General features: G+C 38.9%; 4 protein-coding genes across 14 annotated transcripts; 2 read left to right on the top strand and 2 right to left on the bottom strand.

The window, feature by feature from the left end:
• Positions 1–2,376: 2,376 nt before the first annotated feature.
• On the top strand, positions 2,377–4,399 carry LOC110894374 (zinc finger protein ZAT9). The gene has a single exon (XM_022141597.2). It carries the CDS (start codon positions 2,914–2,916, stop codon positions 4,210–4,212), a length of 1,299 nt encoding a protein of 432 aa, XP_021997289.1. The 5' UTR covers positions 2,377–2,913; the 3' UTR covers positions 4,213–4,399.
• A 38,115-nt stretch (positions 4,400–42,514) lies between these two features.
• Positions 42,515–44,054, bottom strand: LOC110892595. Its single transcript, XM_035981221.1, has 3 exons — positions 43,857–44,054; positions 43,054–43,300; positions 42,515–42,882 (listed from the first exon to the last, which is right to left on the bottom strand). Exons 2-3 carry the CDS (start codon positions 43,175–43,177, stop codon positions 42,515–42,517), a joined length of 492 nt encoding a protein of 163 aa, XP_035837114.1. The 5' UTR covers positions 43,178–43,300; positions 43,857–44,054.
• A 3,748-nt stretch (positions 44,055–47,802) lies between these two features.
• LOC110894371 (alpha-1,4 glucan phosphorylase L-2 isozyme, chloroplastic/amyloplastic) lies at positions 47,803–60,931 on the bottom strand. Of its 3 annotated transcripts, XM_035980842.1 has the most exons (16): positions 60,608–60,931; positions 57,246–57,340; positions 55,282–55,526; positions 55,087–55,188; positions 54,204–54,380; positions 53,809–54,084; positions 52,996–53,267; positions 52,774–52,891; positions 51,787–52,176; positions 51,542–51,694; positions 50,527–50,655; positions 50,217–50,453; positions 49,230–49,306; positions 48,918–49,104; positions 48,601–48,801; positions 47,803–48,081 (listed from the first exon to the last, which is right to left on the bottom strand). In XM_035980842.1, the coding sequence occupies exons 3-16, from the start codon at positions 55,324–55,326 to the stop codon at positions 47,962–47,964; spliced, it is 2,484 nt and encodes an 827-aa protein (XP_035836735.1). In that variant the 5' UTR covers positions 55,327–55,526; positions 57,246–57,340; positions 60,608–60,931; the 3' UTR covers positions 47,803–47,961. The 3 variants fall into 3 exon arrangements, with proteins under 3 accessions (XP_035836735.1, XP_021997284.1, XP_021997283.1); XM_022141592.2 differs by lacking the exon at positions 57,246–57,340; XM_022141591.2 differs by lacking the exon at positions 60,608–60,931 and having other exon boundaries at positions 57,246–57,539.
• Positions 60,932–61,046: 115 nt separating this feature from the next.
• On the top strand, positions 61,047–70,042 carry LOC110894373 (polynucleotide 3'-phosphatase ZDP). 9 transcript variants are annotated; one of them, XM_035980843.1, is made up of 16 exons: positions 61,047–61,566; positions 61,662–61,914; positions 64,709–64,768; positions 65,589–65,654; positions 65,757–65,810; positions 65,921–66,124; positions 66,353–66,412; positions 67,290–67,343; positions 67,637–67,714; positions 68,020–68,076; positions 68,171–68,247; positions 68,970–69,051; positions 69,151–69,267; positions 69,355–69,476; positions 69,610–69,679; positions 69,766–69,930. In XM_035980843.1, the coding sequence occupies exons 2-16, from the start codon at positions 61,687–61,689 to the stop codon at positions 69,811–69,813; spliced, it is 1,377 nt and encodes a 458-aa protein (XP_035836736.1). In that variant the 5' UTR covers positions 61,047–61,566; positions 61,662–61,686; the 3' UTR covers positions 69,814–69,930. The 9 variants fall into 9 exon arrangements, with proteins under 9 accessions (XP_035836736.1, XP_021997285.1, XP_021997286.1 ...); XM_035980844.1 differs by lacking the exon at positions 61,047–61,566 and adding an exon at positions 63,509–63,672 and having other exon boundaries at positions 61,900–61,914; XM_022141593.2 differs by having other exon boundaries at positions 61,047–61,914; positions 69,766–70,042.
• Positions 70,043–72,089: the final 2,047 nt, after the last annotated feature.

Here is a 72,089-nt window from a genome sequence, read left to right as displayed (position 1 = left end):
GGAGTCCATCAAAAGTTATTTTGTTTTTTCTTTATTTGTATACTTATTTTTAATTCCTTTTAAATAGATTAAGGTTTTTGTTTATAACTTAACATTATGATGTTTTATAAAATTCCGAGTACGCCATTACGATGTGCTTATTTTTATCTATCTTTAGACATAAATTTTATTTAAAATCGAGTCGTACACAGTAACATAAAATGATGCAGTTTACCCCTTTCCTTATTTAAGCAATATAATATGACGTTTTATAAGAAGTTTACCCATTTCGTTATTTGAGTAATATAATATGACGTTTACTGAACTTTAGAATATATCATTACGACGTGTTTATTTTTATCTACGATTCGATAAAATTTTTATTCGAACGAACACCGATACCGGTGTTGTATTTGGTTTTATGGTTTTCTGGACATGGTGATTCAAAATTCGTTGAGTTATTTATGTACAGCTACATTGTTTACCTTTTTTTTTATTATTTGAGTAACATAATATAAAATTTTGAATACACCGTTGCAACATGCTTATTTTAACCTACGGTTCGATAAAAAATTTAATCAAATGGGTAAATGCAGTTGAATTTTTTTGTTCTATATGGTGAATAACCGAACCAATACTACTTGAACTATATCGTTACTATTAGCGTATTTGTTTTTATGATTTTCACGACGTGATGGCACAAAACTGATTAAAAATAAAGTTTGTATTGGCAACAGAGTATTTTTAATACTATATGTTATAACAAGTGCCAGTGACCGAACTAACGACCACCTAAACATCGGTACCGGTATTAGTATTTGTTTCTGTAGTTTTCGATCGATATAAAACACGCGCCGATATCCTTTTGGGTGTATCTCTTTTGGTTGCTATAAGAACCAAGCCGATACGGTTTTGATACATTAACGAACCGAGTCAATGCCGATCGCAAGCCCGCCGCGAAGCGCGGGAATTCCACTAGTTATACCTAATACCTTCCACCAAAATTAATCAATTTACAAGTGTCTAACATATATATTATCAGCTAATAGGATGGTGATCCATTGATAAAGGAAAAACTTTTAAATACTTATGCTTGAGAGGGGAATGTCTTTGTTCAAGTATCAAAGACAACAGAGTTTAAAAAAAATTATCCTTAAAAAATGTATTATCAATAAAGTTCTTTTTCTTTTAATTTTAATCAGTAAAACATATTTATTTGATTGACACACCTCACGTGAATACTAGGGTTCACCCACACCTCATCTGTTAGTCCAAACTACATTGTCTGACACCTTGTCCTCAATGAGCCTTCTGTTTAAAGGAAAAAAGTACGATAAGTCTTGCAGGGTAGTCCCAAAATAGAAAATTTTAATTTCTCATAAAGAAATAACACAAATTTATTTTTTATATTGCTCAAGGAGTTGGAACTTTTTTTGATGTATATGCATACAATTTTTTTTTTATGTTTATGATTAGCATTAATAATGAATTAACAACCATGGTTATATTTTTCACACAGTTAAATAAATTATTTTTTTGAAAAGATAGATCATATATGACACACTTCAATGGATTGATTGGTTTAGTTATTCACACAACCAACGAGATGATTGTTCATAAGATGAAGAAATCGAAGTTCTCAATAGTTACTCACACATATATTGAGTTTAAAGCAAGTTGATCCTAGTGGTAGAGCCAAAAGTTTTTTTTCCTATGTGTCACTTTTCTAATGTGCTCAAAATTGTAACACTTCTTAACAAGCGAGTCATGCCTTATTGCCATCTTCAGCTCAAGCTCAGGCTTAAAACTAAATGAACCTACTCGAATAAAAAACTCTTAACAAACCAAAACTCATGTTTAAGCCTGACTCTTGTATAAAACTCACTCCATCTCGTATATTTTGAAACCTTAAAGATTTTGTATACTTATCACACATATGGAATGACTAAAAAAAATAAAGAATATTCTTTACAAATATGGATGATCCATTGTGAGGTTTTTTACCTACTTAGCTTATGCAAACCAACAAACGAGTTGACCTCAACTTAAAATTTATCAGAGCCAGCTCGACTTGGCTCCAAAATTATATAGTACGATTTCAAACAAACTTTTTTCGAGTAAGATTCAAACCACTACTTATTTTAACCTAGTAAATAAGACTAATTGTTTAAAAGTTATGATAGTAAAGTTAACAACTTTTATATTTATTGTTAACAACAATAAATACAATGAAAACTCTGTTTTGTATACCCAACAAAGCGGAACAAATTGTTGTTCACTCAATAAATCCTCTGCTTCTATAAATTACTGACCGTCGGATCAAATCAACGAACTTCTCTCTCTTGATCACACGTGCCACCCCTCTCTCCTCACCCCCCTCTTATTAGTACTTTGCTTCCATGCATGAAATTCTCCCCCGTCTACAACTCATTACTCATATATATAGAGAGAGAAAATATATAGAGAGAGAAACAAACAGACATATGAAACAGTCGTCCAGTCTGTTTTCAATTCCCCATCTCTTAATTGCCCAAAAATTTAACCTTTTTTGCAAGATTTTCATTTCAATTTTGACCCATTTCAGCATTGGAAAAAAAAAACAGAGTGTTGTGTGTGTGTGTGTGTTTTCACTCTTTCTTGGTGTAATTTGGTTCAAGATTTGTTGAAATTGTTATCATGTATTGCTTTCTTGTTTTCTTGGGTTGATCTTGAACTGTCTTTAAACAGTTAAACTGATCTGATTGTTTAATAAGTTTAAGAAGTTCAAGAATCTTTGAGTTTGATGAATTTTTGGGGATTTGAGCCCTAAAGATGTTGGGTGAAAAATCAGCAAATGTAGTTAGCTTAAACTGATCTTTTGTTTAGTGGGTCCCTCTGTTTTTTGATTTTCTGAATTGGGTATTCTTCAAAATTGGATTTTGACATCAATTCAAGATGGATGAAGATCATGATGAAGTGAGATTTGAGTGCAAGTTGTGTGATAAAAGGTTTCCAAGTGGGAAATCATTAGGTGGGCATATGAGGTCTCATGTACTTGCTGCTGCTGCTGCTAATTCAGTTGAATTAGATGATAATTTGAACTCAAATTCTTATGGGTTGAGAGAGAACCCTAAAAAGAGTTGGAGAGCATCTTCTTCATCTTCAACTTTACCTTTACCAAATGAGAGAATTTGTAAACAATGTGGCAAAGGGTTCCAATCTTTGAAAGCTTTATGTGGTCATATGGCTTTTCATTCTGAGAAAGATAGGAGCTTCAAGGAGTATGATCATTCTTGGACTAGTAACAATCTTGATCATGAAGATAAGTTGGCTAACGATGGTTATTCGGATGCCGAAGAAATCGAGCAGCAGGATCCAGTTTGCGTTACAAGGTCGAAATCGAAAAGGTACAAGAAAGTGGTGATAAAACCACCTTCTTTCTCTTTAACCAATACTCATAGTAACAATAGCAATTATAGCAATTATAATTATGGATCTTCATCTGTTTCTGAAATTGATGAGTTTGAACAAGAGGATGTAGCAATGTGTTTGATGATGTTATCTAAGGATTCTACTAATTGGGCCGGTGTTCATTCGGTTTTGGAATCCTCAGACAACAGTAGAAAGGAATGGAATTTGGATAGGAATGATACCAAAAGCTTCGAGATTGTGAATTCGAATTCCGGGTATTGTAGGAATGGAATCAAGAAAGTGGAATCGGATGTTTCGGTTGAGGGGCTTCTTCGGAATGGAATGAAAGGTTTCAACTATAAAGACTTGTCGTATGAGGAAAAACAAGAAATTCGAACGAATTTGTTTAGGGAATTCGGGTATGATAATTCGTTAAAGAAACAAATTCGAAACGATGACAAGGAGGAATCATATAAGAGAAACAAGTATGAATGTTTGAATTGCAGCAAAACTTTTAGTTCATTTCAAGGGCTTGGTGGACATAGACCATGTCACAAAAAGAACAATGCTTTTAATCCAAGTGGAAACCGTTCAGAGGCCGAATTTACTCGCGATCAAAAGACTAAATTCGAGAAGAAAACGAAACTAAAAAAGAACAAAGGGCACGAATGCCCGATTTGTTTTAGGATGTTTAAATCCGGGCAAGCTTTAGGGGGTCACAAAAGGTCTCATTTCATGAATGGTTCTGAAGATAGGATTGATCGTATTGCAGCAATGGAACACGCGGTTGCAACGTATAAAGATATGATTGATCTTAATCTCCCTGCTCCAGAAGAGGATTAGCGTCGTAAACCATTCAAACCGCGCTCGTTTCGTTTTGGTTATTTATCAAAGGACAAAGAGAGGTGAGAGTTCTATCTTTCATCTTACTGTTTAGACTGTTTTCAACTTTTGGACATTTTTTTTTTCCAATTTACTCAAGAACAATGAAGTGAAATTCCCATTTTTGTTTAAGGTGTTTTCAAGATCTTGTGATGTTTATTCTGTCTGTTTCTGTTTCATCCAATTCTTGAATTTATTCCTAAATATCTTCACTTCCGTTGTAGTTATTTCAAGATATTGTCATGCTTCTTTTTCATATTGATATGGTTTACTTTTCCTCAATCATCAAAATCTTGAATTTATGCCTAAATATCAAGAAAAAGGAAAAGTTAAATTCAAGAATATTGATATGGTTTACTTGTTCATTCATATTGGGATTTGGTGACATCTGTTTTAGTGGTAAGTGCTATGAATAATGAGGATTTACTTTTTGAAAATGCACCATGATTCCATGTATTAGATGTACATCGTGTTTAACCCTGGGCTTATAGCTCAGTGGTTATGGAAATGAGGGAAGACTTCTGATCGAAAGGTCTCAAGTTCGATTCCTGATCCATCCGGGTTTTACCGGCTCTGCATTGTCATGCCCTCGGGCGGGTGCAGGGTCGGATTTTCCCTGGAACTGGTGGCATGGTGGGCTAGGGGCTCCGTACGTGCAGGTTGGGCTGTCGCGGGCTATCTTTCGGCTAATGGGTGTCGCGTACGGAGTACCCGATAATTCTTATGTTGGACGTTAAAAAAAGATGTAGACTGTGTTTATATGGTGGTTTTGTCTGTTTTAGGTGCTGTTTGTTTTTTCTGCTGGAAAACCTCTTCTGCTGCAAGCCACATCTGCAGGCATCTGCAGAAGAGGTGGACAAAATGTCTTCAGTCTGCAAGAAGAAGAGGGTTTGTTTTTTTTTTTTATATAAAACCTCTTCACACACAAACACACACAGATCTCTCTCTACTCTCTCTACCACCGCCATCTTCACCACCGCCACCACTTCACCACCGTCATCATCACCACCGCCATCTTCACCACCGCCACCGTCTTCACCACCGCCGCCATCTTCACCACCGCCGCCATCTTCACCACCGCCACCACTTCACCACCGTCATCTTCACCACCGCCATCATCACCACCACTTCACCACCGCCATCATCATCACCGCCATCGATTTAGGGGGTTTTGTTGCAGAGGTCGATTAGGGTTTTGTTGCAGAGGTCGATTTGGGGTTTTGTTGCAGAGGTCGATTAGGGTTTGCAGAGGTGGAGGTGGTGGTCGATTAGGGTTTGCAGAGGTGGAGGTGGTGGTGGCGGAGCAGGGGTGGTGGTGGCGGAGCAGGGGTGGTGGTGGCGGAGCAGGGGTGGTGGTGGCGGAGCAGGGGTGGTGGTGGCAGAGCAGGGGTGGAGGTGGAGGTGGTGCCAAGAAGAGGTAAACCTCTGCTTGGAGAAGCTAAGGTCTCATCTCTTCCCCAAGAAGAGGTTGGGGAGAGGTAAAAAGCACTTCTCGAAAAAAAAAAAACAAACACTCTACAGCACCTAAACCTCTTCCCGCGTCTGCACGGTGCAGACAGAAGAGGCCAGGAAGCTCTTCTTCCAAAAAACAAACACCACCTTAGTGTGTGTGGTAGGCAGCCAAAGGTAGGACTTTTTCTTGAAGTTGTTTTGGAACATAGCAAACAAATGGGTCCCACAGAATTGCTTTTACTTCCATTCCATAACTACAAAATAGCCCCTACTAATGTGAAATTTTGTTATTTCTGATTTTTTTATACTTATTATGTAATTCTGATTTTTTTTCTTATACTAAACGAGTTATGTAAAATTAGTAATGTTAAGAGGTTATTAGTTTAGAATCTTACAATGGTCTAGCTTCTTGTATATTTGTCATAGTTTGTTAACGGAAAAAATGACAAACTTAGATACATATCGTTTAAGGCGTTAAGTTTAGTTTTTTCAAAAGTGTTATTTCAAAGACGTTTATGCTTACAGAAGCTTTTTTTACTTGGAAAAAGATGTATGCATCGATTTGTTTCTGTTGTTCAACTCATTCTCGTGGTGCAAGCATAGTTCCTAGAACGATAATGACTTTTAGAGCTACAATTGATAAATTCAAAACCTTAAAATAAATAGATTATAATCTAATTTGTTAAATTATATTATCATAGACAAATGTTTTTGAGGGGGGGGGGGGGGGGTCTTGTTAAAGTTAAACTACCCTAACCAAAAGGTATTCTTAAGGTACTAATTCTAAAGCAGGATGTACAAATTGTGATGCAAAAGTGTCCCCAAAGAGGGTCCATGGACCTTGACTTTTCAACTTTAGCTTTTCTTGCATTACAATAGAAGTTTGTAAGTGAGGGGTTAACAAAAGGAAATAACATACATCAAATTTACAAACAAAATGATTACTTATAAAGAATATCTACACAAAAAACTTGAATGCACTTTTGATCTTTTTACTCACCCACCATATATTTTGTATTGTGCTTTTGTACACCAACTTGTCTATATGTCTTTTTGGCTAAATCCACTTATTTTTTTTGGTAATAAACTGTTTCACATTTTTTAGAAATATAATGTCAACAACTATTACAAAATTATATTGTTTGTTTGTAGTAAAACTTGCCATCTAGACTATTATATTAATTATCCTTTTCTTTTGTTGAAGCATAAATTCTCTTTCGGGATTGTCTTGATGGTCGAGGTGAGCCATTCCTTTTCATCCATAGTTACACAGAACATGTTAAAAGATGTTCCGAGGCTATAGGGTTTAGTTTCTGGCATCGATAATCATCCTCCAACAGTTAAGTTAGTATTATATAGGAAAAAACAAGTGATATGTATATTATATGTGTGTACATGAGTTAGAAACTTGGGATGAGAGAGAGAGAGAGAGATGAAGATTATGAGAGCATATAAGGTGACATACTTCATGTTGGGCGTGGGAAGATAAGGGAATGTGCAAACTTCCACCTTCACGGACTTTCTCTCTTCTTTCTCTTATCTTACAAAATTGTCTATAGTGATCCGTAGCCACTAACTTTCACCGCCGAAACTTGTGTCATATGTAGCTTGCCCTTTGCCATCTTGAATCCACGTCAACCACTGTGCTTAGGGTGCGCATCTTCATTAGTGTACGCAACCCTTACATATGAAGGAATATGTTAAAGACGACCCTACTATGCACCTTAATGTATTTGGCGAAAAATCTAGAAATAAATACCCAAATTTTCTAATATAATTGTTTAATTTATTATATTGCTAATAAAGAATGTTATGTTATATGTTTGCTATTTTTATGTGTATTTTTAAAATCTACAACTTACATGTGGATTCGCATATAGAAATTGAAATCGAAGCAAATGTCTACAAGTTAATCTATTCTCGGAATATACAAAAATACTTATATATTTTTTTTAAGGAAGTTTAAGCTTTTTGGAGACGATGTCTAATATTAAAGAGGTTCTATGGGCTTTGTTGGCTTCGGCCTTTGGATTGGACTTACTCGAAACAATTGTTTTAGGGTTCTCAGAATTAGAATGGACCGACTGTCCTGATTGGGAAATGTCTACGTAACCACTTTGATTGAGTACTTTTGAATCATCTTTTGTGTGCCATAGGCCGGTTGAACTGTTGAATTAATTAACCAAATCTCAAAAAGAAAATACTTGTGTCTTCTCAAAATTGTATTTACTGCTTCATTCACTATTTCATACTGAATATTGTTTACTAGGTTAATGCCCGCGTAATACGTGGGCTTCAACCAAAACCATATTATTTACTTTGAAATGAAATGTTCTGTACAAATACATACATTGGAAGAAAAAAACAGAAAACTATTAAATCCCGAAAAAAAATTCCTTGCAGATTACATATGAAGATTGTCAATGGTTACAAAACTTAGTTAGAGTGATCACATCTTTAAAATAAAATAACAAAATTTTATTGCGAAAATATGAAGATTGTGAATGGTTAGAAGAATCGATACCTAATTTATACAAAAGAATATCATCTAACTATTGTATAAATCAAGAACGTAGCATTATAAACATAAGAATATCTTCTCCCTTGTGCACCATGCTATTAACCTGGAAAAGAACAACAGAAACCATAACACCAAATATATATAGTTGTAATACATCGGTCCATATGTAATGAATAAATTAACTTCTACGGGAAAAACACACCTCATCCTCAATTGTCACACCCCGACATTTCCACGTTTCACCGGTGGGCCCAGTGGGGGATTATCGTGACATAGTTGGTAACATTACAGTCAAACAACACAATATTTAAATGCACAACGGAAGCAAAAGATAGATATATTTCAACCGAATATAATTGTAATATCAAGTATCACAAATAGTTGAAGTTAATCCACAGGTGGATCAAAAATAAATAGGAAACATTGTTCAACAGTTTTGACATCCAAGCTTGCGAGACTTATAGTGGACGCTAGGAGAAAGCCAGCCTAGTTCGCGTAGTACCTGCACTTAACCTTTTTGAGAAAATACGTCAGTTTACCTTGGTAAATACATTCAACCGACTCATTTTGAAAAGTTTAATAAAATTGATTTGAATGCACGAGGCACAAACTTTTTATAACTTGGGATAATTATTTGTATATAATCTTGTAAAAGAATTACATGTTCCTTATGCGTTCAGTAGCCCGATCCGTAGACCGGGTTAAAGATCAATAGACACACCACATTATTTATCTTTGGCACTGACGGGTGTACGCCTACACCCCGTGCTTAGGTCGTGGCCATTTCGTAAATGATGCCATGGATATCCGGGACATGGTCATTAACCCCCCAAAGGCTTTAAGCAAACAAAACATTTCAAAACGGAGCATATCAATGATTTAACCTCTAATCGATTAAAGATTCAATGTCCGACCAAGCGGTATTTTATATACCAGAGTAGGGTTCGCACGGAAAGTGTGTTTTTCCTAGAAAGTCTAGGAAGCGATCTGGTCCATCCGATTGGTGTGCTTAAGGGTTGAGATTAAATCAATGGCAATCTTGTAATATTTGAGTTTAATTAATTGATTGTTTTAAATGAATAGGGGCAATTTTGTCAAATGGCCGTTTTTTAAATCAATTAGATAACTGCATTCCCTAGTTTCATGGGATTTTCCCTCTCTCTCTCCATTATTGATTTGATTTTCTCTCTTTCTCTCTCCAATCCAACCCTAAACATAATAAAACCTGCGATCTCTACTCCCCCTTGCTGTTGGCGACGCAAAACAGGACCCCAAAAGCATTCAGATTTCGGTTCCAAGGCTTGTTGATACCCCTTTTCTTCACTAGGTATTCATATCTTGTGTTGTGATTAAAGTTCTTGAAGTGCATATACGTTTTCGGTCTTAATCTGCTTGTAACTTGGCTGTGTTTTTTCTGTTTTAATTGATGATTGTAGAGAGGCATGTAAAACACAGCGTCAAGAATCTGCTTGCTGTTAAAACACAGCGTCAAGAATCTGCTTGCTGTTAAAACATAGCGTCAAGAATCCGCTTGCTGTTAAAACACAGCGTCAAGAATCTGCTTGCTGTTAAAACACAGCGTCAAGAATCTGCTTGCTGTTAAAACACAATGGCCTGCTTGCTGTTAAAACACAATGTCAAGAATCTGCTTGCTGTTAAAACACAATATCAAGAATCCTCCAGCAAATCTGCTGACTTAAAACACAATCAGATTTGTTAAACTCCAGTATAAAAACAAACTGTTGTAAAACACATTATGATGTAATGTAATCATCAAAAAACACAATGTGATGTAATGTGACATAAACAACAACATAAAACACATTCAGAGTGTTAAAATGCAAAATAACTGTTAAAACACAACCTGATTATATATTGACTTCAGATTGTTAAAACACACTGACTTCAACCTCTCTGACTGGTAAAACACATCACCAAGAACATGCTGATAGTTTCAGATAAACACATTGACTTGCAGATTTGAATTCGAAAACAATAAAAATTCCAAAAATCATGGAATTTTAGTTAATGGAGATACATTCCAAAAATAAAATTAAAATGTGAAATTACATGGTAGCCCTTATACTTAAAATCCCTCAATGACACATGTCCAAATCTTATTCCTTCCTAGACTTTCTAGGAAAAATAGACTTTCCACCCAACTCCTACTCTTATATACCATACCCCAAGCCCGTATATGGAAGATAAGTTAAAAGTATTTACCTTTGCAAGTATCAAACACAAATAGCAAGTGCGTGTAGCTTTTACCGGGTCTCCTATTCTGGAACGAAGGTTGATAATAACCTATTAGAATCCTAACCGATCTTTAATTAAGCCTAAACTTAGACCGGTTAGTTTTAACGAAAGATACGGTCCGAACGCACGATTAGGCGAAGACCGGAATAGAATGTGTTTTAGTCCCAACAATTTTAAAGACTTGTATAATATGGGTGAACTAAACACCTTCTGGATTTTGAGATAAAAACGATAAGGTTTGACCCTTTTCGGCTAATTTATGTAAACTAGTTACATAAATCGAACCGAACGCGCAGGAAGCGTAACGGGTAACCATGAGAGTCATTTACAGGTTTCCTAAGTTAATATGCCCTAAATATGTTGTGATATCAGTAGGATACCTTCCATTATGCCCAAAATGAGTTTAATCTCAATATAAGCCCCGTCGGGGTATTTTGGTCATTTTAAAGATTATAAAAGAGATTAATTATAATTCTGATGTTCGGGTCTGAAGTAATCAGTAAAACCACTTACTTTAATAAGTTATATCAGTAGGTAATAAGCTTTACATGACAAAATGGTTTTAAACCCAAATTATGCGTTTAATTACACTTAAAAGGCTATTTTAAGCGATTTCCGGGTTATACAGGAAATCTGAGTTTTCTGATCAGGTTATATAGTTCAAAATACTTTATTTATTATATAAAATCAGTAGCAATTGGATTTGTGTCAAAATATTATGTAGAACTCGTTTTATGCCCGAAAGGGTATAATCGGTATTTACCGAGTCAAGGCCATAACCTTAGGTTATGAGCAGGTTAAAAATAATTTAAAATCTTTAAAAATCTCAAAATATTATATTACATCAGTGGGTAAAAGGTTTGGTGCCAAAAGTTGGGTTTAGATAGGCTTTATGCTAAGTGCGCCGTTTAATTAACAAAAGCTTCTTAATTGCGCTATTTAGCATAACTCCTATTCTGGACCTCGAACTGTTATGAAACTTTAGGGACATGTTTATAAACTAGTAACAAAGATTTTTGCTCTCTCTCATTTCAAAAATTCTCGTTTTATGGTCAAAAGGGCATTATGGTCAACATTTAAGCACTTAACGGAAACGTGCAAATGAAAAGGACAATCAACGAACCAATCACAGAGGATTAAACCATTATGTAACTTGGTCCTAAGGAAGCTCTAAGGCATATCTAAAACATACTAAATCAGGTCAGAACTGAAGTCAAAGCAAAAGTCAAAGTTTTGCGACTTTCGGTTCCGAACCGGGTCTAAACAGAAAATTGTCGGATCAATCAAGCCTAGACCATTTCTTATACTTATTAGCATGTTATATGAGTGATAAAATAGGTTACACGTCTTCTACATTGTTAATTACATGTTAATTCAAAAATCATGCTTCTGTTGACTTTTTAATAGAAACTTTGACCTGACATTTGATCTAGTTAGAGCGGGAATCAGAGGGTGCCCTTTTAAGGGTTTAAAGCCCACATGATTACCAACTTATAACTACCTTTGATTCAACTAAACACTGAACCATTAGTGATTAATCGCTAAGTTAAACGTTAATTACGACGGTTTGACTTCTAAGCTAATGACTAAGTAAAACTCAATTAGGAAAGGTTAAGCATACTTACAGAAGTCCTATGCACTATTAAGGATGACTTGGGTCTGCTTTGGAACTCCAGAAGTCTTCACAAATGCAGATGGAATGAATGTAAGAATGTTGCAACATTGTGGCTTTATATAGTGCCTTTGATCCATTATGATCATGACAAATCATGCTACAACTGATCATGGATCATCCACAAGTGTCCCTAGTGCCTAGGAGCAGTTAGGGGTCGCCTATGAAGTGAAAATATCTAATTTAAGTTGGTTAAAACATTTATAACAGCCAACTGCCAACTTTTTGTCGCTGGGCACTCCTTACGGACCGTAAGGCAGGACCTTTACGGTCTGTAAGCCTTCACCAGAAGGCAAAAAAATTTAACCTCTCTAGCTTTGAAAGGGCAACTTATGCATTATGATTTCTGGCCATGAATTATCAGTATGACGCCTTTAACCCATGCTTGAACAGTTGTGTCTACCCTATCATGTTGTATCATTGGTTTGAACTATATTGGAATTCATAAACGAAGGTTTATCGTGCATTATTTCATAGGATCCTATTCTTGCAATTAGGAATCCATTATTGTTAGAAATCACCGGATTTAAAGGTATACTAGATGTTTATTATTCATATTAGGGTCTTGGGATTCATAATGAAGTCGTTCAGAGGTGTAAATTAACATGTCGACATTTCAAAAATCCTGCCATACGTCTTTAACTAAATCCGGGTTTATAATGCTTTCGTCTTACATGACATGTGTCGTTTATATATTGAACACAAATTTTCGAGGTGTTTCATCCTCACCCACTTAAAAGAAATCTCGACCTCGAGATTTACTGAAACAACTGAGGGTATTTCTCTTTCATTGTGGACTCTACCTCCCATGTATACTCGGGACCTCTACGGGCATCCCATTTTACCTTTATAATAGGCACATGCTTCCTTCGAAGCTTCTTAACCTGTCGATCCTCGATCGACACAGGTTTTTCAACAAACTTCAAGCTCTCTTCTATGTGCACATCTGAATGTGGTATGACTAGTGATTCATCAGTGAAACATTTCTTCAGATTGCAGATGTGGAATACATTATGAATACCACTGAGCTCTTCAGGTAAATTTAACTTATAAGCAACTGATCCGACACATTCGATGACCTCGAATGGTCCTATGTATCTCGGGCTTAACTTACCTTTCTTACCAAATCGCATCACTCCCTTCCAGGGTGATACTTTAAGCAACACTTTATCACCTACCTCAAATTTCAGAGGTTTACGCTTTTAGATCTGCGTAGCTTTTCTGCCTATCCCTGGCAGCTTTCAGGCGTTCACGAATCTGGACAATCTTGTCCGTCGTTTCAAAGACTATTTCTGGTCCTGTCAGTTGGACATCCCCAACTTCCGCCCAACATACGGGAGTTCTACACTTCCTACCGTACAAGGCCTCGAAAGGCGTAGCCTTGATGCTGGTATGATAGCTATTGTTGTACGAGAAATCGATTAATGGCAGGTGGTTATCCCAATTACCACCTAAGTCAATCACACATGCACGAAGCATATCTTCCAAGGTTTGGATTGTACGCTGATGCGTGCTAGTGTGTATATGTTTTAGGTATATATTTTAAGCCCTTTTACACTTTTTAGCCAAGTTTTAAATTTATAAAACACGATATTTACTAACACTACACACACATATGGGCAAGTGCACCCATCGTGGACGTAGTATAGTGTTGGTAAGATACCGAGGTCGTCCAAGGACACAAGAGCTTTTAGTACCGGTTTATCCTCAACGTCTAATCAAATCAAAATGTTAGAAAAGATTTTAAAACTAAGAAAATAAAACTAACTAAATGCTGAAAAATAAAAATAAAAGTAAAACAGATAGACAAGATGAATCACTTGGATCCGACTCGTGTATAGTGTAACCTTTGATTATTTTCACACTTTTGCACTTGTTTAAGAGATTATCTTAGTTATTGTAGTAGGCCCCTCTTTTGAAGGTGATGTTACCCTCAACCCAGTAGTTTGAGTTAGTAAGGATACAATCCTAAAGGGTCGGATTATTGAAAGATAATTAATTAAGTTATTAATGCAAATTATGGTAGGCCCCTCTTTTGAAGGTGACGTTACCCTCGACTAAGTAGTCTGAGTCAGCAGGGATACAGTCCTAAATAGCCGGGTTATAGTATTAATAGTAGTTAACTTATGAGGGGGTCAAAGAGTTTGGATCCCCGCCATCCAATACCTTTGGGCATTGAAGGAGATCCTACTAAATTTGACCCAGGTCCCTTGCAGGACGTCTAAACGCTGAACAAGGGCAAGACTCTTACCAAACCGTTCCCTTAACCCCCGACCAGGTAGCCAACATACCTCCATATAGACCGTGGAGATATGAATGGTGAAAATCTTTTATTTTATATAGACAGTAAAATAATGTCAAGACACCACGGACAAATGATAAGGAAGAATCACCTTCAACATAAGAAACTAGTTATTAAAGTCATTAATACAAAACCAAATAAAAAGTGCAAAAGATTAAAAATAAAAAGTATTACACTAGACACTTGTCTTCACCAAGTGATGTAAGAGACTTAGGCAAACATGGCCTTTGATTGTCAAGAACTCTTACGATCAATCTTGGATCCCGAGACGACTCACACACTCTATGATGGACAATGGATGATGGTGGTGGATGATGGTGTTATGGTGGTGGTGGGTGGTGGGTGAAGTGTGAGAGAGGTGGTGTGCCAAGGGATGAGTTGAAATGGCTCCAAGCACTCCTATTTATAGGCCGAACAGAAGCCTGGGCACGGCCCCGTGTCCGTCTGACACTCTCTCTCTTCATTAATTGTAATTCGCAATTACAATAAATGCGCCTGCAGTACTCTGACCACGCCCCCGTGTTCGCTGGGCACGACCCCATGGTGGGCAATAAAAGCTTCTATTAGTTTGTCTTTTCTGCTGCTTCTTGGGCACGGTCCCGTGCTCGCTGGGCACGGGGCGTGTTCAGTCTTCTGCCTTCTCTGTTTTGCTTGGAAAGATGTTGTCGAGGGGTCGGGCAATCCACTTTTGTCCCTTTTCTTGTATTTATGTTAGATTTTGCTGTCTTTTTGCTTCTTTTGTTCATTTGAGCTCATTTAATCCTGAAAATACAAAAGGAAGACAAAAACACACTTTTTCCAACATTAGTACTAAAAAGGGTTAGTTTTATGCCACAATTGATATAATTTATATGTTGCACTTTGCGCGTATCAACGCTCACTCTGGCCGTCCGTCTGAGGATGGTAAGCAGTACTGAAATTTAAGCGCGTGCCCAAAGATTGTTGGAAACTCTTCCAAAAATGAGATGTGTATCTAGTATCTCTGTCAGAGATAATAGACGCAGGCACTCCATGTAGAGATACAATCTTATCTACGTACAATTGGGCTAACATATCGGAGCTATAAGTCTCTTTAATGGGTAGGAAATGCGCTGACTTAGTCAACCTATCAACTATCACCCATATCGTATCATTTCCTTTCCTTGTCTTCGACAACTTGGTGATGAAGTCCATCGCCACCATTTCCCACTTCCATGTGGGAAGTTCAGGCTGTTGCAGCAAACCTGACGGCTTCTGATGTTCAGCTTTGACTTGCGCACATGTCAAACATTTAGCTACATAGGTAGCTATAGACTTCTTCAAGCCTATCCACCAAAAGTTTGCCTTCAAATCCTGGTACATCTTGTCAGCTCCAGGATGAACGGAGTATTTGGAACTGTGAGCTTCCTGGAGAATAACATCTCGAAGTCCTCCATAAATTGGAACCCATATTCGTCCATTTAACCTTAGAATTCCGTCCTTGCCATAGGATAACTGTTCTTCAGTTACTCCTAGCTTTTCATTAGGATAGTTAGCTTCCAATACAGCTTCTTTCTGAGCAGCTAACAGCCTTTCATTCAAACTATTCTTTATCTCAATGCTCTTGGCATTGATTCTTGTAGGCTTCACCCTTTCCTTTCGACTCAAGGCATCAACGACTACATTTGCCTTGCTAGGATGGTATCTTATATCACAATCATAATCATTCAAAGTTTCCATCCATCGTCGCTGCCTCATGTTCAAATCCTTTTGGTTAAACAGATGCTGGAGGCTCTTATGATCAGAATAGATCACACACTTGATGCCATATAAATAGTGCCTCCAAAGCTTTAGTGCGAATACAACGGCACCTAACTCCAAGTCATGGGTGGTGTAATTCTTTTCGTGCACCTTTAACTGACGTGAAGCATAGGCAATAACCTTGCCTTTCTGCATAAGCACACATCCCATCCCGATGTGTGATGCATCACAATATACCACAAATTCTTCTATTCCATCAGGCAACGTCAACACAGGTGCATTGCTTAGCTTCTGTTTAAGGATATCAAAGGCTTCTTGTTGCTTCGGTCCCCAGTCGAACTTAATTTTCTTCCTAGTCAGAGAGGTTAGGGGTGCAGCAATCCTTGAAAAATTTTCAATAAAACTCCTGTAATATCCTGCCAATCCCAAGAAGCTGCGAATTTCTGTGGGCGTCTTCGGCTCTTGCCAATTCATGACAGCTTCCACCTTAGCGGGATCCACTTGGATACTGTCATACCCCAACCGATGGCGGAATCATCGGGGCGCGGCACTAGGCGAATCAGATTGCTCAAGAGAATCCATAACAACTATATTGCGATAATATTTATTACATTCGTTATCCCATACTAACAAATAATACAATCACATAAGTCATCACAGATTTCTTGTCCTCTCGAACAATTCAAATCCGACAACCTAGATCTTAGGTGAGTTTCTAGACTTCCTAGCTTGATTTGATGTTGGCTTCAACTAGTCCTGCAACATACGTTAAAATAATGTCAATACAAAAGTATTGGCGAGTATACAGGTTTGATATGTAATAGAATAATAGATTAAGAAGTGCTGCGAATTTCCATATGCATAAACGTAATACACGACATATATACTCACAAAACTGATACTACCAGCTAAGTCCTCGATGCTCGACTCTTCGATGGCATAACTAGACCCCGTCGGGCGCAATAGTACTATACTAGTCGTGGTGGGACGTCACGAGTATAAGTCCTAGCATACATGTAACTAGCATCACATATATCTATAAAAAACAGTTATTCGCAAGTGATAAATTGACAATTTGAATCATTCGTTTGATAGGTTCGATTTATAAGGAACGTATGTTACACCCAAAATTCGATAAAAAGGGGTCAAGTATACTCATAGTGCGTATTTGGTTGGATTGATGGGATGATGCCTGAGAATGCCCTAATTTCAGACTGATTACATGAGTATTGGATTACGCGTTAAATGGTATCGGAATACGCGAAATTGGACGAAGTTAGATCGAAAGTTGGCCCATTCGGATAGGCTGTTCGATCGGATAGGCTGTTCGATCGGATGGTCAGCTCGATCGAGTGGGCTGGGCTGGCCAATCGGCTGGACCGCTCGGTCGGCTGGGCTGCTCGATCGGCCAGCCCGTCCGACCGGCTAGTCTGGCCGATCGGCTGGACCGCTCGGTCGGCTGGGCCGCTCGATCTGCTGGGCCGTTCGATCGGCCAGTCTGTCCAGCTGTTTTTCGACGATCTTCGCGTGTTTTTTTCGGTGGTTTTGGTCGAGACGTTTTGTGACGTGTTGAACAACTGAAATCCCATCAATTCCGACCTGTTTTAACGGCCGGGAATCACCCCGTTCCATCAGAACTGGCCGTTCTTGGTGGTTTTTCCTTGTTTAACCCGAAATTGGTCGTCTTATCGTTAAGAATCAGATCTTTGACCAACACGACACTAAGAATGAGTAGAAGGTCGGTATAAGCTCTGGTTCTATCGTTTTAAGTATAGATCTGATGTGAAAACCTTGATTATCCTTATGGAGTTCCTTAGATCTGAGTTGTTCTTGGTGGAATGAGGCCAACAGTTGAAGTTCATAAGAACTTCATGATGACATCACTCTAGAACATCTCAAATCCGTAACTTCTTGGTTAGAAATCATGGATTTAGACGAGATTTATGTAAAATCGTATGGAAACCATTCGGATCTGAGTTGTTCTTCATGGGATGACATCACTCTTGAAGAACTCCATGGTGACATCTGTCACACCCTGGCTTTGCGGAAGCGTGGTTAATTTGGTGTGACTTCTTAATACCATAGCTTAATCATAACAAAGCTATATGAATTAAAAATATGCAAGATCATCCATTAAAATAAAATAGTAAAACATTGTCTTAATGGGTTAAACACCCAACAACCACAACTTGTCTAAACATTACAAATGCAAATTTAACATAAACATGATTCAAGGACTGTGACTTGTCCAGGAAAGAGTCACAAGCCTCGAACCCTGGATGACCTCGGGCCTAATGCAGCGGAAAACAAGCCATACCGCGCCAGATCGTTAATTCCCTGAAATACATGTAAGTTGAAAAATCAACAATAATGTTGAGCGAGTTCATGCGAAAGTGCGTAAACAAACCTTTATCTTTATCAAAAACCTGGTATGTAGCAAATAAGGAAAAAGAGATCACCAATGGTTTGCAAGGCCATTGATATGTGTGAAGTGCAAGTAGGGATGACTCAAACCTAGCGGATTTATGCGTCGGGCACTAAGTCACCCCGAGGTCCGTTATGCTGGACCTGGGGCTGGGCTCGCTACACCCAGATAGATCTACCGCTCCTGTCCCTCGGTCCTACTACGAGGATTAATGGCCTCAAGTTGTGCCTACCCACTCACATGATCTGAGTAACAAACCTCCTTACGCTAACCATACCGTGTATAAACATATTCATAATCATAGTAACATGTATTTCACCCCCGCAGTTTATAAAACTGAAAACAGTTAAGAGAAAAAGGGGGACATGAACTCACAGTGAGTGCGTCACAATACCAAGTAATCCCAATATTCCACTGCTGTGCAACGACCTACATGTGCTAATTCTATTAGACGGATGGCCGTGCATTAGCTTTATAGTTTAATTTTTCGGGAAACAGTTAGACAACCGTTCCGTGTATATACTTGGTAGATAATTTCCTTCCCAAGGATGGGGGATTTAATACATGCGTGTTCATAATATTAAGTCTCACTTAATATATTTTATTTCTCATTCCAAAATATAATTATTTTTCTCAAAAATAATATATTTTCTCTTCGCATAATACTTTCCAAAATAATACGTTGACAAGATACGCATTTGTGAATATTTCCGTATAAAGCGTAAGTTACGTTTTGGCGATTAAATGGTAATAGCAATTACCGTTGTAACTTATATGTTTGTCGTGAAGGCGTTGGTATTATTTTGGGTTCGACAAAGTTAGTAAATATTATTTTTACTCTAAAAATAATATTTATACATTTTCACAAAATAATCATAAACAGTGTTGTGAAAAATATATTTATCGAATAAATATTTATCACGTTTAGTTTTTGTGAAAATCCCACCTCCGATTATTTAATAAATAAAGTCATGGCGAAATATATTTTGTAAACATTTCAAAAATAACTCTAACACTTGTAAATAATTCTAAGTGTTAGATTTTTAGAAAAATTTCGCCAGAGTTTCCCCTGTAACTGGAGGTGGCCACGCTTTCAAGCGTATCATTTTCTTTTACAAAATCATTCCAACAATTTCTTCAAATCAACCAATCAATTTCCAACACATTAAACTAGTTTCAACACATTAACTCGTAGACTAGTATGTAAAATCACATTATTACATGAACTTGTAGTTTTTCTAAAACTATTGTGTAGATCTCGTTATATTTAGTGGATCTATATATATAATAGTTTAGTCTTGTAAAAACCCCGTTTTTAGAACAAATCACTCTTTACAACTTCCCGACAATTTTTGTAAAAATTGTTATTTTGTCGGATCTTTCGTTTCACAAGTGTTCATACACTTGTAGTTTATAAAAATCACCTTTGTAAACATGTTACCCAACTTATATAAAAACATGATTTTCTCGACACCCGATTCTACGAATATACCACTTGTACATACGTAGATCGGCTCGTTTTAAATACTATTTTTCATGTCAAAACACTTTTACACAAGTTCATGTTTCCCATGTGGTGGAGTTTCACCTTTTAACCCTTGTACAAAAGAAACAAGTGTATGTCAAGATTCGGGATCTTAACAAGGTCGGGTTAAACGATGATAAGAGCCACCACAACGTAGATCGGGCCTTAACAATCAACATATTCAAATACTACGACATTTACACAAGACATGACCTTTTATCCAACGACATTCGAGTTTTAGTAGACTTTTTAGATTCAAAAGGTGGGTTACCGACTTTTAACCGTTAAAAATCCTTTTAACCACTTTAGATACGTTCAAGAGTGAGTTTTAAACAATATACCTCTAGCTCGGGGCTAGGGAAGAATCTAGTCGAAAATGGCGTGGATAAAAGCAACGTAGCGAGGTCCTTCCACTTCCGTTTGCTCCAAGCTCCGTTGTAGGTGACCCTTAAGACTTGTATGGACTTGGAATTGCAAGATGGAAGCTCGAAAATATGGTGGGTGCTAAGGGGGTGTTCGGCCGAAGGTGGGGGAGCAAGAGGGAGGATAGTGTGTTGGTGTTTTGAGTGTGTAATCTCTTGTGTGCATTGTGAGGGTTTTATAGACAAAATTAGGATTATCGTCCAACGGATTTCATGCTTTCTAGATATTAGGCAAAAGCAATAAAATATTAAAAAGAATTCGGGCCTTGTCTCCCCTTTAGGTGGCCGATTGTAATGGGGGGGGGGGTACCCGGTTCAATTCCAACTAAACAGTTAGTGTTTAGTTACGTTCACCAAGTTAGTTTAGAGTTTAACTCCGTTAGTTAAGTGTTGCGTTATAAAGCGGGTGTTAGGGTAATCAGGGACCCTAACTGGCTCAGAAAAATACTAATAATATTTCTGGCAATATTTTTATGTTCCGGGTATAGTCCGGTTGTTCAGTTGGATAGTAATCCGTTAAAGTGCTTAAGTAATCCTTTAAGCGTCGTAAATAATATTTTTAGCGACACAATCTATTCTGCAAAGTGTCAGGAATATTTTCTCATGTTTTGGCACTTTATTAGTTAGCTAGAAGCTAGTATGTAAATAAAAGTGCTGTGTTATGTGCTTAGAGTACGTTTTAGGCACATCCAATCTCTGTATCTTATTCCTAGAGACGCAATTATACAACCCTTGTATCTCTACACACACTATGGGTGTAGTAAAATATTTCTGGCTCATACAGGCCTTTAGAGGCAGTGTTTGCCTGATGCTGGTTATATCAGCATGTCAAATAGGTTATCCGTTCAAATGCTACTGTGCTTTTGTGCATCATGTTTGTCACTAAAGTTCAGTAAATAAGTAATGTAGTGACAGGAAAAATCAAAGTATGATGCAGACATGTACATGTATCAACAATCAAGTAGCAGTTTATCAGAAATCTCAGTTAAGCACAGTAATTAGGCAACAATTAATAGTTAATTAAGTCGTACGGATACCTGGTTTTGTGAGGGTTGTCACATTCTCCCCCCGTTAAATAAATTTCGTCCCGAAATTTTAAATTCTGCTTGTAGAAGCAGGGTTCTCAGAAAATAAGTGGGGGTATTTCTCTTTCATTCGGTCTTCACGCTCCCAGGTGAACTCAGGACCATGTCTAGCATTCCATCGAACTTTGACGAGCTTGACACTGCTCCGGCGGGTCTTGTTAACTTTCCAATCTGTGACCTAGACAGGTTCTTCAACGAAGTGGAGCGTGTCATCAACATGAATTTCGTCGGTAGGAATGGCAACGTTAACTTGAGTTGGACTTCTCTTCAAATTGGATACATGAAATGTATCGTGAACATTATTCAGTTCGGCAGGTAGATCCAACTTGTATGCTACGGTCTCAATTCTTTCCAAAACCTTGAAAGGACCAATGTAGCGCGGATTCAACTTCCCACGTTTCCCAAATCGTGCCACACCCTTCCAGGGTGATACCTTCAACAAAACCATATCCCCAACCTCAAACTCCTGAGGTTTCCTTTTCAGATCTGCGTAGGTCTTCTGACGGTCACGAGCCGCGCTAATGCGATCTCGGATTTGCGCAATCTTATCTGTAGTCTCCTGAACTACATCGGGACCTACTAATTGTCTATCGCCTGCGTCAGACCAACAGAGCGGCGACCTGCACTTGCGTCCATATAAAGCTTCGAATGGCGCGGCACCAATACTGGTGTGGTAGCTGTTGTTGTATGAAAATTCAACCAGGGGTAAATGCTTATCCCAGCTACCGCCTAAATCCATAACACATGCTCTCAGCATGTCCTCCGACGTCTGAATCGTCCGCTCACATTGACCGTCGGTCTGCGGGTGAAAAGCTGTGCTCATATTCAGCTTTGAGCCAAAAGCTTCCTGGAAGGATTGCCATATCCTCGATACGAACCTCCCGTCTCTATCCGAAATAATCGAGAGAGGTACTCCATGGCGTGTAACAATCTCTCTCATGTAGATTTCAGCCAATTTGCTTGTATGATCCTTCTCGCGGATAGGTAAGAAGTATGCTGACTTTGTTAAGCGATCCACTATCACCCAGATAGTGTCATGGCCTCTTGGCGTCCTTGGCAACTTCGTAATAAAATCCATGGAGATTTCTTCCCACTTCCACTGGGGAATTTTTGGTTGCTGCAGAAGTCCCGAAGGCTTCTGGTATTCCGCCTTAACTTTGGCGCAAGTTAAGCATTTGCTCACATAAATAGCAACATCGCCTTTCATCCTAGGCCACCAGTAATAATCTTTAAGATCCTGGTACATCTTATCCTCTCCAGGGTGGATAGAGTACCGCGACTTGTGAGCTTCATCGAAGATAATCTCTCTTAAACCACCAAACAGAGGAACCCAAATCCTTTTCTCAAAACACAACGTTCCTTCCCTGTTTGGCACCAAAATCTTCTCCATCCCACGGAGATATTCTTCCTCAAGGTTTCCCTCCTTGAGAGCTTCCTTTTGTGCTGCACGAACGTGTGAGGAAAGGTCGGTTTGAATTATCATTTCCATAGCCCTAACCCTTATGGGCTTGATTCTCTCTTTACGACTTAGGGCATCAGCGACCACATTCGCCTTCCCTGGATGATACTTGATCTCGCAGTCGTAATCGTTCAACAACTCGACCCATCGTCTTTGCCTCATGTTCAACTCCTTCTGGTTGAATATATGCTGGAGGCTCTTGTGATCTGTAAAGATTGTACACTTCGTACCGTAAAGGTAGTGTCTCCAGATCTTCAAAGCAAAGACCACTGCGCCTAGCTCCAAATCATGAGTGGTGTAGTTCTTTTCATGCACTTTCAGTTGGCGTGATGCGTAGGCAATAACTTTTTGACGTTGCATCAACACACAACCCAATCCTTGACGCGATGCGTCACAGTATACCACAAAATCGTCGGTACCTTCCGGTAGAGCTAAGATCGGCGCGTTGCAAAGCTTATCCTTCAATATCTGAAACGCTTCATCCTGTTTGATTCCCCAATCAAACTTCTTATCCTTTTGCGTGAGGAGTGTCAACGGTTGAGCGATCTTTGAAAAGTTCTCGATGAACCTTCGATAATAGCCAGCCAAACCCAAGAATTGCCGAATCTCGGTTGGCGTCTTTGGCGTTTCCCAATCTTTGATCGCCTCGATCTTGGTTGGATCCACGTGGATTCCATCTCCATTCACCACGTGTCCAAGGAATTGCACTTCTCTTAGCCAAAACTCACACTTAGAGAACTTGGCGTACAATTGTTCCTTCTTTAGTAGCTCCAGAATGGCTCTAAGATGCTGCTCGTGTTCAGCCTTTGTCTTCGAATAAATCAAGATGTCGTCGATGAATACAATCACGAACTTATCCAAGTACGGCTTACAAACTCGGTTCATCAAATCCATGAACACTGCAGGTGCGTTTGTCAAACCAAACGGCATAACCAGAAACTCGTAGTGTCCATATCGAGTTCTGAAGGCTGTCTTCGGAATACTCTCTTCCTGTATCCGTAGCTGATGGTATCCAGATCGAAGATCGATCTTTGAATAGAAGCTTGAACCTTGAAGCTGGTCGAACAGATCATCGATTCTTGGCAGGGGATACCTATTCTTGATTGTCAGCTTGTTCAACTCTCTGTAGTCAATACACATACGGAAACTACCGTCCTTCTTCTTCACAAACAAAACTGGAGCTCCCCAAGGCGAGAAGCTTGGTCGGATAAACCCCTTGTCTAACAACTCTTGAAGTTGCGTCGACAGTTCTTGCATCTCAGACGGAGCAAGTCTGTAGGGTGCCTTAGCCACAGGCGCAGCGCCTGGAACTAAGTCGATGCGAAACTCCACTTGCCTTTGAGGTGGCAAGCCAGGCAAGTCTTCTGGAAAGACTTCTGGGTACTCCCTCACGACAGGGATGTCTTCGATCTTCGGCTCAGCAGCCTTCTTATCTACAATGTGTGCTAGAAAAGCAACACATCCTTTCCTCAAACACTTCCTTGCTTTCAGGCAGCTAATCATCCTTAACGGCGTCTCACGCTTCTCCCCATGAACAACAATGGTCTCACCATCATCGGTCGGGATACGAATAATCTTCTCGTGGCAAACTATCTCTGCCTTGTTACTCGATAACCAATCCATCCCTACTACCACGTCGAAGCTTCCCAACTGGACGGGTAGTAGATCTAGAGCGAACTCACGCTCTCCCAATTCGATTACGCAACCTCGAATCACCTCGTTAGCTTCTACTAACTTCCCATTCGCTAATTCGATCGAGTATGGAATATCTAACTTACTGGCGGCTAAACCAAGCATGTTTCTAAATTCTAGCGATACGAAGCTATAATCGGCACCAGTATCAAACAAAACGAATGCATAGCGTTGGTTTACAGGGAACGTACCAGTGACAACGTTGGGATCCTGGCGCGCTTCCCTGGCTTCCATGTTAAACACTCTTCCGCGTGCCTGGTTCAATTCTGGGCAATTCCTCTTATAATACCCTTGATCTCCGCAATTGAAACATCCGGGCCTCTGCCCGTTTCCACCATTGTTCCCAGCTTGGTGGTTTCCCTGGTTCCGATTCATGGCGCCTGCTTGGTTAGCATTATTGGCACGGTTTCCATCACCTCCCAGGTTTCCTTGTGGGCGGTTCCCATTACCACCACGGTTGTTCCTATTCCCATTTCCTCCTTGGCCTCCCCGGTCAGCATTAGCCCAACAGAAATCCTTCGTATGACCAGTCTTCCCACATGATTCACAAACTCTCAGGCTGCAACGACCAGAGTGATGTTTTTGGCATGAGTTGCACTTGGGGTGTGCACCCATGTATCCCTTCCCTTTCTTTCTACTACCAGCTGTATCTTGAGCTGGCGCATTCGATTCTCCCTTTTTAACCACCATCCCGGTGCTTTGCTTGAAACTTGAAAACTTTCGCTTATTACCACCAGATGACTCCACATGAGTCTCTTTCTTCTTGGGCTCAACCCCATCAAACTTGTTCAACCGAATCGCCTCTTCGGTGAGAGCCACACTCAGATCAATGGCTTCTGTGATGGTTGCAGGTTTGGAAGAAGTCACCATGCTGATTATCTGAGGAGCCAATCCCCAGATGAAGCGTTCAATCCTCTTGAACTCCGGTGTAACCATGTAGGGTACCACGTGCGACAAATCGTGGAACCTCTGGACATACTCAGCTATCTTGGAACCTTCCATCTTTAGGTGCCAGAATTCGGTCTCTAACCTCTGAATTTCAGCACGAGAACAGTACTTTTTTGCGCATGAGCTCTTTCAACTCTGTCCAGGTCAGTGCGTAAGCTGCAGCTTCGCCAAGGGTCTGGACCTGTAGATTCCACCAGGATAGGGCTCCATCCACAAATAGCCCTGAAATGTAGGTGACTTGCTGATCCACAGCGCACTTGCTCATGCGAAGTACGGACTCGGTCTTCTCTGCCCAGCGGACGAAAGCAACAGCACCACCTGTGCCGTCGAAGTTTATGGGCTTGCAGTCCAAGAATTGTTTGTAGGTGCACCATGCACATACATTACATCATAGGAACGGCATTAGCATCTGCTAAAGGAATCCATTTAGGCCATGGTATGTCTTAATGACTCAGGGTTACCATGAGGAGGATTTTGGTTGCCGTTGATGTTCGAGCTACTTCCGCTTGGTCCTCCTTGCGAGGCAGCATATTGAGCAATGGCGGCAGCAATAACTTGCTGTAGTTCTTCAGGAGTAGTGGGCATCGGCTGCGGTTGACGTCTTGGTGCCATCTTCTAAAGATGCGTACGTCGATTAGGCCATAATAAACATACGTATATAGTAATAATAGTAGCATATAACATCTCATGTTATCTATATATCACACACAACATCCCATGTCCCAACATCCCATGTCACAAATATCATACACACAACATCCCATGTCCCAACATCCCATGTTGCAAATATCATACATACAACATCCCATGTCCCAACATCCCATGTTGCAAATATCATACACACAACATCCCATGTCCCAACATCCCATGTTGCAAATATCATACATACAACATCCCATGTCCCAACATCCCATGTTGCAAATATCATACATACAACATCCCATGTCCCAACATCCCATGTTGCAAATATCATATATACAACATCCCATGTCCCAAAACATAAATAAGCAATCAAGTGAATCAGATATGGTGAGAATACGGCGATTGTTATATATATCGAGACCATAATGTGGTAAGGGTATCAGTACGTCACTGTATCATACAATCACAAATCAAAATAGGGCTACATCACCCCTGTCAGAAACAATATCACATCAGTGTCACATACATCCAGTACATCAACAAATATCAACAAAAATCAGTATCGTCAGATGGTCTCCAAAAGGCTGTGCAGTCACAATCGCGGTCGTCTCACCATCGCCTACCACTATGGCACCAATGAGCCCTATGCGGATGGGGGTGGAGGAGGGGGAAAGTGAGCGTAAAGTAAGCGGCGTAAATGAAGCCAATCCTCCTCCATCGCCTGCTGAGTGCGAATAACAGATGCAATCTGCTGCTCCAAGGTCGCAAGTCGGGCAGCATAGTCAGGAGGTAATGATCGAAAAGGCTGAAAAGATGAAGATGTCTGACCAAGATATGGACCAAAAGATAGCTGAGCTCTCTCGAGCTCCTGGAGTCGCTGAGTAAGGGAATCATGCTGATGGACAAAGGACATCAAGACGTCCTCAATGGTATGTCCCATATGGAATGGATGATATGGATCAGTGGGTGGCATCGGTGAGGAAGATGACCAAAGCAGTGGCATGCTGGTGGGATCGAATGGTGCTACATGAACAGAAGATGGAACAGGTGTCATCTGAGGTACGAAGGGCATAGGTATCGGTATGTGCCCAAAGGGGTGGGCTGAAGAGCCCTCTCCAGGCCCTGCTGGAGGTACAAACGGTGGGATCTGAAATGAAAAATCAGTATGCTGTGCATCAGGGTGATGTGGTGGAAGCGATGGTACATCCTCGTCAGCCGGTATCCAACCGTGCTGAGCCTCCTCATCAGGTGGATCCATATGCTCTGCAAATAGAGCGTGCTCAGGCTCAATGGGTACGGGATCAAAAGGAGCAATGACAGGATCAACATGATCAACATGGTGGTCAACAGGGACGCCAGCAATCAAAGGTGGGTCAACAAAAGGATCAACAGCATGATCAGCAACTAACAAAGGGACATCATCAACAGGAAGATCGCCAACAGGCGGGTCAGCCAAAACGGGCTCAACAGGAACGTCAGCATGTACCAAGTCATGCTCATGTACAGGATCGAGAGCAGCTGCCTGCTCTGGGGCTACGGCAGGCTCCTGGTCGTCAAAAGCCATGTCAAAATCAAACTCTGGATCAAAGGGATCGATAGGATCGACGGGATCAACAGGGTCCTCCATATGATGGTCCATAGGAATATACTCAATGTCGCGGTCAGGATCAAATCCTGGAGAAAAACGGGATCGGAGTCCTCAATAACGTCGTGCTCAAATACAAGGCTCGGAATGGGGGCGGCAGAAGATGCCTGATCAGGGTCCGAGTCATGAACAAAATGCTGAATGCTCACCTCGTGAGACGGAGCAGAAGCCACAGACTCAAAAGAGTCTGGGACTGGTGAGTGGACGGGCGAGTCTCCAGCTGGGGCATCAGCAATCATCAAGAGACCGCCAGCGGGTAAAGGGGCTGCATCAGGATCCTCGTCCTCAAAAGGCTCGTCCTCGTAGAGATCAATGTCGCCGTCAGCCTCGGCGTCTAGTAATAGCTTGTGTGCTGGATAAGAAGCAAGAGGAATCGGAGCTGGAATCACAACAAGGGGAAGATACTCAGCAGGATCGCCATCAATAGGCTCATAGGCACCCTCGGGTAACGCGAAGGGCAAGGAGTCATCAGTATGCTCATCAATGCCGTCGGGTAGAGCGAACGGCTGGAAGTCATCATCATCCGTGCTCGTGTAGTCTGAGGTATGCACCTCACGCTCCGATGACACAATGTCATCCGACACTATGGGTAGAGGTCCAGTGGTATCTGAGTCTCCGGTGTCTGATGTATCCATGTGTCTGTAACACAATCACAAGTATGCACAAATAATCAGTAAATCAGATAATCACATAAGTTACCAAATAATAGTCACATAATTCTCCTAGTCCCACTAGCCTCCCAGCCTCCCAGACTGTCCTTCCTAGTCCCACTAGCCAACTTTCCCAGCCTCCCAGACTGACTCCCTAGTCCCACTAGCAAATTCTCCCAGCCTCCCAGACCGACTCCCTAGTCCCACTAGCAAATTCTCCCAGCCTCCCAGACTGACTCCCTAGTCCCACTAGCCAACTACCTCGATCCATTAGATCGAGCCTCGGCCTCCCAGACCGAGCCTCAGTCTCCCAGACCGAGCCTCAACCTCCCAGACTGAGCCTAAAAATAATAAATAAAATATGCTCAACATTTATTTATAAAAACGTTTTGGATCTGGACTTAAGTGGTATGCAGAAAAATGTTTTCGTGAGAGCCCTAGTGATCATAGTCTAGACTCGAGAAAGAATCCAAGTTCGCTATGATCAGAGCTCTGATACCAAGCTGTCACACCCTGGCTTTGCGGAAGCGTGGTTAATTTGGTGTGACTTCTTAATACCATAGCTTAATCATAACAAAGCTATATGAATTAAAAATATGCAAGATCATCCATTAAAATAAAATAGTAAAACATTGTCTTAATGGGTTAAACACCCAACAACCACAACTTGTCTAAACATTACAAATGCAAATTTAACATAAACATGATTCAAGGACTGTGACTTGTCCAGGAAAGAGTCACAAGCCTCGAACCCTGGATGACCTCGGGCCTAATGCAGCGGAAAACAAGCCATACCGCGCCAGATCGTTAATTCCCTGAAATACATGTAAGTTGAAAAATCAACAATAATGTTGAGCGAGTTCATGCGAAAGTGCGTAAACAAACCTTTATCTTTATCAAAAACCTGGTATGTAGCAAATAAGGAAAAAGAGATCACCAATGGTTTGCAAGGCCATTGATATGTGTGAAGTGCAAGTAGGGATGACTCAAACCTAGCGGATTTATGCGTCGGGCACTAAGTCACCCCGAGGTCCGTTATGCTGGACCTGGGGCTGGGCTCGCTACACCCAGATAGATCTACCGCTCCTGTCCCTCGGTCCTACTACGAGGATTAATGGCCTCAAGTTGTGCCTACCCACTCACATGATCTGAGTAACAAACCTCCTTACGCTAACCATACCGTGTATAAACATATTCATAATCATAGTAACATGTATTTCACCCCCGCAGTTTATAAAACTGAAAACAGTTAAGAGAAAAAGGGGGACATGAACTCACAGTGAGTGCGTCACAATACCAAGTAATCCCAATATTCCACTGCTGCGCAACGACCTACATGTGCTAATTCTATTAGACGGATGGCCGTGCCTTAGCTTTATAGTTTAATTTTTCGGGAAACAGTTAGACAACCGTTCCGTGTATATACTTAGTAGATAATTTCCTTCCCAAGGATGGGGGATTTAATACATGCGTGTTCATAATATTAAGTCTCACTTAATATATTTTATTTCTCATTCCAAAATATAATTATTTTTCTCAAAAATAATATATTTTCTCTTCGCATAATACTTTCCAAAATAATACGTTGACAAGATACGCATTTGTGAATATTTCCGTATAAAGCGAAAGTTACGTTTTGGCGATTAAATGGTAATAGTAATTACCGTTGTAACTTATATGTTTGTCGTGAAGGCGTTGGTATTATTTTGGGTTCGACAAAGTTAGTAAATATTATTTTTACTCTAAAAATAATATTTATACATTTTCACAAAATAATCATAAACAGTGTTGTGAAAAATATATTTATCGAATAAATATTTATCACGTTTAGTTTTTGTGAAAATCCCACCTCCGATTATTTAATAAATAAAGTCATGGCGAAATATATTTTGTAAACATTTCAAAAATAACTCTAACACTTGTAAATAATTCTAAGTGTTAGATTTTTAGAAAATTTCGCCAGAGTTTCCCCTGTAACTGGAGGTGGCCACGCTTTCAAGCGTATCATTTTCTTTTACAAAATCATTCCAACAATTTCTTCAAATCAACCAATCAATTTCCAACACATTAAACTAGTTTCAACACATTAACTCGTAGACTAGTATGTAAAATCACATTATTACATGAACTTGTAGTTTTTCTAAAACTATTGTGTAGATCTCGTTATATTTAGTGGATCTATATATATAATAGTTTAGTCTTGTAAAAACCCCGTTTTTAGAACAAATCACTCTTTACAACTTCCCGACAATTTTTGTAAAAATTGTTATTTTGTCGGATCTTTCGTTTCACAAGTGTTCATACACTTGTAGTTTATAAAAATCACCTTTGTAAACATGTTACCCAACTTATATAAAAACATGATTTTCTCGACACCCGGTTCTACGAATATACCACTTGTACATACGTAGATCGGCTCGTTTTAAATACTATTTTTCATGTCAAAACACTTTTACACAAGTTCATGTTTCCCATGTGGTGGAGTTTCACCTTTTAACCCTTGTACAAAAGAAACAAGTGTATGTCAAGATTCGGGATCTTAACAAGGTCGGGTTAAACGATGATAAGAGCCACCACAACGTAGATCGGGCCTTAACAATCAACATATTCAAATACTACGACATTTACACAAGACATGACCTTTTATCCAACGACATTCGAGTTTTAGTAGACTTTTTAGATTCAAAAGGTGGGTTACCGACTTTTAACCGTTAAAAATCCTTTTAACCACTTTAGATACGTTCAAGAGTGAGTTTTAAACAATATACCTCTAGCTCGGGGCTAGGGAAGAATCTAGTCGAAAATGGCGTGGATAAAAGCAACGTAGCGAGGTCCTTCCACTTCCGTTTGCTCCAAGCTCCGTTGTAGGTGACCCTTAAGACTTGTATGGACTTGGAATTGCAAGATGGAAGCTCGAAAATATGGTGGGTGCTAAGGGGGTGTTCGGCCGAAGGTGGGGGAGCAAGAGGGAGGATAGTGTGTTGGTGTTTTGAGTGTGTAATCTCTTGTGTGCATTGTGAGGGTTTTATAGACAAAATTAGGATTATCGTCCAACGGATTTCATGCTTTCTAGATATTAGGCAAAAGCAATAAAATATTAAAAAGAATTTGGGCCTTGTCTCCCCTTTAGGTGGCCGATTGTAATGCCGCGGGGGGGGGGGGGGGGGGTACCCGGTTCAATTCCAACTAAACAGTTAGTGTTTAGTTACGTTCACCAAGTTAGTTTAGAGTTTAACTCCGTTAGTTAAGTGTTGCGTTATAAAGCGGGTGTTAGGGTAATCAGGGACCCTAACTGGCTCAGAAAAATACTAATAATATTTCTGGCAATTTTTTATGTTCCGGGTATAGTCCGGTTGTTCAGTTGGATAGTAATCCGTTAAAGTGCTTAAGTAATCCTTTAAGCGTCGTAAATAATATTTTTAGCGACACAATCTATTCTGCAAAGTGTCAGGAATATTTTCTCATGTTTTGGCACTTTATTAGTTAGCTAGAAGCTAGTATGTAAATAAAAGTGCTGTGTTTTGTGCTTAGAGTACGTTTTAGGCACATCCAATCTCTGTATCTTATTCCTAGAGACGCAATTATACAACCCTTGTATCTCTACACACACTATGGGTGTAGTAAAATATTTCTGGCTCATACAGGCCTTTAGAGGCAGTGTTTGCCTGATGCTGGCTATATCAGCATGTCAAATAGGTTATCCGTTCAAATGCTACTGTGCTTTTGTGCATCATGTTTGTCACTAAAGTTCAGTAAATAAGTAATGTAGTGACAGGAAAAATCAAAGTATGATGCAGACATGTACATGTATCAACAATCAAGTAGCAGTTTATCAGAAATCTCAGTTAAGCACAGTAATTAGGCAACAATTAATAGTTAATTAAGTCGTACGGATACCTGGTTTTGTGAGGGTTGTCACAACATCACCCTAGAACACTCCAAATCCGTTGATTTCACGGTTAAAAGTCGAAAATCAAAAGGTAGAAAGATGGAAGAACGCATATAGATCAAGGAAGTACAAGATTCGAGTTGAAAACTTACAAGAATCGCGAGAAATCGAGAGATTGAGGGGCTGGAACGTCTTGGTCGAGTAGCAGCAGCAACAACAAGTGTTTGGGGTGAAAAGAGGGGTATTTATAGGCAAGGGAGGAGGGAAAAGGAGGGGAAGTGGGCTGGATCGGTTGGCCCGCTGGATCGGGCGGCCCAGCCGATCGGCTGGCCCGTTCGATTGGGTGGCCCAGCCGGTTGGCTGTCCTGTCCGATCGGCCGGCCCAGCCGATCGGCTGGCCCGTTCGATCGGCCGGCCCAGTCGATCGGCTGGGCTGTCCGATCGACTGGCCCAGCCGTTTGGCTGGCCCGTCCGTACGGAAGCCTTTAGTCCTCATTTTTGGTGCGTTTTCGACTGTTTGGGCCATATTTTCACATATTTATATTATTATTAAGTTATTTATCATAATTACTCACAAAAGGGTCGCATATACACATCAATATATCCAATATTTGGTGTGATGATCGAGTTACGCGTGTCTTCGAGTGCGTTCTTCGATGTGATGTGCCACAATGATTATCGGGGCACTACTTGCTCGTGTTGCCGTCATCGTCACGATGGCTGGAGACATGGTACTCACCCGATAGTCTTTATTAGCGTTGCTTGTTTACGTTTTGACACCTCACGGTTATCAAGGAGGGTAGATTAAGCCCTCACTCAACATCATCGTGAGTGTTATAATTTATGAAAATAGGTTTGTAATAGCGATAGAATATGCGTAATTATTCGATTATACTTCAATGTAGCGATGTACCTGATATTGTTACATTATGATCTGAATCTCTGGTGCTAGGCGTAACGAGTGTATCGAGTAGTAACAACGCACGAAGGTGCGGGTTGTTATAGTCTCCCCTGCTTTAGGAAATTTCGTCCCGAAATTATTCCATTAGTAGGGTCGTAAGAGTTGATGCGAATGAGAGTATCGATTAAAAGCGTCTAGATAAGCGAGCGATCGATTAAGAATTGACGAGCAAGAGCGGATGAGAAAATACGACTCGAATAACCAAAAGCGGTGACACACACAAAAGCGACTCCATAACGTTTTAAACTTACCGATAATCGATTAATCTTCGAAGGTATTTAGGAAAATCTCCTCATGGCGCGGCGCTAACTGCATCGATGTCCATACCAGCGCTCTGGGGAGAGTTTTTGTTAGTTTGATAACAGATTTTCGAGTTATACATTTTAAAAGAATTCGGCGGCAAAATAAGTTTTAAGGAAATTTTCCTACAACGTGAGTTCGAGCTGAAACTCGGTTATCGAACCATCGTTTTAGGGAAGATTTCTTTTGTCATTGCAAAAGTTTTAAGGAAAAAAACTGGACTTATGAAACTTCCATTGGGCACGGAGCTAAACTGATTCGATGTTTTTTCCATGTTGTAAGGAAATTTCACTTGTCCAACGGTTTTAACAAAATTTTATAAAAATCGGTTTTCTTTAAAAGTACGGAAAAATAATTTACATCGAGCCCCACGGGGCACTTTCCCACGAAAGTTTGTTAATATGATTAAAACACTTATTTATAGGAAGTACCAGCGGCGTATCCACCATGTTTTGCCCATATTACCTCTGTTTCGTGAGGCGGTGTCACGTGCGTCGATAAGACACAGATAGAATTTCGTTTCGTCGGTTCGAACGATAGGATGTCAGAACGAGTCGTGAATGGGAGCGAGTCGGATGCAAGCAAGGCATAGATAGCGAATGCGAGTAGTTCGATCATACGAAACATTGATATGGCACACTGGGTTAGACGACGATTGACAAGCGATGGCGAATGACGCGATTTTGATTCGACTAGATGCGATTTCGATTTGTTCCCACGTAAAACCCACATGGCATGTTTCCACGAGAGTTGCTAACATGGAAAACACCACGTTTCCCATATTAGTTTTGTCCCGCGAAGCGATATCATGTACCCTAATTCTACACAACTGCGATGACTTCCACGCGATAACCGAATATCGATAGGCAATAGACCCTGATAGTTGATAAGTGATGATCGTTGCGTTACGAACGATATGCGATTCGATTGAGTTGAATACACCACAAACAGTAACCATTGCTAGCCCGCATGGCCTTTTTCCACGAAAGTCTGCTAATATGGTCAAAACACCACCATGTTTCGACCCTATTAGTTTTGTCTCGTGAAGCGAGGTCGTTCCTGCTAAGATAACACAGATAACACGAGTATCGATGAGTGATAGCAACACGCGATGAGAGTATCAAATCGATGAAATAGGCGCGAAATGCGTTAAAGCGAAAAGCGACGAGTGATTTTCGATACTCGTCTAGCGATCCACAATAAGCGGTCCACACCAGGCGGTAGAAGTTCACACAATAGTCAATAACCAGCGTTAGAGATTGCGAGATAAACACCAGATACGATTGCGATTTCGAGCCATATATCGAGTGATTTAGATTGCGAGATGGATCTAGCAAAACTGCGATTGAGTTGCGTTCTAGACTTACGACCAGTCTTGCGTTGCTCCAATTGCTCTTCGGGGTGAACTTACCTAAGTCCATCGATGTGGCAATTGTGTTGCGTACGCAGACTTACGAGAAGTCCCGCAGTGATGCGATTTAGTTTTGTTACGCCTTGCGATCGATTTGTATCATGTCGAAAATAACCATTATAATATAATAGGTCTAATAACGTCCAACTCCACATGGCACTTTCTTCACGAAGCTTCGGTAGTATGGTAATGCACACCTTGCGTTACCCCTACTACTTATGCCCCGTGCTTTGGTGTCACGCTTTGTTGACATGGCCAAGACCCTTGATCATGCTTTTAAACGTTATGGCATCATTAGAACTTCACTACGATCTCCGTGCACTGACCAAGGTAATCCCGTGTGCACCCGCGATTAGTTGTTCCTTGCACGTCTATCGTACCTCATTCTAAGAGTGTTGTAAGGGTAAAATATGTTATATAGTACATAGTGCTAGCGTTTAGATGGTGCTCGAGTATAAGAGAAATAGAATCCACATGCGACGATAGGTGAAATAAGCTCCACACATAAAAGAAAACGATAGCGATAAGTCGTATTATTACAACCACATTAGAAGCAAGATAACATTGCTGTGGAGGACACCTGCGGAGACTGCGGTTGTTGCTGACTTCCTTCAGAGTTGCGGTCCTGCGCGGCAGTGCTGTGTATAATGACCATACCAGTTGCAATTTGTGCAATAGCGACAATTTGCTTCTGGCGGGTGATGATACGTGCACATGAAACACAGGGGATGAGGCCCATTGTAAGCACGTTTTGGTTGAACTGGGACTGATCGGAGAGGTTCGGGTTGCGGCAGCCCAGTTGTTGAAGAGTCTGGGCTCACGGTCTTTCGTTTGCGGCTAGGTTGTGCTTCCTGGGATGATGCAGTGTCGTTTTCGGATTCGCCTGATGATTTGACGGAGGCATTGTCGGAGCAATCCTTTGAAGAACCTTCAAAGGAGCTGTCAGATGAACCATCGATCGATTCACCAGAGGAATCGTTGGATGAGTTGATGATGATTACTTGATGAGCTTGTTTGACAGGCTTCTTGGAAAAGAACCCGTCTGAGACTCGTTTACTGTTGATCTCTGCGGCTAAACGGTAGGCTTCTTCGATGGTAGCAGGTCTTGCAGCTTCGACAAAATCACCCACACTCTCAGGTAAGCCGCGGAGGTACTTCGCGATGGCTTTCCTTGGAGTGTCAACTTGACTTCGGCAGATTGCACTAAGCTGGTTGAACCTTGCTGTATAGCCAGCATTGTCACCTTCGGTTTGCTTGATTTCCCAAAATTCGTTTTCTAGCTTCTGGACTCCGTGAGGAGGATAATATTCTTCTTTCATGAGTTCCTTTAGCTCGTCCCAAGAGAGGGCGTAAGCTGCGGAGATCCCACGTTTGTTGCATTCGGCGGTCCACCAGTCGAGTGCTCGTGATTGAAATACCCCGGTAGCACAAGTAGTACGGAAACTATCGGGACACCCACTTTGTCGAAGGGTGACTTCGATAGAATCGAACCACTGGAGCAGTTGGGTTGCACCTCCTTCACCTGTGAATTCCATCGGGTCATAGGCTTTGAAGTGTTTGTAGAGGAAAGTAGATTGTGGCGATTCCGTCTTAGAGTCCTTCGCGGCTCGAACGTTGCTGAGAGAGTGCACTTGAGCGACAATTTGAGGAATGAGCTTGACCACTTCCCTGGTCACAAGCGAGGCAATCCTCTTATCAGCGCTTCGTTTGGCTCTTCTCCTAGCTATTCGTTTCGAGATAGAGTTGTTGGAAGGCATCTAGACAGAGAGAGAGAGAGATATTTGGAATGAGATTCGATCATAATGGTTTTGAGTTTACGACGCGATTGAGCGCGATCGAAACTTGTAACGTGCAATATAAATAGACTTCACATAGGAGCCACATAGGGGACACGAAACTTCCTATATTTTCACACAATGTCTTGATTGTACTTAGATATAGATAGTTGTAGTTCATACTTACACACATATATTATGATTTAGAATGCGCGAGGACGCGTTGAGAGAGGGATTGCGAGAGAAATCGGACAATTTGGACATTAGTTTTGTTGCGATCATTCGGTCTTTGTTTTGGATTGCGATGGCTGTGCGAGTTGTGCGCTTTGGTAAAACTGGGAGCGAAAATTGATAATCGCAATTAAACACATAAAATGTAACTGAGTTCATCAAATCGTAAATCCGGCGAGTTGTAGGCTTAGTAAAATACTCAGAGTGCCTCGGGTGTTTAGGCGTCGACTACCCAAGGTAACTCAATCACACCCAACAAGTTCGTGCACACGCGTTGACTCTGGAGGTTTATGCTTCCACTGGGATGCAGCTCATGGCATTCATCCTCCAAGTCGTCGCATGGCTCGAGTCATTGTGATGGTCGAGTCCCTGGTGAGAGCTTTTTGAAAAATATTTTAGGGAGTGGAACGGTTCATCAAGGTACGGGTTTCACCCCTGACTTAACAGTTTCGTTCCCAATTTGTGGTTACGCTCATCGAATGAATTCGAGAGCTCCACTAGAATTTCGAAGGGGAGGCTTTCGTCGAGGTATGGATGTCACTCCTGACTCAACGAAAGATTCTCGTGCTAGAAAAATGCGCTGAGTGAGCAATCCTATCGAGAGTTACTGGTTTTCACACCTGGTCTCGACCGGATCACTCGGTTGTGAGATGCGAGTACTTTCGAAAACATGTGTATTGTGTCCGCCTTAGGAAAGGCTAAGTAGTATTCCAGCCTTAGGAAAGGCTTCTTCGTGTGAAGTTGTAGTATCACACAAAGTCATAGTTTTTGCAATTTCGATCAGCAGCATCAGGTAGGCGCAATACAAACCCTACTGGGTTCGTACGAGGCAGCCTGTGGGTGCTTAGACTATAGACTAGGTCGTTCTCTAAGACGTCGACCCGGACTAGGTCGAGTCTTGCCTAATTCCCTATAGTTATGGCTCTGATACCAATCTGTCACACCCCAACTGATGGCGGAATCATCGGGGCGCGGCACTAGGCGAATCAGATTGCTCAAGAGAATCCATAACAACTATATTGCGATACTATTTATTATATTCGTTATCCCATACTAACAAATAATACAATCACATAAGTCATCACAGATATCTTGTCCTCTCGAACAATTCAAATCCGACAACCTAGATCTTAGGTGAGTTTCTAGACTTCCTAGCTTGATTTGATGTTGGCTTCAACTAGTCCTGCAACATACGTTAAAATAATGTCAATACAAAAGTATTGGCGAGTATACAGGTTTGATATGTAATAGAATAATAGATTAAGAAGTGCTGCGAATTTCCATATGCATAAACGTAATACACGACATATATACTCACAAAACTGATACTACCAGCTAAGTCCTCGATGCTCGACTCTTCGATGGCATAACTAGACCCCGTCGGGCGCAATAGTACTATACTAGTCGTGGTGGGACGTCACGAGTATAAGTCCTAGCATACATGTAACTAGCATCACGTATATCTATGCAAACAGTTATTCGCAAGTGATAAATTGACAATTTGAATCATTCGTTTGATAGGTTCGATTTATAAGGAACGTATGTTACACCCAAAATTCGATAAAAAGGGGTCAAGTATACTCACAGTGCGTATTTGGTTGGATTGACGGGATGATGCCTGAGAATGCCCTGATTTCAGACAGATTACATGAGTATTGGATTACGCGTTAAATGGTATCGGAATACGCGAAATTGGACGAAGTTAGATCGAAAGTTGGCCCATTCGGATAGGCTGTTCGATCGGATAGGCTGTTCGATCGGATGGTCAGCTCGATCGAGTGGGCTGCTCGATCGGCCAGCCCGTCCGATCGGCTAGCCTGGCCGATCGGCTGGACTGCTCGGTCGGCTGGGCTGCTCGATCGGCCAGCCCGTCGATCGGCTCGCCTAGCCGATCGGCTGGACCGCTCGGTCGGCTGGGCCGCTCGATCGGCTGGGCCGTTCGATCGGCCAGTCTGTCCAGCTGTTTTTCGACAATCTTCGCGTGTTTTTTCGGTGGTTTTGGTCGAGACGTTTTGTGACGTGTTGAACAACTGAAATCCCATCAATTCCGACCTGTTTTAACGGCCGGGAATCACCCCGTTCCATCAAAACTGGCCGTTCTTGGTGGTTTTTCCTTGTTTAACCCAAAATTGGTCGTCTTATCGTTAAGAATCAGATCTTTGACCAACACGACACTAAGAATGAGTAGAAGGTCGGTATAAGCTCTGGTTCTATCGTTTTAAGTATAGATCTGATGTGAAAACCTTGATTATCCTTATGGAGTTCCTTAGATCTGAGTTGTACTTGGTGGAATGAGGCCAACACTTGAAGTTCATAAGAACTTCATGATGACATCACTCTAGAACATCTCAAATCCGTAACTTCTTGGTTAGAAATCATGGATTTAGACGAGATTTATGTAAAATCGTATGGAAACTATTCGGATCTGAGTTGTTCTTCATGGGATGACATCACTCTTGAAGAATTCCATGGTGACATCACCCTAGAACACTCCAAATCCGTTGATTTCACGGTTAAAAGTCGAAAATCAAAAGGTAGAAAGATGGAAGAATGCATATAGATCAAGGAAGTACAAGATTCGAGTTGAAAACTTACAAGAATCGCGAGAAATCGAGAGATTGAGGGGCTGGAACGTCTTGGTCGAGTAGCAGCAGCAACAACAAGTGTTTGGGGTGAAAAGAGGGGTATTTATAGGCAAGGGAGGAGGGAAAAGGAGGGGAAGTGGGCTGGATCGGTTGGCCCGCTCGATCGGCCGGCCCAACCGATCGGGCAGCCCAGCCGATCAGCTGGTCCGTTCGATTGGGTGGCCCAGCCAGTTGGCTGTCCTGTCCGATCGGCCGGCCCAGCCGATCGGCTGGCCCGTTCGATCGGCCGGCCCAGCCGATCAGCTGGGCTGTCCGATCGACTGGCCCAGCCGTTTGGCTGGCCCGTCCGTACGGAAGCTTTTAGTCCTCGTTTTTGGTGCGTTTTCGACTGTTTGGGCCATATTTTCATATATTTATATTATTATTAAATTATTTATCATAATTACTCACAAAAAGGGTCGCATATACGCATCTATATATCCAATATTCGGTGTGATGATCGAGTTACGCGTGTCTTCGAGTGCGTTCTTCGATGTGATATGCCACAATGATTATCGGGGCACTACTTGCTCGTGTTGCCGTCATCGTCACGATGGCTGGAGACATGGTACTCACCCGATAGTCTTTGTTAGCGTTGCTTGTTTACGTTTTGACACCTCACGGTTATCGAGGAGGGTAGATTAAGCCCTCACTCAACATCACCGTGAGTGTTATAATTTATGAAAATAGGTTTGTAATAGCGATAGAATATGCGTAATTATTCGATTATACTTCGATGTAGCGATGTACCTGATATTGTTACATTATGATCTGAATCTCTGGTGCTAGGCGTAACGAGTGTATCGAGTAGTAACAACGCACGAAGGTGCGGGTTGTTACAGATACCACGCTCACTAACCATATGTCCAAGGAATTGGACTTCTCGAAGCCAGAATTCACACTTCGAAAATTTGGCGTAAAGCTTCTCCTGTTGAAGTAGTGAAAGAATACATCGAAGATGCTTCTCATGATCAGCTTGGTTCTTTGAGTAGATGAGGATGTCGTCAATGAAGACGATAACAAATTTGTCCAAGTATGGTTTACAGACACAGTTCATGAGATCCATGAATGCCGCTAGTGCATTAGTGAGCCCGAAAGGCATCACTAGGAACTCGTAGTGACCATAACGGGTCCTAAATGTAGTCTTGTGTACGTCTTCATCTCTAACCTTTAGTTGGTGATAACCTGACCTCAAGTCAATCTTAGAGAAGTAACTTGCCCCTTGAAGTTGATCGAACAGATCGTCTATCCTGGGCAATGGATACCTATTCTTGATAGTGACTTTGTTAAGCTCACGGTAATCGATGCACAAACGCATCGATCCATCCTTCTTCTTGACAAATAAGATTGGTGCTCCCCAAGGAGACGAACTAGGTCTAATGAAACCTTTGGCTAGCAATTCATCCAATTGTGTCCTCAACTCTTTCATCTCCGTTGGTGCCAATCTGTAAGGTGCTCTAGCAACAGGTACTGCTCCAGGAATAATGTCAATCCTGAACTCCACTTGCCTATCTGGGGGTAATCCAGGTAGTTCTTCAGGGAATACTTCAGGGTATTCAGAAATGATAGGGATATCCTCGATCTTGGGTTTCGGCTCATCAATAGTCACTTGTGCCATGTAGATGACACAACCCTTCTTTAGACACTTAGAGGCCTTGAGCATAGTCACTTGCTCAGGCAGTCCATACTGGGTATCTCCCTGAATGGTAAGTGATTCACCAGACGGAGTCTTGATTACCACTTGCTTCTTATTGCAGACAATCTGGGCCTGGTTATGAGATAACCAGTCCATACCCAGAACTATTTCGAAACCGGCTAACTTCAAAGGAAGTAGGGACAACGGAAAAGAGTGGTCCTTAATGGATATGAAACATCCCTCTAATATGGTTGAGGCGGTTTCTAAGGTGCCATCTGCTAATTCCACCTCATACTTCACACTTAAGGTTTTACCAGGTAAATTCAACAATATACAAAACTTATTATCTACGAAAGATTTATCAGCTCCTGAATCAAACAGCACTCTCGCATAAACATCATTTATAAGGAAGGTACCTGTGATCACATTGTCGTCCTGCACAGCTTCCTTTGCATCCATCCTGAAGACCCTAGCATTGGTCTTCTTTCCTTCATCAGCTTTCTTTGCATATTTTGGGCAGTTTGTCTTAATGTGCCCTTTTTCGTTGCAACTGTAGCACGTTGCGTCCTTCAGTTTCTTGCAGTCTAGGGTCTTATGTTCCGAAGATTTGCAAATCCCACAAGGCCTCGGCTGAGATTGGGATTTTGAGTCAAGTCTGCACCTTCCAAAGTGGTATTTCTGACAAGTCTTACACTTGGGCTTATCTCCAGATTGATGCCCATCCTTCTTAGAACCAGACCCCTTCTTGTGGTCATTGTTTCCCCGGTGCTTCTTGTCTGACCTTCGTGAATTGTCATCATCACGCTTCCTTTTCTCGGCATCTGTGTTCCTTAGCGATCTCTGCCTGACCGCGTCCAGTGTGAGGGACAAAGATATATCAGCTACAGATCTGAAAGTAGCTGGCCGAGAGGCTTTTACACTTGCCTTGATCTCCGGGGCTAAGCCCCCAATGAAACGAGCTATTCTTTTGGGTTCCGGGGTCACCAGATACATGATTACATGATTTCTATTTCCAGCAACTCTAAAATATGACAAAGAATAACATTGTGAGACTAAATATGGAATCTGGTACAAAAAAAAAAGGAAGAGCAGAACATAGAACAATAAAGATTAGTTTCCATACTATTAAAAACCCGTTTCTCTTCATTTCATTCCAAACCCTCACCGAGTCTCGCTCACCCCCTAAATGACAAGTACTCCCACATTCCGACAATGAATCACGCGGTTTCACTTGATCTTGATCATCTTCGATGTTTAGATCAAATGCGAAACCTCTCGACTTTACACAATTCATCTTCGATTGCGATAAAGTTGTGTCATCAACACATGATGGACCATCATCTTTAGCATTGATATCAATTGCTGAAGCTATGTTATGCTTTATTTTCCCTGCTTGAACACAAATTTAAATTTAAATTCAAATCAAAACATAATCAAATTTTTACATAAACAAACAACATAAAGTTGCATTAAATCGAAAACCTACAAAAAATAAATCCCAAATTTGAAAATTTAAAACTAAAAAAACTCATCAAATTAAAGCATATCTAAACAATTCACCTTCTGAACGAAAAACAAATTCAAGATCTCTAATTTTTGCTCTTTTTGCTCCAAATTCTTCAAACTCATCACTTTCTTCAGCAAATCTTTTCTTAAAATCATGAACCACGCCAATCAAATTCATACCAAAATGGATCCAAAAATCCAATCAACAAAAAATTCATAACAAGTAAACAAAGCAAAACCTTCGATACAGACCCGTCTGCAACACGTGCTTGCCGGTCTTGGAGGTAGAAACTTCTACAACCTAATAACATTATAACAAAAGCATCACACATAAGTCAATTTACAATCAATCAAATTCATAAAAAAACAAAACAAAGTTTTGAAATTGGAAATTTAGTAAGCATGTTCATGAAACATGATGTGAATTCAACTATAGCTAACAGATAAGATATAATATAGTACTACACTTACAGTAAAATCAACAAAAGTAAAAGATAAAATTTGAGCAACGATTCCAAAATTTTAAAATATAAACCAAAGCTTGCTTACTTCTGAAAAAATAAGATTTAATGGAGTTTCTTCAACAACGAATACATGTTTCTAGCATATCAACTAAAGGAATAAGAACCAGTAGTATTCAAATAGCTTGAAATGATAGTCAAACTATACAGTACAAACAAAGCTTGTTAACTCGGGATAAGATTTTACCAAACACATGTTACAACATCATCATAGAAATAGCCATTGATAAACAGATCTAGAGTAAATCTTATGCAACAGTTTACTATCTGATTCTAAATAACTAATGATTCAACACCGGAAAGATAAAGAACATTCAGTTACCATCTTGTGATTACCGTCGAGTATAAAGGCTTCAAAGCCGATGATTGATGATTCATAGATGATATTCAGAGAGAGAGAGAGAGAGAGAGGAGTATTGCGTCTTGCAGATCGATTGAAGGTTGTCGGACAGGATTAAGAGAGATGAAGATGCAGAGGAATTTTGATCTAGGGTTTTTGGCGATTAGGGTTTTCGGTTTGAAGAGGAACCATGATGAATGAGAGAATGAGAAATAACGTATAATTTGAATGAGAGAGAGAATATGAATGAAACTTACAAAAGAAGCTTCTCCAATCCTTCAAATCTAGCTATGCCACATGTACTGCCACATATGCAGCTGAGTTGGCTTAAACCAATGACTGACATGTGTCCCCCAATGGTTTTGTTTATTATATATATAGATTTTAGGCTTCATTTTCTGTACATATTGCAAACACACACTAAAAGATAATCCAGTTCCATATTATTATTTTAACTATGTTTTTTTAATCGGGATCACGCTGGCATCAGAAGAGTTTGGCTAATGACGTTCTCCGGGAAACCATACCACCCACTACCAGTGACAGAGGCTTGCGCCGCCACAAGAGAGAATCTCTCTGACGTAACGCACGATGGACTAAAACCCGGGGTGGCTCAGGCTTGAACTCTTGACCTAGGGTCTGGAAGAACTAGCCTTCATTGCCTTTTCCACCAAAAGTGGCACTAGTGGGATTGAACTTGGTCTCCAAAGAGAACCCAAGTCTTTCCGACTACTAGACCACAAGTGATGGATTATATATATATACACTTGAAACGTAAATAAACTAAACTAGGTGATGCCCCGCCCGCGTTGCGGGGCGATTGCCGAATAATCCTCAACCAATTAAAAGACAGTACTATAGTTTTGCAAGAAATAAAAAGTAAAAAGAGTGTTAGGCAGCTCTTTGACACGATTTTTAGTTGATGGCAAAATCATATTTTTATTTTTACTTGGGGGAAAAATCAAAATTTTGTTCCCGAGGGTAAAATCCTAATTTTTAGATAGGGGAAAACCATATTTTTATTTTGCACTGGGGGCAAAAACGTAATTTTGAATTGAGGGTGATATCGTAATTTTGAACCGAGGGGAAATTCGTAAATTTTAGCTGGGGGCAAAAGCATAAATTTATTTTGAACTGTGGGCAAATACGTAATTTTAAAATGTGGGCAAAACCGTAATTTTAAAGTAGGTATAAAATAATAAACTGGTGTAAAATCGTAAATTTTGAGCCGGGGGAAAAACAAAATTTTATTTTGAACTTGGGCGTGAACGTAATTTTGGTTGAGGGTAAAAGCGTAATTTTTTTACCGAGAGTGAAATCATATTTTTTAGCTCGGGGCAAAAGGGTAAACGTATTTTGAAGTTGATGCAAAACCGTGTTTTTTAACTGGGGGCAAAAACGTAATTTTAAAGTGGATATAAAATAATAAACTGGTTGGTCTAATGGGTATTGCTCGCCGCCCATTTGAACCAATGGCACATATTCAAGGGCAAAAACATAATTTTAAAGTGTGTATAAAATAATAAACTGGTTGGTCCAATGGGGGAGGGGCGGAGGGGCGGCCGCCCATTTGAACCAATGGCAAGGTGATACTATTCCCTACCATGTTGTTTAATTGCTTCTACTGTTTCTTCACTTCAATTAGACTATGGGGTATGGGGCGGGGCTTGGGGCATGGGTTGGGTACAAAGGCCCAAGTCACCATCCTGGGTGGGCTTGGGTTTCGGCGTGGTACCTTAGGCGGGGGTTTCAGCCCGGGCGTTGGGCGGGCCTAGCGGTGTTCCGTGGCCGGCTCTCATTGGCTGGGTTGGCTAGGCTATAGGTGGCTAGAATTTAAATTTAAAAAACAACCGTTTGGCTAAGCCAAACCCAAGCGGGCTAGCCACGCCCCGCCCCGCCATACCGACCCAACATGCAACTGACCAGCGGTGCCCCTCAAAGTACACGTGCCAACCCATGACCGAACTCCCGCCCCACCATAGTACACAGTCTTATTAGAATAATAGGATAATACTATTTTTTATTTGTTACTGTTCAAAATGGTACTGTTCAAAGCGTTGGAAAATTAATATATAGGAAGCGTTGGAAAATTAATATATAGGGTAATTACGAAGCATTTATTGTTTCAAACAATTCCATAATTCTAATTACTTTTTTTATGTGATTGTATTGTAAATTTGGTGCTTAGCATCTTGCTAGTTGAATAATAATATTTTGTTGGCCGTTAAAAAAAAAAAAAACTTTTTTTATGTGATTAGCACTACTACTAATACTATAATTGGTAATTTGGTATCATCTCATTATCATAAATAAAGTTAGGTAGTGGTGATTTAGTGAAGGAAATCTTTTATACGTTAAAAACAATGTTTTAAAAACCGGTTTTTAAGTCATATCGGGTTGGGCTTTAAAATGGTTCAATCGGTTGAACCGGGTTATATCAGGCGGTTGAACCGCATTACTAGTTAACTCTATAAATTCCATAAAATACCAATTCATCTCAAAAAACAATCCAATCTCAACTAGGATTTATGTAACTGATCATAGTTTTATCTAATATCAACTATTTTTTATTGTAAACTATTAAGCATTTTAAGAATATTTCTATTAATTATAAACAATATTGCAATGTATGAGGCGAGTAACAGTTTCAACAACGATGAAATATTAGAATAGAAGGCACTAGGTTAATTATCGGAAATATGGAAGATCAATATTACCTTAATATCGTATTTTATTAAAATTAAGAAATCAAACCTTAAGATAATGCAAACCGGTTCAACGGTTTGAACGGGTAGAATCGGATTTACCGCCGGTACATAAGACATACCGTATTCGGTTTTGCCGGCCTTTATCGTATCGGATTCGTGTCTGATATCCGGTTTAACCGGTATAACCGACCAGTTCATACCGATATTTAAAACATTGGTTAAAAATGCCAATGTATTTTATTTCCACTCATGAACACTTTTAGTGCTTTTTGTAAACGAGTAAATCAAGTCATAGTTTGTCTAAGTTTAAGTTTTACTAGTTTAACTTATAATAAGCTGAGCTAGAATACGGCTTGTTTCGATCTCGACTTGTAAGTAAATTCTCAAGTTTAAGCTAAGAGCTAGCATCATTTATTGTTTATTAACTATTTAATTATTTTACTACATGTAAGGGTAATACTAAAAAAAATATATCTAAAGTCCTGAGATGTTGGTCTAGTGGTTAAAAGGTCTGCCCTCTCTAGTGGAGACACAGATTCAATTCCGATTGGGCCATTTCGAGGGATATCTGGGTGAAGGGACGAATCAGGGCTTTAATGCCGGGTTCGAACCTGACGGGGGATGAGGGTTTACGGATTCCATTCGGTTCCCGCGCATCAGGGGGCACAGTCTCATGGCGGTCGAGGAGTCAGCCTTGGACATAGCCCCGAGCAGGGTGAATTTACACGTGAGATTCTTTGCCATTAAAAAAAAAATATATATCTAAAAGGTGTAGGAAGATATCAGAAAACGCCACGTATTCAAGGTAATTACGCGAGCAATAAAATACGTGTTGATTCTCGATTGAAAAAACAGGTGATTATATTTATATAGATAACAGACTTGTTTAGGCTCGTGAACATAGCCAAAATTAGCATATGAAGTTAGGGCTCAAGTTCATTTATTAAATGAACTTCAGTTTACATCCAAGCTTATTTCGAGCTTTTAGCTTGCCGATCTCAAGTAATTCAGCCACCCTTAACCTTTACCTATTACTAAAAGAGGAAACTATGAAAATAATAAACTTTTAATTGTGAATTTATACTTAGAAATACAATTTATTTTTGGGTTTAATTCGAATAAGTTAAAATCTGTAGGGTTTGGTTTTTATTTTTGGGTCATTTCAGCAGCCTAACAACAAGAGATATATATAGTTTGTGTGCTTAGTAGTATGAGCTTCGACAATAGTGACAAATAAATAAAACTGAATAATAAATTGCATAAAACCATAGAAATTATTTAAACAAACAAAACACGTTCTCTTCCAATTTTCCAAACAAAGTTTATTATTAATACACAAAATTATCAATTAAATAAAAGGACTAACTTACACGTATTAGACTTGATCTTCCCTCTAATTAGGTAATACAAGAGGGTCAATCATCCAGATGTCACTTGCGTATTGGTGTATAGTCCGGTCACTACTGAACTTGTGTGACCCAGCAGTGTTCAAGATCGACATCTTTGTCCATTTCTGTCACAGTTAAAACTTATAGAATGTTGTTATCGAAGGGGAGAAAATTAATGACATGACACGAACATATATTTCATGCATTTGGGTTTAGTCTAAATGGGTTCAGGTCGAACACGTTTAGCTAAACAGATTGGGTCCGGGTTGACTGACTTGGTAGGTTCATGGACATCAACTTAATAATACAGTTGGGCACTTTACGCCAAAATTTAAAAAGAAATAGAAAAAACGACATCAACTTTTATAATTTAACTAGTTTCATATACTTTTGTGTAAATGTGTAATTTTAGAGTATTAATATACAAAAATTAAATATGTCAGGTTAAACGGGTTGTGTTTGTATCAACCCATGATTATTTGTGTTGTGTTCGGGTTCATGTGTCTTAGGTTTCTGTTGTGTTTGGGTTTGACGAGTCAACCCACTAACACGACCCGTTTAGCATCCCTAACTTGGCGTTATATATTTTATTTGTATTATCGAAAATGGTTGTAAAATTTCCGCTCACAGGGTTAATTACGCACCTTTTGATCTCTATACGCCTCATCAACTTTCTCTTGACACTCTATATAAGCTGGAAAATCTTTCCCAACAAGAAAATAATCAGCCCGACCATAGCCTTCATTACCTTCTAACGATCCCATGAGTTCATCATAATTGTACGGGCCAAAAACGCCACTTCTAACATATTTCTTCACCTCCTCAAACCGCGGATCAGGAACAAACTGCAATGATGCCAAGTGCGATGTCTCACTATAACAATAATATGACCGTCTAAACAAAATGTGGAGAAAATGTGTTTTGGGTCTACCCGTTAGTCCCAAACCAAAAACGGGCTCACCTTGCCCTCGGATCTCTCCTTTCGAAGCCCGGAAATTTCATGAGCTTTAGCACCAAAGAGGAAAAAGTTTTCTTCTCCAACCTCCTCTCTTATTTCAACATTGGCACCATCTAGCGTTCCGATTTGAATGCACCCGTTCATCGCAAACTTCATGTTGCTGGTCCCACTTGCCTCCATGCCAGCAGTGCTGAGAATAAAAAAAGGATGATATTATTACATTCATCCAAAGTAAAACCAGACAGTAAAAAAGAAAAAAAAATAAAAACAAAAAAGAAAAGAAGAAAAACGGATGATAAATCATAACCGGCATGCCTGATGTGTTGGGACAGATCACTTCCAGGAATCAGAACTTCTGCTACTGTAACATTGTAATCTGGAACAAAAACAACCTACGACAAAAGAAATGCAGCTGATGACATGGCAGTTTCTGTTATATAGTTAGTTTTTTTGTTTAACCATGACAAACTGGAAAACTCACGGCCCCACCAATGCCCCGCTAACCAATGAGGCCATAACAAACACTAGAAAAGAAAAGGAATATTGGATTTTAATAATCCCAACTATTGGCCGTTGGCCGCCAACAGTCCCAACTTCAAAAATAACTACTGTCAATCCCAACTATTGACATATTGGCCATCAATGGACCCTGACTAATAAAACCCTAACGCCGTTAGTCTCCGGTCAACGGAAACCGTTTTTGTCCAGAAAAAGGTTTCTAAAGGTCCTGTCTAAAGTTACAAAGAGGTTTGGGACGAAAATGTTGTGTTATCCGGCCAAAAAGTTGAGTTTTTCGGCCAAAAAAACAAATTTTCGGCGAAAAAAGAGTTTTCGGCGACTTCAATAACTGGGGATTTTACTAGAAAAAGGTTCCTAAAGGTGCGTAATAAGGTTTAAAAGAGGTTTGGGACGAAAATATTGAGTTTTCCGGCCAAAAACGTTTTTCCGGCGACCGGAGACTAACGGCGTTAGGGTTCTGTTAGTCAGGGTCCATTGGAGGCCAATATGTTAATAGTTAGGACTGCCAGTGGTTATTTTTAAAGTTGGGACTGTTGGCGGCCAACGACGAATAATTGGGATTTTTAAAATCCAATATTCCAAACAAAAAAATGATTTTTTAGGTTATTTGGTTCGGTTTTCTGCTCACCCCTACTTCAAAGCGAACCAGTGACCTCTTGAAGGTTAGTTATATAGTTAGTTGACCTTAACTAACTTTTACCGTTGTACATAAAGTTGAGATCATATACTGTATTTTCGTTACATACAGAATAAGGAGAAAAGTGAAAGTCAGTGAAAATGTACCTTGAGAAGATCACCGATATCAGGATCATTGTTAACGGTAGCAGCGACATCAGTTATGAATTTCACTATCCTCTTAGCTTGGATGTATGTAGCAAACGCTTTCCCGCCAAATATACACACCCGAGGAACAAATTTAGCTTTTCTTTCATCAGCATTCATTTCCTTCATCTTTTTGTACCGATAAACAATTCCCAAAATGTTCAATAGTTGTCTCTTATATTCGTGAATTCGCTTCACCTGCATAACAACAACTCAAATTTAGCATACCGTAAATCAATGATCGATCGGAGTTTGATAGAATAAAAATTACCTGCACATCAAACATTGCATCAGGGCTAACAAGATATCCGGTTTTTTCTTTCAGGAACGAAACAATTTTCTCTTTGTTGATCCTTTTGGCTTTCCTCCATTCAGATTGGAGTTCTTCATTATCAGCAAACTGCAACATATATAACAATAAAAATGTAAATATGTTACGATTTCAAAACTTTTTTGCAGAAAAATAAAAGAGTAAAATGTCATTTTTGTCCCTGAGGTTTGGCCATCGCCCCGCTTGCGGTGTGCACATATAATGTATATATGTGTGGGCGCTCGGGGGGCAAAAGTGAAATGGTACTAACTATAACATTATTTTGCTAATTTCGTGAAAATAACGTTACAAGCGGCGGATGGTTAATCATGCATCATGTGGTGACGTTCATAGCTGAAAGACACGGGGTACATGCACCAATCAGTCTCTGTCCCGATTGTTTGAGTGTTATGTGTCTTAGGTCCAAGGCTTGATACAAAACTACAATCGAGCCGGGGGTCTCACTGGAAGCAGCCTCTCTATTCCTACGGGGTAGAGGTAAGGCTATCTACATCTACCCTCCTCAGACCCTACCTTAGCTTTGCTATTGGTGGGATTTACTGAGTATGATGATGATGATGTCCCTGAGGTTTGGCCAGTTTTGCGACTTTCGTCCGAAGGTTTGTTTTTCTGCATCTGGATCCAAAAGGTTTGAAATCTTGCCATTTTCATCTGGCTTGTTAACTCAATCCATTTTTCTCATGGGTATTTCCGTCTTTTTTGCTAACTAAAGGGCAATTCGGTCTTTTTAATTTTATGTAAATAGATCGAATACCCCTGAAAAGACTGAATTACCCTTTAAGTTAACAAAAAAGATGAAAGTACCGCTGACTTAACGAGCCGGATGAAAATGGCAAGATTTCAAACATTTAGGATCCAGATGCGGAAAAACAAACCTTTGGACGAAAGTCGCAAAACTGGCTAAACCTCAAGAACGAAAATGGCATTTTACTCAAAATAAAATATTCAAACCCACCTTTCTAAGTTGATCTATCTTTTCAGTGTTGAGCACCCAATCATCTGTTCCGGTCCACTTGGTTATAATTTTACTTAATTCCGGATTGCAAAAACTGATCCATCGTCTCGGTGTCACCCCGTTTGTCTTATTCTGAAACTTCTTAGGCCATAACTACATAAATTAAAACAGATTTTTTTTTTCTGTTAGAAAACTAAAAACAATGTGAATGGTTACTGGTAAATTCAGTTACTAATCAAAATTACCTTATAAAAGTCATTAAAAACTTCATTCTTCACTATTTCACTGTGAATTTCCGCCACCCCATTGACAGCATGTCCGCCAACAACACAAAGATTAGCCATGCGGACCATCTTTGCCGAATTTGGGTCCGGGTCAAACGACACTTTTTTAATAACTGCATCCTTTTTCACCTTCACGTCGAGCGCATCATTTTCACTTGTCGGTTCAGTTACTTCCTCTGATTTTTCTTCTTCTTCGACTGAATCAGCGATCGCGATTTCATCCGGTTGAACAAGTAGTTCTAAGACGGATGCGGGTAGTTCCACATTTTCCAAAACTCTCATCTGGTTCAGTTTTTCTTTCAGCAACTCAAGGTCCTTGATACCGTACTCATCAATGATAGTATCAATCAGCTGCATATAATATCAGCAATTAGTCACACTAGTAATTAGACCGGCGCGCGTTGCGGCGCGCAGTTATTTCCTGGGGGCGCGAACGAGGGGTTCAGCCAAAGTTTCAAGGGGTGCGATCAGGTTTTTTCCTATAAAATACACTAATTTTTTTAAGGGGGGCACCCGCCCATCCAAGCTTGTACTTGGGTCCACCCCTGGCGACGCGGATACATTGGAAACATCAAACAAATTAGTCCAAGCGTTATGTGATGCGTACACCATATGAAAACGTGCGTTCTGACGTAACAAATTTAACCCAATAGCATTGCGGTTGAATCAAAATGTAAAGTAATTGAATTTTTTATACAGTACAAATATAACATATTTATATGTGACCTGACTCATACATAGGAAACGTACAAAAAAAGAGCATAAAACGTGTATAAAGGGAAAACTGACACGTGTAATCAAAAGACATATTCATAACAAGGGTTGAAATTTTACCCCTAGTGCGTTGCGTCAGGGTAGAAACGTAGGGTAACTCGAATAGTATAAGGGTTAAAATTGCAATTTTCAATCATCTTAATATTCAAAAAAAAAAAAAATGTTAGAAAATACCTCACTATCAATCATCTTAATTATCTCAATATGCCGAGGAAGTAGTTCCTGTAAAAGATTCAAACTCCATTTCTCTAGAGCCTCGGGTAGAACAGTGTGATTGGTGTATGCTACCGTTCTGCCACAAGTTCAACATAATTTAGATACAACTGTTTCATGTTAAGCAACTGAAAGTATATCGATTCGCAAAAGGTCGATACTAGAGTGCAGTTGATGGTACACCTTTGAGTGATTCCCCATGCTTCTTTCCAGCTCAAACCCTTAACATCCATCAATATTCTCAACAATTCCGGTATGCAAAGTGTCGGGTGAGTATCATTCATCTGTACCGCAACTTTTTTAGGAAATTCGTTCCAGTTTGGTGCATCTCCGGATCTCCTTTCGAACCTTGAAATTATATCTTGAAGTGAAGCAGAGCATAATGTATATTGTTGCTTTAATCTAAGAGTCTTCCCCTCGTGTGACTCGTCTCCAGGGTACAAAATGTAGCAAATCTGGTCGAAAATGACAACATTCGTGTTCGTTTATGTTAGTTTGTTTAAAACCTAAACAAACAATTAATGAGCGTAAACGAATATAAACAAACAAACTTAAACGAACATAATTTAACAAACAATAAACCACATAAATGAACAATAAGAAAGTTTTTTTTTTTTTTTTTTTTTTTTATAAATTAGTGATAAATTACGTTAAGTTCCAATGGAAGACCCATTTTTTTACTAGAAAGCCTAATTACCAATTAGTTATATTTATAAAAGTAGTTAGAAGCCCAATTTATGTTTATATTTATATAAATATAACTACTTATGTATTTATTAAAATTTAAAAAACATAATCGAAATCAACATAAACAAATATAAATGAATGAACAAAACGTGTGTTGATGTTCGTTCGTTTATTAAGTTAACGAACTTCCCACCGAACAAGTTCTTGAACAATTCATGAACGTTTGGTTCGTTTACAAGCCTAGTTTTAGATTATAAAATATGAAAGAAAGTTATAAAACACAAGTGAATAATCAGCAAAACAACAAACCTTTTCTGCTCTTTTTAGAGCTTCATATGCTTTGGCATGATCTCCAGAATTAAAAGCTTTTAAATCGAAATATTCCGGTCCAACCATCGTTGACCATAGTCTAAGGTTGATCGTCGTTTTGGTCTTATATCCAGGTATCGGAACATCATAGGCAACAGCCGAGATATTTTCTCCACCGACCCATTGCTTACGTCCATCTGGACCTGTAACAACTTCACCGTAAAACTTTATCGGGTAAGCAACATCCTTTCTTGGTATCTCCCATGGATTACCCATCTGCAAAGTGTAGTAAATTAAATTTACCAGAATGAAACCGAAAGATATTGGAACTTGGAAGGTGAAAAAGACTATTTTTTTATCTAGTAACTGAAATGAAGATGAATGTGTATATAAACCTCTAGCCAACTTTCGGCAACTTCTTCTTGACCATCCTTTGTAATGAGTTGTTTAAAAAGACCATACTTGTAACGAAGCCCGTAACCCCATGCAGGGTAGTTTAGTGTTGCCAGTGAGTCCAAAAAGCAGGAGGCGAGTCGGCCCAAACCACCGTTTCCAAGTGCTGCATCTTGCTCCTGTCGACTACCAGTTTACTAAAAATACTAGAAAATATAAATCATGTATTTAATAGGGCATGTAATATGCATATTTTCAAGCGGCTTTAAAACAAAAACCAAAAAGTGCCGAGCGGTTTTAAAACAAAAAAATATAAGTTTTTGTTAAAATAAACAATTAAACTTTTTAACGTAACATGTGTAACATCATATGTTACATTGGATGCAACGTATGTTACGTAGGTGTTACAAGCATTTTTGCACTAAAACAACGCATATGTTACCAGTGGCGAAGCTTGAGAATTTCCACCGGGGGGGTCGGAAGTAACCGGACCTAAAAGTATATACCTAAAAAAGTTATTTTTTTATAAAACCGGGGGGTCGAAAACGTATATACCTAAAAAATTCTATACGAAACGTACATACATAACACTACTGAGCGAAAAGTTCGGGGTCGGGCGCCCCCTCCGGCCCCTTCATAGCTGCGCCACTGTATGTTACCGAAATGTTACGTGGGTGTTACATAGGGTTTTAAGGGTTTAGGACTTTAGTCAACTCAATAGAGTTTAAACTATATACTTCTCTGTAATTAATACGTTACGTAGGCGTTACATATGTTACATATCTCCAACTATCCGAGATCAACTCAATGAACAGTGATTACGGGCAGAACATAATTTGCTATAAAAAAGTTACACAAATCGAGCATCAACTATAATGAATTCACCTGTCTAGCAACATCCTCCAGATCATGACCAAGTTTCCTTAGAGCCTCAGCGTAAGCCCCCGATAGCTCTAAATTACCAATGGCATTTAGCAATGCTCTACCCTATGACGATTAACAAAAAAGAGCATTAGAACAAAATGTGTACTAACTATGATATGAAGTCAAATAATAACACAGTAGAAGAGTACAATGAACCTGAAGAAACTCCATTGATAAGTAATATGCCAGTTTCACGTTCATCTTTTCGTGATAATTATATGTGGTGTTCCAGTTAGTGATGAGTGTGTCTCGAACACTTTCAGCTGTAGCGTAGAATGCCTTTGGAAGCTCAAACTTTTCTGGAGAGAATAACGGTGTGAACTCTGCGTGGTATTTGATGCTTGATATAACTGACTCGGAATCAGGAACAAGGATACCGTTATCTAAAGTATCTGTTGTTTCTGCATGAAAGTTAAAAAAAAAGCTTGAGAGTCTGTAACATGATAATGTTATTGTAGTTTCACACATATAGCCATGAGATACGTGAATCTTTGGTCCTGTATCCACTTTACTCGCTTAAAACCTAGTATATATTTTCATTATACACACTAATAACAATGTGCAAACCCGGAGCACGAGGCTCCTGCATGCATGGGGCCGGCCTGTCCAGAGGGTGTCGAGCTAATTTGGCCTGGTGTACACATCCTTACCCTACAAAGGTTGCTTTCACGACTTGAACCCGTGACCTCCATGTCACATGATATCAACCTTAGCATTGCTCCAAGGCTAGCCCCTAAATACGTGAATAACAATATAGATGCAAACCTATACGCGTTATAATGTGGCTTATCACATTAGTTTGAGACATTATTGATGGAAAATAGTTCAATACATGAGTAAAAGTAGATAGGCTACACAATGGGACACGGGAACCTGTGGCTACTTTTTCTTTGTGATTATAAACTTAACCACTACAGTAAACCAGAACAATCCTATCAAATAAAAACATTTACATCTTTATATCAGTAACACTATCTTTTCAGCCTAATAACATATAGAGTTAAGTTCCTGTGAAAATAAAATAAACGTACGAATTGAAAGAAAGTCAAAAAAAGTGGCGGTGGCACTTTGGTAATTATCAGAAACTTCAAATTGCTCTAGTAATTTTGTAGAGTAATTTTGAGCTTCTGTAGAGTAATTTTGTAAAAGTTCATGTAGAGTAATTTTGGTCGTGTAGGGTAATTATCAAAACTGTAGGGTAATTATCAAAATTACACTAACCCCCCCCCCCACCCCCCACCCCCCAAAAACCTAAAACACCCCCCCAACTAAAAGCTAAAAACTAAACCATAAAGCTAAACCCCATAACTAAATGCTAACAAAATTACTCTACAAGACATTTTCCAAAATTACTCTACAGAAGTCAAAATTACTAATTTGATAATTACCCTACATTTCCCAAAATTACTCTACAGATGCTCAAAATTACTCTATAGATGCTCAAAATTACTCTACTAGAGTAATTTTGAAGTTGCTGATAATTACCAGATTGCCACCGCCACTTTTTGCTTTTTCCCCAGTAATTTGAAGTTGCTGATAATTACCAAAATGACACCGCCACTTTTTGCTTTTTCCCTCAATTCGTACGTTTCGTACGTTAATTTTGTTTTTATTTGATCCTTTACCATAACATGTAACCTTCATTACTCAAATTAGAACAAAGAAACACATTATTATGCAATTAACAAATAAAAATATATAAACAACTGTTCATTAACATTATAATTAGGCTGTCAATCATGTCAGGTTCACGGGTTGATGGGTGGAAATGTTCAAACTGAGACCGACCCATATTATCATTCATGTATATTTCACCCCTAACCCGCACACACATTAATTCGGGTCAACCAACATGACCCGTTTAACCCGTTTTTTTCAGTGAGTAGGAGAAAACAAAAATAAAATCATAAAAGTTTCTTACTTTCTAAATACTTAAACTATGGGTCAACCAGTTTTTACACGGGTTAACCCAAACACAACCCGTTTTTTAAATGGGTCGTGTTAGTCTACCCGCAACTTTTTTTTTCCCGTGTCAAGAATTATTGCTCCTACGTTATATAAACCAATTCACAAGAAACATCCACTGCAATACAAAATCTCACATAACAATCATCAAACACCTTGTTCAACCGATTGATCTGCCAATTTCTGCAGCTGTTGATTTCCGGTAACAGCTTTAGACACCAAGAAATTCCTTCTTCTACAGTGTAACTTCCTGCTCAATTTAAACTTCAACAATAAGAGGTTTTTTGAACGTTGGTTGGTGAAACTGGAATTGAAATCGGAAATGTTTGATTTTGAAATGTGGTTGGTGACGGAGAATGATGAGGCCGCCATTGTTGTTCTCTCTCTCTCTCTAGTTTCTCTCACTAAAAGTGTATGAGAGAACGAATGGAGAGTAATTGTGATCAGAGGGAAAGATATGAAATAACTGGTTGGTTTGTCGTTTTTAGCTGTGATCGCCGTCAGTTGACGGAGCACGTTGTTAACGAGCGATATTTTTTCCCTTTCTTTTGTTTTTATTTTCCGTCAGGCCCCCCTCCAGATTCTTATTTTTTACCGTTAATTATAATAATATGTTATATCGAGGTTAGAATCTCATGTATTATACGAATTGAATAAAGAAAATTCACAAATTGCTTCACGAGTTCTTTTACTTCATTTGATAAATGTTTTTGAAGTCGATTAACATGTCTTCCTATGTATCAGCTTCCAAATTTAGTTATCAAATATTAGCGCCAGTGATCGAAAGTGGTACATAAAAACACATATGAACTGTTGTCATAATATCGTCATAGGAATCTTGCACACAAACATTTAGAGCAATTTGAGTGTCGCTTGAAGTGAGAGAGATATGGGGGGGGGGAGGTATTATCGAATTGATTGCAATGTGGTAAAACTGAAGGATTAACATCCTACCCTTTTTAAAAGTTTGATTTTTTTCTACTGTTTCCACAAACGTTATGAATCTGTCGTTAAAATTTGTATCAAGTGACATTATATCCTTATTATTTTGCACTTAACACTAGGGGTGTACATGGGTCGGTTTGGTTCAGTTTTTACTATTAACCATAACCATAACCATAACCGCTAGTTCGATTATGGAGTTTTGGTAACCATAACCATAACCGAACTTTGGTTACGGTTAATCGGTTATGAAGTCGGTTATGGTTCGGTTATGGTTAATTTCGGTTAAGTAACCAAGCAAGGTTTGAAATAAATAGGGTTGTGCACGATTTGAACTTCGCTTGAGACTATTTTATAAGATAACGGAGACTAAACTTTTTGGTTAAACTACCGGTTTAGGGTTCTTTTTAATAAGGTAATTATCAAACAAAAACAATTATAGCGATAATACCTTAGTTCTTTATCAAAAATAAATGGCATCTACATCAAGATTATTTTGTCACTAACATACTTTTATCTTAGTAAAAACCCTCTATATGGTTTTGTAAAACACAAATCCATTAAATAAAGTTAACATCACAAGTTCGGTTCGGTTTCAGTTATATCGGTTAGCCAAAGCTTCATAACCATAACCATAACCGATTGGGTGGTTATACAAAGTTTCATAACCATAACCATTGGTTATCGGTTATTAGTGGTTCGGTTATGTCGGTTATGGTTCGATTATCGGTTATGGTGGTTAATTTGCTCACCCCTACTTAACACTACATCCTGTATATATAAATCCAATTATTTGAATGTAAAACATTTCAAATGTAACCGGTATGATTTAAATATTTTTTCATAAATTACTTGACATTATATTATATTATAATATTTTGTAAATCATATTTACACTAGGTTGTTGCCATATGCCGCGCGTTGCGGCGGCTACGCTTTAGTTATTTAGAGCTGGTGGCACGTTAACTATATGAAAACGAAAACGTGTGTTTCAACGTATCCGATCTCCTAATCAATACACCATTCTTACCTTTACATCAAGACTTAACGGACTCAAAACGTACAATAACTCGAATTTATATCGTCGAATGAAAACATAATATATTTGACCCGACCTGTTACCGAACAAATTTCACATCAAAACGTAGACCAACAGAAAATGTACGCAAACATAAGCATGAAAATGTAGTATATTTGACCATACTCGTTTTTGAAAAAGAAATGCCGAAACGTTAATTTATACTGGGGCGTACCATAAAATGTCAAAATGTAGATCAATCGAAAACGTAGATGAAAATAAGTATGAAAACACATTGTATTTGACCTGACTTGTTTCTGAAAAAATTATGTAGAAACATAAATTTATACCGACACGTATATAAAAATAATCACGTAAGAAAATAATAATTTTCTTTTAAGCTAAAGAATGAAAATACGGTAGGCAAATTTGAAAAGTTAGAACTCAATAGGGGTGGAAATGACATCTTATAAAGCTTATAGAAAGTGTAGGGAGTGTAAATGTCAAATTCGAAACATTAGAGACTTTTTTTGTCCCACCCTTTGCGACGGTTATTTCGAAGACTGAAAAAGTTAACATTCGAGTTTTCGGACCCGCACATTACAGCGAAGACGTGAACAGTTGGAAAAAAGCAATATTGAAACATAAAAAATATAAGAAAAGAAAAACGTTGTCTTGAACCTGCATTTCCCTTATCAAAGTCAACAACTCTAACCAACTTGACCACACCACAACTTGGATTACTAAAGTGGAAGGACACGTATTGAAAAGAATGAAGAAAAGACTTAAAAAATAGTAAATTCCCACCGACCATACATTTTAAGTTTATATTTACCCTGACGGTGTGTTGCAGCCGCTAACATGTTAAACTACCTAGGCTAAATGACTTTGAAATGTTTTGAATATAAAGAACAAAAGAAAACAGACAGACCGGATTTATGAACCGCATAACGTTATGATTAATTTAGAAAATAATTAATTAAAAATATGAAATATATTAAAACAAAATAATATATTTATTATAAAATCATGTAAAAGTAGAAATTAAAAAACTTTAGTAACTTGTTAGTCAATGCTTATGGAGTCTCAGATGTCTTTCTTTTTACCCATTGTGGATCTAAATTCTAATCAAGTGTTGAAAGAATAGTTTGTTAGTTCCAGGTTTATATTCAGAATTTAGTTTAGTTTTATATTTGTTATAAGTTTTAATACTTTGTTTCTGTTTGAGGTTTTGGGATTTACAAATGGTCTAGTCTTTTTACACATTGTAGGGTGAGTTGTATGCTGATGGGCTGCTGAATGGGCTTAGGTTAGGGCATCGATATATCTGTGAGAGCTGCTCATTTGGAAGGTTCTAGGAAAGAGAAAAAGTTGTTCATGGACTTGCTTTTTGAAAATACCAAGTGACCTAACATCTAAAACCCCTCAAATCGACTAAAACCAAACAACAAATCACATCAATTCCAGATCAATAACCCACAACTACAAACCTGTGAGTCTAGGTCACCAGAATATCATACTGAAGATGACTCATACTTTAATAGATTATGCACATACCAACGATTTCCGGTCTACCGTGTTCCTTCCGGATTAGCGGCCGAGATTCGAAACCAATCGTCGTCATTGGATTTGTTCATTGAAACTTACGCGATCAACGCTTTTGGTCATCCTTGAGGCGCTGCGTTCACACAACACAGTCGCGAGGGCAGACTTTGACCGTTAGCGGAGGGTATGGGCGCTCACTTGGTGGTTGGATCCCAGCCCTGCATGGTGGTGGTTGTGTTGGTTGTATGATCGGAGTCTAACCCAGAGAAAAAAGACGACAGGTGTTTTGGAGGATTGTCAAGAAGGTGAAAAGTATCGAACACTGATAGTAAGTATTAAACAGGGGCAAATATGTAATTTGTCGGTGCACTGTTGCACCGACCTTTGATTTTAAGAGTTTATAAATTTGGAAAAGGATATTGGCCAATGGCCTTTTGTGGGGACAAATGAAAAGTGGAGAGGCTACACGAGTGGGCCGAACCAAAGAAGATATTTATATAACCTAAACCTACCATTCGTTGGTATTCGTCTTTTAGAAACATGTACCCCACCCCCACCTCACCCAACCTAACTTCACTTGGCCACATTATACACTCCATGTCCTGGTTTCATCCAAATCTACCCGGTCAGGATGGAAATAACTCAAAACTCGAAAAAAAACCTGAAACCCGTTCCGACCTGAACCCAAACAACCTTTTTTTTTACTCGCCTGTTTCGACCCGGACCCGTTTTAACCCATGACCCGAACCAAAACAACCCAACCCGACTCGTTTGCCAAGTATACTCGAGCCATTTCCGACCCAGACCTGTTTCGACCCGGAAGAAAACCGATCCTCAAAATAAGACCCGAACCCGTTTTAACCGGTTACCCCACCCGACCCTACCCAACCGTTTTGCGATAATTCTTGTTGTACAGGGATACACTTCTCCAGAATGGCGGGAAAACGTTAATCACGGTCGTCACAACACAGGCACAAAACCCTATATTCTCTGAACTGTACTCTCAACTCCATTATATGTTCTTAGCCTTTAATTATTGCATCATATTCTTCCATAAAAACCCTAGGTCCATACGATTCAATTTCTACGCAATGTCATCGTCTTCTTCACCGCAGATCGTCGCAGAGTACGCAAAATCAGGCAAATCGTCATGCAAGAAATGCTCCGAGAAGATCGATTCCAAGTCTCTGAGGTTAGGGTTGAAGATTCGGGACCCGAGGGGATTTGACAGCGTCAAATGGCATCACTTCGGTTGCTTCTCTTCTTTGGATTCCGTTTCGGTTTCTGAAACCGATATCGAAGGGTTTTCTCAACTCACGGTAGGGTTTTTTGAGTTAGATTTTGTTTGGTTAGGGTTTTGTTATTCTTTATACAATGCACTATTTAGTTTTATGTACGGGCTTGTTTGGCTAAGCTTATTAACTCAAAAGGAACTTTTTGTTAAAATGACTTATTTAGTTATGATTTTTTTTTTGAAAAAATATTTTTAAAAAAGTGTTTGGATTAGTGTACGGGGGTGGGAAAAGCCAATAAGTCAATAAATTGGTTTTTTTAAAAAGTGTTTGGCTTAGCTTATTCATATAAATGACTAAATGGGACATTCTTTTATAAGTTATTAAGTTGTTTTTTTTAATAAGTGTTTGGATTAGCTTTTTTGTTTCTCTTCCCTTCCTAATAAAATGTTTAAAGAAGTAAAATTTTGAAAAAAATTCACATATAAGACAATGATCATATCGCATTAAATGTTGCGTGTTTATGACCCGCAGTGGACTTAGACGAAAGCAGCCAACTGAACTATTTAAAAATTGCAGCTAGTCCATCCACACTACCTGAACCGCATATCATCCCTTTTGGATCAGGTAACTCAGATGGACCAACTGAACTTTTTAAAATGCAGGCCATGGGCTGCTAAAGCATTAGAAAATGGGTCGAATTAACTGAACTCTTTCGCTGGTATCTATGTTGATTTTTGTTGCTCTATGCTGTGTCTTGCAGCTTATATTCGCTGATGAAGGAAAACGATTTTCAGCAAAAATATTTTAACTCTTTCGGGTCGAATTAACCAAGACTAATATATTATAGGAAAATACATATGAAAATAGTTAGTTTTCTTTTTCTACTATACGTTAGTTTTAAAAAGTGTTTACGAGGTGTGTCTAATAAGCGAAAGGTGACCTAAGGCGGAAGTTCCTTTGTTTTTGTATAAGTAAGACGCAATATACACAAAAGATGATGTTGAGACGCAAAAGGCGCACAAAAAACGACTTAAAGCGCAGCTAGGCACGCACCTAGCGCACATTGCGACTTTTTGTGCATCAAAATGTTGTAAAATAGACCTTTTAGGTTGTACATGGAGATAATGGCTAGCGGGTATCCGACAACCACAACACCAACTATCAGATTTGGGCTATTCAAGAGTATGCTACTGACGAAAGTTGACTACATGGCCCCTACAAAGCAAACCAAATTAAAGTACCAGCAGGCACAAAAATCAACTACACCCTAAAAAACGGAGAATGTAAACTGCAAGATACAACATAAACAGCCAAAAAAAGGTAACGAAACAGACCTGAAGAACGGTGTGGGATCAGTGAAGGAGAAGAGAACGAAATCGACTGAACTTAGCACTTAGACAATTTAAAGTCTTTTTTAATATTCCGTCCTTGTCAGTTTGTGTAAAGATTTTAAAGAAGTAAAATGTTGAAAAAAATTCACATATGAAACAATGACTACATTGTTTATGACCCGTAGATGAGAGCGGCAAACTGAACTTGTTAAAAAGTTGAGTTGGTCCATCTACACCACCTGAGCTAGCTTGATGACACATTTCAAAACCCCCCAAATTGAAACGATCTACCAGGGAGTCATGAATGTAATATTCAAACAATCAACAAATTAAACAAACAATGGCAGAAACAGCAGCAGCCGGAACAAATCAATCAAACAAACAATCTGACCTTAGCGGAACAAGTAGCAGAGGATGTGAAAGCGATGTCTGGGAGCCGGAACTGGCGTGAAGAACTCGCTGCTGTGGAGTGATGTTGGGGCCGTGGAGAAAAGAAACAGCAGCGATATGTGTAGGGCATTATTATGTGGGGTAATTTGGTAATTTTGTTTTTAAAAAGTTATAAGCAGCTCAAAAAGTCACGAGACCCTCACTTCTTCAAACTGACTTTTTCTTCCTATACAAAAAGTCATTTTAAAAAGTCCTTATGGGTTTGCCAAGCACCTTCTCTCCTTATTAGCGTTTTGTAAAAGTCAATAAGTTATAAGGAGGTGTGGAAAAGCTTAGCCAAATACCCCCTACGAGTGTAAACGAGCTAGCTAGTACAAAAAACTTGCGGCTCTCGAAAAATCTCATTTTGTTTTCGAGCCGAGCCAACTCGTTTTGTATTCGAGGCGAGCTTGAGCCAGGGGTGCTCAGCTCATGGCTCGGCTTTGTGGCTCGTATGTATGTGTATATACATATATATATTTTTCTAGAAATGTGTGTTAATTTTTAAAATTTTTATTTTTATGTTATTAATAGTTGTAGAAAAACTTAATAACAATAAACGAGCCAACTCGATTGAGTTGGCTTGCAGTTTTTACGAGCCGAGCCCGAGCTAGACCTTTCAGCTTGAAAAAATAAATGAGCCGAGCCTAGCTTTTAGGTTCAAGCTCGAGCCTTGCTCGGCTCGATTACAATACTAGCTGCTAGTGAGCTAGATTGGCTCACTAAAAGCTTAAATCGAGCCGAGCTTAGATGATCATAAAATTAAGCTTGTGAGGGTAAATGAGCCTTTTATATAAATAGATTACTGATATATTTGTATAATAAGAATCATTATTTTTAAAATTATGATAAAAATATAAATTAACATTAACATTAACAAATGAATGATAAAAAGCTGTGTCCGAGCTTGCAAAACTATTCACTAGCTGAGTTTTGAGCTTAGAAATTGAACATCTGAATGAGCTGCTGCGCTCGGCTTGTTCACACACCTAGTTTTATGATTTATAAAACGAAATAGTATTCCAGTTTTCGTGTTTGTTTTTACTGTGATTCGAAAAGCACAAGGATGTTGTGTATTGTTTGGTTTTGATCTGATTATTGTTACCTCTGCTGTTCAGGAAAGTGATCAGGACAAGTTGAAGCAGATGGCGAGTGAAGGGGATCAGTCTTCTACAAAGGTATTTGGTTATTTAATCTGGTTGTACTGTGTCTACACATAGATGCATATGAGCTTTGAAAAACATTTGTGACTTTTGAATGTGGGAAGAACAGTGTTGAGAAGCAGAACCTTCTGGTTTCTTTTTTACGTGTGCGAATGCTGAATTTAGCTCACCATTATTTCAAACACGAGAGATTTGTAATTATTAGATTTATGTTGTCAAAAGCCCATAGCACATAGTATAAAATACCATTTTTAGGGGTTTTAGACATGTTTTAGGCTTGTTTAAAATACCATTTTAGGGGTTTTAGACATGTTTTAGGCTTGTTTAGGGCTATTTTAGGCTCTTTTTGGTTGATTTCAGGCTTATTTAGGGGTTTCAGATGATTTTTTAGCCGGAATTTGGCTAGAATTGGCCTGAATCTGCTTCTGGTTCACCTGAAAGGACATCTTTCAGGGCACAACGCTAAGGCTGCGCGCGCCTTGAGAGCGCTTTTGACAACATAGCATTTGATAGTAAGTCGTTTAAAGCTTGATTTGATGGATATGGTAAGTTGGTAACACGATGTCAAAGTTTTCCTGCTCGTGGGCATGCCCTATGTCTTGGTAACAATTTGTTGAAATAGCATCATCATTTAGGATTGTATTGACACTTTTCAACTAAAACCAAAAGAGGCCTTTTACGTTATATTTCTTTATTGATTTTCACATGACTTAGAAGCCTGTAATTAACATGTGAATCGTGTTATAGGCAATGCTGTAACTAGTGATGTTTTGCAATGTTGCATTATTATTTTTTTACTTCTTGTCTGACGAGTTAACTGTTATTGTTGAGACAGAGAGAAGGAGATGTAGAGACTGAGACAGACAAAAGGGATACAAAGAAGCTAAAGGTAGATCATGTGGTATAACCGTATAAGTCTTATTGTTTTTTTTTTTTTTTTTTTTCATTTTTAGTATCTTGATGAAACTGATGACATTCATGTGATTCTGCTTTGTGTTTATAGACTCATGAAAATGAGGAAATTGGTCAAGAAAAAAAGAATGTTACAAACGAAAAGGTATTGTGTTATGCTATAGATGTTTATTTGTAGCAATCATTTTTATTTAACTATAAGTTTTTCAGTAGAATAACTGTACTTTCGCATGGTCTTCTTCTACTTGTATCAAGATTGTTGCAGAGTATGCAAAGTCAGGAAGATCGTCATGCAAGAAATGCTCTGAGAAGATCGAATCCAAATCCTTAAGAATGGGATTGAGTAGCTGGGACTCACGCGGTTTTGAAAATACCAAATGGCATCACTTAGACTGCTTCTTTCCTGTAGATGCAGACCTGGTTTCAGCAGAATCAATCAAAGGGTTTGCAGATTTAAAGGTGAACTCATTGGGTTCTGTTCATCTTTGTAGCTATTAATTTGTTTACATTCATCACTTTTTTCTCATTAAGTCGGTACTTTCTCAGTTTTAGAACTTATTGTTGCTGTTGTTGTTATTCTTTTTTCTGTTCAAAAGTGTGAACTATTAATTATTAAAGTTTTGATTAGGAAATTCAGTACATAATTTGATCATATGTTTGAGTTGTATCTTCTTTTTTGTCGTTCAGAGCGGTGATCAAGAAAAGTTGAAGAAACTGGTGGCTGAACAGGATCAATCTTGTAAGAAGGTACTGCTTATTACAAGCTACTTATATAATTATACTGAATGCATTATTTGCGCGTCATTAGGTAGTTTCTTTGAGTTTACTCTATTATATGCTTCAGAGATGTCGAACATTGTCGCTTACTACAGAGTCTATGCAGAGCTTTCTTTGAAATTAATTTTAAAAAAACTCCGCATTTGAAGATTTGAGTGTGAAAATAACTTTTTTCTTTATGAACCATAAAACATTGGTTTTTCTCTTATTTCAAAAGAAGTTTTAACATTAAGCATTTTTTTTATATTAAATTGCTACAGAAGAAGATAACTAATGGACTGAAATAGTGATTTTTGACAAACCACATGGACGAAAACAGTAATTAACTCTTTTTTTTTTTAATTTTCATTTTTTACCTTTACAATTTATTATAGTTACTATTGAGACCCTCAACTTTTAGTTTTTTTCCTTTTACTTATTTTATGTGGTTTCTTTTTAGTTTTTTCTCAACTAATTTTTTTTTAATTTTCTCGTATGTATCGTCATAAGTAGGTTATTTGAATTACAGCCCGTCACATATATTCGCTTTTGTGGTTATAATGAGCAATACCGTAACGAACTGTACGGATAAATTTTCCGTGACTTTTGAATACTGTTGCGGCATGGTTTTTTATCTTCACATAGACTGGCCCGTCGTAACTTGTTTATTTTTATCTACGTTTGAACCCGCTGCAGAGCGCCGGTGGGAACCTCAAGTTGTTTATTTTTAACTAGTTTCATTTCTAAAATTTCATAAAGGTATAACTTCTTTTTTAACATGAGCTGTAGACTATAAGGCAACATTGTTCACACACAGATCGAATGAGTATAGACTATAACATAATTGGCGTGTTCTGGCTGGTTACAGTCGAATGAAGATGGTGAAACTGAGCTACAGGAATCGGATCAGAAGAGTGAAAAGGTATAAAGATCACCAACTGAATAAGTATAAACTTTAAAGTATTTTGACTGTTGAATTTCTCACATCTGAGCTTCAAATTTTCAAGCTTTCTACACCTTTCAAAATTCACTTTAAATTCATTTGGAAGTTGTATAGCAAGAATAATTTGTTTATTTTTAACTTGAAAACAAAAAAATCATCTTAGGCATACACTTAATTCAGACCACAATCTTTACCCGACTTTCTAGCTATTTTGTTCTTTTCAAAAAGTCTCATATAAATCGTAATGATAGCTTTAAACCTTCTACTTTTAGATATCTGGTTCACCAGACGAGGCCATTGGATCTGAGATAGCCTCCTATGCAGTTAGCGATGTCAAGGACAATTATAAGGTAAGATCACCAGTCAACGATTTATAATCAATTTTCACGACTCAACTTGTTTTTTTAATTTTATTTTTATCCTTTATTATTTTCTAAATGTCATCTTAACTAGCTTAATAGGAAAAAGAGCGAAAGTCATTCAAAGTGTTTTCTTAATGCATAAAACCTTCCAAATTATTTTCTACAAAGTATTCGGTTAATTATGAGTATTACAATTCTTGTCAACATATTTGACAAGTGTTTTGGGCCAATCCAACCCATACATGAAGACTTGCGGTTTTGACTTGATACCTATGACCGTTTCTTTTTATTAGGGTGCGACATTACAACCGAAATGGAAGGCATTCCAGACTATCATATATCTTGAACGGGTGAGTTCTTTACTTCTATTTATATGAGACTTTTTAACGTTTATAAGTCAACACCATGATATGCTTTGGCATTAATCAATCATATAATATGTAGGATGACGGCCTCCACGATTCAAAAAAAATTGCTGCCTTTGATTTCGATGGATGTCTTGCAAAAACATCAGTTCAAAGGTACTTGCAAGTATGGTAAGCCTGCAAATGAACCGAACATACACGAACAGGGCATGTTCGTGTTCGTTCATTTAACTATAACCGAACACGAACATATAATTGAACACATTTTTTTGTTCATGTTCGTCTATTAAGAAAATGGGTATGTTCGTGTTCGTTTATGTTTGTTCGTTTAATACCCAAACGAACAGTTCACGAACGTAAACAAACATAAACTAACTTAAACGGACATAATTTAATAAACGATATACAACACAAATGAACATAACTGAACAAACGTAAATGAACATAATTGACTAAACATAAACGAACATAAAGTAATTTTTTTTTTATAAATTAGTGATTAATTATGATAAATTCCAATGGAAAACACTTTACTAGAAAGCCCATATCTACAAGTAGTTAGGAAAATTCATTTTATGTTTAATATTTATATAAATATAACTACTTATGTATTTAAATTGAAACGAAAATAAACGAACAAACATAAATGAACGAACATAAACAAATGTAAATTAACGAACATAAATAGACGTTCACGAACATAAATGAACGAACAAAACGTGTGTCCATGTTCGTTCGTTTATTAGATAAACAAACATAAACCAACTTCTTGCCGAACAAGTTCACGAACAGTTCATGAACGTTCAGTTCATTTACAGACCTACTCTATGGTGTGCATATTTGGTTTATGTATAACCAACATTTCTCTATAATTACAGAGTAGGTGCAAACGCGTGGTCTCTTATGTACGCTTCAATACCAAAGAAGTTGCAGAGCTTGTATAATGATGGCTACAAACTGGTTCGCAACTTCCCTTTCTCTTTATCTTTTTATTTTTATTGACTGGGAGAACCCGTTATGTACTTAGGTGTGTGTAAACTTACCAACATCGTTGAGCAGGTTATCTTCACCAATGAATCAAATATCGAGCGCTGGAAGAACAAACGTCAGGTAGCTGTGGATTCTAAAATTGGAAGACTTTACGCTTTCATCAAGCTCGTAAATGTCCCAATTCAGGTAGGTTGTCAATCTGTTTCGACACTTTCACCGTGTATATAAGTTTTTTACTTTGATATAATTAACCCTTGAGAAACTTCTGTACAGGTTTTTATTGCTTGTGGTGTAAGTAAAGGTCAAGAGGTGGACCCTTTTCGCAAACCACAACCTGGAATGTGGCGCGTCATGGAACAACATTTTAACTCTGGAATTCCAATCGATATGGACCAGTATTGTCCTTTCCTTTCGTAACGTCATATAATACCAAAATACCGGGTCCCTCTGTATGATCACATATAATACCGTTAAGGAATAAATTTTCTTCTCAGATATTAACGAGTGGTTTGTAACATTTCTTATAAGGTCATTTTATGTTGGTGATGCTGCTGGAAGAAAAGATGATCATAGTGATGCTGACAAGAAGTTTGCAGAGGTAATTAATACACATCATGTTCGAGTTTTTTTGTATAATATTTTGTTTTTTCGGTTTTTGATTAAGTAATATGTTTATGGTTGCAGAAAATTGGATTGAAGTTTCACCTTCCTGAGGAATACTTTGATGCATGAAGAAGGAACACAAGCCTACTATTTTGTTCTTTTGATTTGCTCTGATATCTCTACTTAAGTAACCTATGATGGTTTCACACTTTCACTTCTTGGTTTAATCAAAAGCTTGCTTCTTCTCCTTGATGGTGTACTAATGGAACAATACTTCACACGCAAGTAACCGAAAGTCATTGGCAGACATTTTAAAATTTGACTATATACTGAAAAACAGAGAAGAGAATTTGTGTTATTTTTATACTACTAACCATCATTGATTTAGAGGAAGTATTAAGACTATACACGTAGTGGGGCGGTATATACCGCCGGAATCCTCCATGGCTCCCCATAGCGCCTGGCCACACCACTATGGCCGGCGCTATGGGTGAAAAATCCCTCCTCCTCGCTAAATTCATAACGGCGTTGCCCATGAAGCCCCACTCTCACACATATATATATATATATACATACATATATACAAAGCCCCATACATATATAACCCCACTACACCCACTTGTGATATAAAATCCCATAAAACCCCTCTGTTACGAGTTTCGTCATTTGTCGCGTAACACCCCACAAAGGGTTTTATGACTACACATGGCCTAATCGATATAGTTGAATAAATTTAAATTTCCATAAATATGTTAAATCGATATACTTGAATAAATTTAAATTCCATAAATATATTAAAACATATAAATTGGCAACAATTTTGGGCTTGGATTACTTGTACCCTTAGCCTTGGGTGTTTTCCAAAAAAAATGGAATATGTGGTTGTGTTTTATACACATGTCCACACATCTATGCTATGCAATTCACTTCATAAATATTCACTTATTTGTAGCAAGTTTTCTATGTTCAAGCATAAAACAGTTTTGTGATATGATCACTAGCTGAATATATACATGTTCCATCCATTTTTTTGATACGGAGAAGTTTTTTTATATTGTTGTTTTCTTTAAGGTCTTTGAAGATTTGAAATTGTTAGTTATAACTATATATATAGCAAAGTGTTTATTTTCTTTATCCAACCGCATATGCTAAAAGGTTCATACACATCCAATAGGATAAAGTTGGAATGTTTTTTTTTCCATCTTAGGAGGTCCAGAAACACTTCATGATGTTCAGCCCTTTCTGTATAATCTATGTCCGTTTCAAGTCTAGAACAAGAGATGTTAAATGGGGTGTGTTCATGGGTTGACGTGTCGAACCCAAACACACGTCATGTTGATGTATGTAAAATAATTATGTTTAATCTATATAATTTGATGCTTATTTTTTTTATCTTTTAGATGCCGATGTAAAATCCTAGATTGGTTTAAGTCATGACCTATAGTATTTTTTCTATTATAAAAGTAAACTGAGCAACCGTGGACTGAACACACCCGTTTAACTAAAGGTGGTTGCGCTTTAAACCGAAACTCACCTGAACCGTTTAGACTAAACCGACTCATTCATCCAAACGACAAACATGTTGGGTAAAATTTATGAGATAAATTTAAGAGAAGCCCGTTGTACAAGCTGGTTTTGTTTTGCGTAGCCAATACAAGCTTCCAATATGAGGTATCAACCTGACTTGTTTTATTCGTTATCTAACCCACCCATTTTCCACCTTTAATCAGCATATAGGACTTTTGAACTTCTTATAACTTAAGCTTTCATAATAGTTCAGCATTCCAGGTATACAACTATTACTGAGTTGGGGGGGGGGGGGATATTATTCCTTGCAGGTGATTCTTGACACAATCCACATTGAAGGTAAAAAACGGCAGTGAACCGGTACCAGAACGCCAAAAGTCGGTACCGAATTGGTACTTAAGATCTTTGGATTCTGCAAATTTGGTATCGGTACCCAAAATAATTTGCTCATCTCTGACCATGGGTTTCATACGAACAACATCGTTATCATACAACTTTTTTGGTTGATTTTCTTTCGGTTATCTTTTAGTGTTTTTTTCTACATTTTCTTTTTATTCTTGTCAGCAGTTCCATTCACAACACGCTTGTAGTGATTTCAAAACACATGTAAACACAGACTAAATAACAAAAGAAATTCGTCGCAACGCGACGAACTTCTTTAAACCTAGTTGGTTAGAAAAAGTAATGAATTTGGAAAATTATTGAAAAGAAAATGCATGCAAAATGAAGACCAAGGTTCAAGCCTCCAAATATGGACGAACAAACAAATTTGAGAAAATTACTTTTTGAGTCCTTATGTTTTAGGGGTTTTACCCATTTGAGTTCAAAATTAAAATGTTTAATACTCTGAGTCCCTATAACCACTTTTCTTTAACCAT

This window comes from Helianthus annuus, chromosome 12 (genome assembly GCF_002127325.2).
Source record: "Helianthus annuus cultivar XRQ/B chromosome 12, HanXRQr2.0-SUNRISE, whole genome shotgun sequence".
Classification (NCBI taxonomy): Eukaryota; Viridiplantae; Streptophyta; class Magnoliopsida; order Asterales; family Asteraceae; genus Helianthus; species Helianthus annuus.
This window is presented reverse-complemented; position numbering and strand designations above follow the sequence as displayed.

Coding starts and splice junctions, on each gene's coding strand:
- LOC110894374 (XM_022141597.2), top strand. CDS start 2,914: ATGGATGAAGATCATGATGAAGTGAGATTTGAGTGCAAGTTGTGTGAT.
- LOC110892595 (XM_035981221.1), bottom strand. CDS start 43,177: ATGAATTTGATTGGCGTGGTTCATGATTTTAAGAAAAGATTTGCTGAA. Junction 42,883..43,053: donor ATTTGTTTTTCGTTCAGAAG/GTGAATTGTTTA, acceptor GTGTTCAAGCAG/GGAAAATAAAGCATAACATA.
- LOC110894371 (XM_022141591.2), bottom strand. CDS start 57,462: ATGGCGGCCTCATCATTCTCCGTCACCAACCACATTTCAAAATCAAAC. Junction 55,527..57,245: donor AGATCAATCGGTTGAACAAG/GTGTTTGATGAT, acceptor ACTTTCATGCAG/AAACAACAGATACTTTAGAT. Junction 51,695..51,786: donor TTTTTAATGACTTTTATAAG/GTAATTTTGATT, acceptor TAATTTATGTAG/TTATGGCCTAAGAAGTTTCA.
- LOC110894373 (XM_022141593.2), top strand. CDS start 61,612: ATGTTCTTAGCCTTTAATTATTGCATCATATTCTTCCATAAAAACCCT. Junction 61,915..64,708: donor AAGGGTTTTCTCAACTCACG/GTAGGGTTTTTT, acceptor TCTGCTGTTCAG/GAAAGTGATCAGGACAAGTT. Junction 69,680..69,765: donor CTGACAAGAAGTTTGCAGAG/GTAATTAATACA, acceptor TTATGGTTGCAG/AAAATTGGATTGAAGTTTCA.